Raw genomic sequence first — 72,089 nt, forward strand, 5'->3', positions numbered from 1 at the left:
TCCTTCAACTATTGCAGTAGATTGGAATGACTGTCCTTAAATTCAGTAGTCTAGCACCTGCTGTGAAGTGACCCGCATCTCACATTTTGAGCATGAAAAACCCAACTCTATTGCTCTGCTCTTTGTCCTCAAAACTGATAGCCTGACAAACACCTGCCTTAAGGGCCTAAATCTAAAATAATAAACAGACTCACTGGAGGAATAGGTTCCTAACTCAACGTAGTACACTGCTCTGGCTTCATTTAAAGCTAGTCATAATGACTGGATGGAGAGACACAGATTTACACAAGGGTTATTGTATGACCCTGCTCTTTTTGAGAAGTGAGCATATTAAGTGTTTGAAATAGAGTATTTAAATGGTCCCCATAATCACTTTGCATAGTATTGTTATTATGTTACTATGTTCCTAAGCTTGGAAGCTAAAACATGTAAATTAGTATTAGGACTGAAAGATATACCCCCAGATTCACGAATCCTCCGTGTAAGACTTAATAAGTCTTACTCGGAGGCTGCAGTTGAATGGTATGACGTCAGCGTTCCATGAATATGCATGAGGACACGCTGATGCAACAGTATGTCTTACACGGACCATGTAAGAAAGCAGGGGGCGTGTCCGACTGCTGAGCAGTCTAAATGTCCACGCCCCTGCAAGTGTTCAAAATAAAAGCTCAAATGTCCCTACACCCAACACCTCACTGTCTGATATTGTAAACCCCCATCACAGTTCTAAAACGCATAACATTAATTTTTTTTAAATTCCCAAAATAGCTGCCCGTATTTGCGCGTGTGTGTGCGGGTGTGCCCATTGCTTAGCTACAGTTAGCAATGCTGACATGGAAGAGCATAAGAAAGAATGTTTATGCAAATCGCACCAAGTAGCAATAGCATAATGGTAGAGTATTCGCACAAAAAAAGAGGCATTCACGGTTCGAGTCCCAACTCTCCCTTTCATATTTATTTTTTAAATCAGTATATGGAATAATACCTAACAAATATGTTTAAACATAACTAAAAAGCAGTGAAATGGCCAATGTATCAGTGAACAAAATAAATATTTTAAAGGATCCCAATATAAAATTGCCTGCAGTTAAGCAGCACTTCACCCTGTGCAATAGAGTTGCCCATAGTTCAATAGCGTTTCACCCAGCACAATAGAGTTGCCCATAGTTTAATAGCACTTTACCCAGTGCAATGTGTTTGCGTAGACATGCGCGCCAAGCCAACTAGGGCATCGTAGGGCACCGAGGAGCAACGTAGAGCAAAGTTACTTAAATGCAGCCACACCCCCTAGCCTGTCTGGACAGTATGAAAATAAAATGAATGACAAGGTTCAAACCCAGAACTCTGTGCATCACAAGCAAAGCACAGAACCACTAAGCCATGACAACAGAGGAAAAACAGCCACTGTTAACATTCATATATTTACTAATGTTAGTTTAACCATTACTAAGCAGGTCTGCAGTCAGCCGAGAATTTTACAAAATGGCCAATCACAAAAAAGTGCGGGAAATGCGGCATATTTAAGCCCCACGGGTGGGAATACTGATAACTAAGAACTGATTGTAGCTCACATCTGCAGTTAGAATGTCTGGTGTCGGAGAGGGAACACACTTCCGAGCGCAATGTTGGGGCATCGAGGAGTCGAAATACATGGTTTGGCTCCTTGTCCCCTGTCATGAGTCAAGACTCCTGCAGGGCCAGTTCCAAGGGACAGAGTACAAGGCAGTGGCTTGGAACCGGTTAGCTCATGACCTCACCAGTGCCACAGGCATTCCTCGGACTGGTGAGCAGGTCCGTCACCACCATGCAGACCTGAAGAGACGAAAGCAGGACCGCCTGAACCAATGGATATAGGAGGCCCGTGGGATGTGGGATGCCCCACAACTGAGTATGTAGCCATGGAATGCAGTATGTAAGAATTGATAATGGAGTATGTATAATGGATAGGTATGTCTTAATATCCCTTCATTTACTTTACAGCTACAGGTGACCGTGCTGCGAATCAGCAAGCCTATGCTGATAGGCTGCACCACCAGGCAGGTTAGTGATTATTCTGCATGTATTGTTATATAAAATATGGGAGAGAGCATGAAAGAAAGTGTTGTAGTCCAATAATATAGCCATAAAATTGCCTGAATAAGTCCTCTGCATGTACTGTCAGATAAAAACATCAGAGAGGCAGAAAAAGAGTGTAGTAACCCATTAAGAAAGGTAACATATGTCTGGAATAATATCTCTGCAGTCCACACATGCAATTATATCATTGCAGGTGGAGAGAGAGAGAGAGAAAACCACCAATAATACCACCAATAATAAAAAAAACAAACTACAAAACTGTAACACACGGAGCAGGGAAATACAAAGGTAAGGTATGTAACTCACATGTATGTGTTGGCATGTTGTAGATGTTCCTGAAAAGTACTCTACACACTGTAAATCATCCATGTGTGGCAGCAGTATGTATCTATCTGTATCTGCACATGTGCATAGGGCAAGGGACATACTGCAACTGTCAGTTAAGGGTGGACAGATATCTGTCAGTGAAGGTTGATATGTGCATATATCCATGTAGGTCGTAGTGTGTGGCCTAGAAAACAGCATGCAATGCTCAGGAGCGGCCTTATGTCAACTGGTGCCCTAGGCAAAAGGGCTCCATGGTGCCCCTTACCACACTTCCTGGTGCCCCCATCCTTGTCTTATTACACCACATAAATAATGGAAAAGCACCCCTGCTAGAGTGGCTCCCTAGGTGGCCGCCCAGTTGGCCTATGCCTAAGGCCAACTATGGTAGTGTTTATATATGCCATGGGGTGGTTAAATGCTGTGGGACAGATTTGTCAGATCTGCTGTGTTACAGCCAGTGAAGCCTGCTAATGCTACAAGGGCTGAGGACACCCACATACATTCTGCACAACACTGTGCAATTTGATCACATACCTGTACATCCCTCAACTGTCACATAAGTGATATCCCCACCATGAAAGGTGGACTGTACATGTGCCTATATGTACATCCATGTGTACAGCAATGGACGTGTACATGTATGTGTATAGATATGCATATATATATATAATATATATATATATATATATATATATATATATATATATATATATATATATATATATATATATATATATATATATATATACATATAGAATGAGAGAGAGAGAAAGAGAGACATGGGGTCATATGTACCGCAACAGGTGTGTGGTGACCAAGGCATGGACTGTAGACAAGTGTTGATACTGCAGTGCCATTCCACCTTCCCAAAACAGTGTAGCCATTAACTACCACATAGGTAGAGATCTACCTAACAGTGAAGGTATGATAAGGGAACATGGGACACAGGTGGACAGTAACCTCTGCTTTGATGAAGACACTGCCACACTACACCTGTAATCTGTCTGTGTGGTATGTGTCATGACAACAGGTGTGTCATCTATGGAAGTATAGGGTAGAGTTCCCCTCTACTCATCACAATGCCCTGTGTGGTATGTACGTCACATGACAACTACACCAGGTGAACAGGCCACAGACAGACCTCCCAAAGGGTAATACTGGCCGCAAACAGATGCAGACTGACGCACAAAACCACAACTACACTGTATTGCATACTGGCCACACAGAGGTGACATCTGCCGGACATAAAGAAGTATGTCACACCCATAGCTGGGTGACAACCACCATGGCAACATATCACAATCCCTCCGTGATACACGCTCTAGGGCCCTAAACTTTGCCAGCTCACTAAACAGCACATGCTGGAGGGATAGGTTCCCATCTCAGAGATATGCCATACACCGGAATAGACCACATAGCAATAGCAAACAAGACTCCTCCTTAGCAGTTGTTATAAATACCCCTGATGATTGTGTGGGAGATTGGTAATACACCCCAGGAAACACCTCTGTGGTTGAGGTTGGCAGGGGAAAGTGAAATCAAAGTACATGTGTGTCAAAGGCCAGGGTAGCATATGGCTAGGCTGCTGTAGGCTCTAGGGCCAATAGCATATTACCTACCTATGACACAATGCACTCACACATGTACTTAATGCAATATCTGCTATGTGAGGATGAATAAGTGTAACGCTGAATGTGTGCAAGGTCTGTAAAGGTGTGATAGCTTAGTGTGATGTTGTGTCTGACATGGTATTGCCTATCCTAGCTGTGAGGACAGCAACTGATGTGTAATGTACTGTTAGGCAGACATAGTAGTACGGCATATGATGTGATGTAGTTCTCCGTTGACGAATGTGGTGTCTCATTGTAGGATAAAGCAATACATGTATGCTTAGTGAGTGGTAATGCTGGTGAATCCATCACCAATATGAACTGTAGTACTACCTGAAGGTGTAGGCCTAAACAGCACAGTATGGTGTGTGTTCACATTGCTTGGAAACACTGTCATGTGTGTTTCCTGTAGTCTGCACAGAGGACAGAATGCAGGCATAAGGGTGTGTAAGTAGTGGCACACAGTACCGTATGGTACACAGGTAATGCTCATCTGTGTTGGCATACAGTGGTGCGTTGTATGTTTGCCTGATGTGTGTGTGATTATGCCTGTACAATGGCTGCAATCATATGTGTGTTACAGGGTAAACGTGTGTATCCAGCAACATATATAGTCTGTTACAGCAGTATGCCACCTCTAGTAACAACTGTACACATATGTTAGGCAGGGCTATGGCATCAATGACAAGGGTGGTTGATTGGTACTACTGTACCTGTACTTTACATCTATTGCAATGGATGGCATCTCTGTTCGTGCATTGGTGTGATATACACCCCTGTCCTGAGGTTGTGCAATGTGTCACAAACAATGTGTCGGGTACTGTTGTATAGTGGTGTGATATATAGAGTCTGCCAGGCAGTGTTAGTTAGTTGTGGCCTGAGAACCAATAAGTGGTATTGAACATGTGTAACCTCTGACAGACAATAGGATGGTATATATGTCAGTAAAGTGATATCTGTGGGAAAAGGTGTAAAGGGCTTCACAGGACACACATATTGTTCATATCTTTTTCAGCCAGATGGCCCACCAATGCAACCCAGCGTACACAGCGGATGAGGAAGAGGTGATACTGCAAAGCCTATTGCAGTGGTACACAATGCTGTTCTTCAGAAGCAGCCAGCACCAGCAGGAGTGGACTGCACTGTGGCAGGAACTTGTTCGTCGGGTAAATGACATAGGCATGCATAACTAGACATATGAGCAGATACGCCATCACTGCAGTGATTTAATTAGACAAGTCCGTCTGATATTCAAAGACAGCAGCTTGCCACAGGTGGTGGGGTGGCCATTCATCCCCCTCTCACCAGAGTGGAGGAGCTGCTCCTAAGAGTGGTGGCTCCTGAACAACAGCTACATCAACCTCTGACATGTGTTATAATGGAGGCCGGAGCCACCCAGCACATCCACCTGGAGCAAGCAGGTAACATGCATCTGTAGACTACAGTTAACTGTATTGTTAGATTATGTCTACGTGAGATGTGTACTGTGTGTTTAGCAGTTCCGCTGCCTGGTGTTGTGCAATACGGATAGTTTGAATAATATCTCTACACCTGTGACTGTTGACTGTTGTTGTACTGCAGTTTAGCATACCCACTGTAGCAATGCCACAGTTGTGGCCACTGACGAACTCTCTCATATTCTCGTAGGTCCCTCTGGTCTGATGGCAGGGTAGCTGATCCATGCTGGTGAGTGTGTTATACCTGCAATGTTGGTAATGAAATATGCATGTCATAGGAGAGGTGTAGGCCATGTACACATAACACACCTACGCATAATGCATGCCGTGCATGTTTGCTGTGAGACATTGCACAGCTCAGTAATGTCAGTAGCTGCCTCAATGACATGCAATACACAGAGCATGACGCACAGTTGTAGCAACCCCGCACTAAACATTGGATAGGCATAGCTGCAACACCTGTACACAACATAACACATTTATCACATGCAGTACACAAAGTCATGCTACATATGGTGTAACCACACACCCACTGTAAGGTCACACTTCAGTATCCCACATGTCATCCACACACACATAATGCACCTCAGGGGTAGAGGCCTATCATGGGGCTGTGCAACACTCTTCAACACATAACACAGTCATATTAGGCAATGCTCCCTATTGGGCACCTCAGACACCCATGTACAAAGAGGCTGTGTAATAGTGAACGTAGCCACAGCACTACAGTTCAGGTACAGCATGCCAGGCGGTGGTCTGTCACACAGTAGTAGCCGTGAGTGACCACAAGATGCATTTTGATGATGATGGCACATGGTACTACACCACATCCGGTTACAGTGACCACAGTACTACACATAGCAGTCTTTGCTGTGCACCTCATTGTTCTGTATGTAAAAACATATGCACCTATACACACTATGCATAGCATGTTGTGTGTGTGCTTACATATGCTAGTATACATATTTTGCACAGCAGTCGCCATCTGTACAAAGAGTCACATATATGTCCTGGAATGCTATTGGGTGTATAGGTCACATGACACACATTGGGTATGTGTGGCGTTTAATACTGCAGTCATGTAACATGCCATGTCATGGCTGGCACCGACATATCTGCAATATGTACAAGTGTCCAAAACTAGTTCAAGGAGTAAAAATAGTTGACTTCAGATGTCTAAATGCAAGTTTTATTAATATAAAATAAATCCACAGCGTTTTCGCTACTGTAAAGCTCAGTAGCTTCTCCAGAGAATCAAAAACAGTGTGGCGCCAAAATTCAAAATTTAAATACAATTGACATCACAACTAGAGAGCGTCACTTCCGCATGACCCAGATAATGTAATGTTCGCAATATTTAAATACAAAAAAGTTATAAAAAGAAAAGTAAAATACTTATGAACATTAAAATACTTATCAACATTAAAATAGTATTAAAAGCAAGACTTATAACAGTTAAACATTTCCTGATTCTGTAGTTGGATCAAATAGACAATAAACTATTAGTGCCAAATTACGGAGAGATGTACTACATGCATAACCACAAAAGCAGTTGTTACGAAAGAACTGGACAGAGTATTTTTACACAAAAAATTAATAAGTGTCTTTTAGTTCAAAAAATTTAGACCAGGGACAACCAATATGTTTTAACCAGCAGTTTAACGGGAGCATAACCACACAGCATGTCTCATCTTCTAACTCTAGTCTGGGCTCTATTCCAGCTGGTCAACCTATTTCAACCAACTTTACTACTAGAAGTCCTGTTTCTAATTTCTAAACGGAACAAGAAACATCTGGAGCTAATAATGCTGCTCTAGAAACCAGGGAAGCACTTGGCAACCCGAATCCTGTGCTTATAGGAGTTCCCATACTGCGAGAGTGGATCGGGGATATGGATTCATTTACATTCTCTCAATATCCATCACAGGAAGTACCGGCAAGGAGAACGGGTGATACTTCTACAACTACTGAATCAATAGCGAATAAATTAAAGGTATTTGACCTTAAATTGTTAAAATTAAGAAAGCTACAGTTGGAAGTCTGCTATTTCAAACAATGCTTGCATGATAAAATTATACCTAAAGGTTTGCGCAGCACATTCACTCCTACAGGACTATTTGTTGATGTTGCTTTCCTATCCGACTTAAAAGTTTTGTTTGACCAGCAGGGTGCACAACTTTTAGAGTTAATGGTTAAACATTATTCTTCTTGTATAACCACACTTACAGCTGAAATTAATGACTTGGACAATTAGATCAAACTAGACCTGGACTTTGTCAGATATAAATATGATTACGCTCGCATTTTCAACAGTATTAATGCACTGTTAACCAAACTTAAAGCTAACAAATCTAAACAATTAAGCAGAGACAGACTCAGTTACCAACAGAACAGAGCCTATGTCAAGCTAGAGGTACCTACCATTCATAATGGGACTTCAAGTACTGACTTTACATCTTCTAACAATGGCAGTGATTCCGGTCATTCCCATGTTCCTAACTTGGACACTATCCAAGAAGACAATGATACTGGCCTTGCCCAAGGCCCTCGCTGGAGTAATAGAATTAAAGCAAATAGGAATAATAAATCTAACAACATTCCTCACTATCAAGGAGATGGGGAACTTGATCATCATAATAATGATAACACTAATGGTTTTTTAGGGCAGCGCAACAACAGCCGCCAGTCTGGGAACAAGAACAGACACTGGAACAACCGTCGTACTTAGACCTGGACTCTGACTTGAACATTGGACATAACACTGTCTTAAAGATTGCGTTTAACACTAAGGGTGATTTTAAAATCTATAATTTTTCCAGCATTTCACTAGAACAAGAACTAGTGGATTTGCTGGCTCTTGGCAACACTTTTGTGCCTAGTCATAATTTTAATTTAACAAATACTATAGTAGACTTAAAGTGTTTTGTACGCAAACTTAACTTGGGTCTATTGTTCTCCACCACTATAGGACAAGCTTCTTCTAATCTTAAATTGTTGAGTGTCTTCAACCCACCATTACATCCTGAATTTCACTTGTTCGAAAGAGCATGTGAACTTGATTTGAGACACTTGGATAGGAATCATGCACTTTTCTCTAGACAACAGAAAGATAACATCTCTAAGGGCCAAAAGTCTTTGTTGAATGAACTTTGTAACCTGCCAGTAAGAGTCTTTAAACCGGACAAAGGTGGCGGGCTTGTCATCTTTGATAATATAGATTACATAGAAAAGATGTTAAAAATTTTGGACAGCCCGGCCTATAAACCATCCTCTTTAAATGAAATGAACAAAGCCTATTCTAGAAATAGAGGCTACTTTAGAGACCTCTTTCTTGCGGGTAAGATAGATCTTGACACTTACCATTTTATAGATATTACATTTCCTAAGGTTCCCATCATTTTTGGGATCCCGAAAATCCATAAAGACTTATATAATCCACCCATGAGAGCCTTAGTAGATGGTAGGTCCTCTATGACCCATCCTTGTGCACGTTTGGTTGACAGTATTCTATCTAAGTATCGCAAATGTGTTTCTGGAATTTGCAAAGACTCCTGGTCTTTTCTTGCTGACATTAACAGGTTTACTATAGACCATTCCTGTAACTTCCTTACTATAGACATTGTGGACCCTTATACCTCTATCCCTCACTTAGAGGCCACAGAATGGGTAGCTAGTGTTATGACTAACTTAGGTGCCCCCCAAAAATGAGATTGATACTGTCTCTGAACTTTTGGAGATCATTTTAACATCCAATTTTTTCATCTTTGAAAAGCAATACTATCTACAGATACAAGGTATTGCTATGGGGTCACCTTGTGGCACTAGTGTTGCCAATGCCTTTGTAGCACATTGGGAGAGACAGTTTATTTTAAACAACTTAAACTTTAAACATCAGTTGGCTTACTACACTAGATACCTTGACGATATCTTTATATTGTTTAAGGGTACTGCGGAGGAAGCCGCAGGCCTGGTAGAATACATGAACAACACTACTAATTTTTTCAAGTTTACATACCATTTTTCCACTTCATGTATAGATTATTTAGATGTCAAACTGGAAAAAGATTTACTGAATGGTTCCCTAACATCTTCTATTTATAGGAAATCAACCTATTGCAATTCATTCCTTCATTTTTCCAGTCAACACCCATTCAAACAAAAAAGATCTATAGTCAAAGGACAGCTCATAAGAGCGGCTAAGATGTGTAGTACTGATGCCAATTTTGAAGCAGAATGCCAATTTTTGGCTGAGTTGTTCACTAGTCGTGACTATCCTGGGGCATTAATATATGAATTAATACAAGAAGTAAAAAACAAGAGGACAGGAGGTTTTTACAAACCTCTTTTAGACAGTAAGCTTGATGTTCCTGTTGATGAGCTTGTTAATCTATCAGAAGTCTTGAATATGGCTACTAACACTTCTTTGTCCCAAACAACTAATGAAATTCCAAAGTTCTCTACTAGTTTTATTACGATGTATAGTACAGATTCTCACCAGATATGTTCTGTCATTTATAAGAACTGGTATTTCATCACTAGTAATAATCTACTACTAGAGAAACTAGGAAGTCACCCCCTGATAGTTTACAGGAGAGGGAATAATCTAAAAACTCTTTTGGAGAAACATAAAAACATTGACCTGTTTTCCAAACAGAAAGGCACTTTTATGTGTGGCCACTGTAATTGGTGCAGCTGTTTAAGGACAGGAAGTTCTTTCCAAATAAAGGGAAGAAAATACAGTACCTACCATAAAATCAACTGTGAGACTAAGTCTATAGTCTATATAGCCCTTTGTGACTGTTGCCCAGCATACTATGTTGGTAAAACAGATAGGAAATTTAAAGAAAGAATTTACCAACATATGTACGCCATTAGGAAGGGTAAAACGGACAATGCTCTAGCTAAACACATCAGTCACAATATAGGGCACAGTTTTAATTTTGTTGCTATTGACCACGTCCCATACAACAACAGGGGGGGTCCAGCGACATTAATTTTAGAAATTAGAGAACTTGAATGGCAGATAAAATTGGAGGCTTTCCACTATCCTGGTCTAAATGAAAACTGCAATATCTCGTGCTTCTTAAAATGTAAAAGTTATTTGAGATAACTGAACTTTATCTTAATCATAGTTATCTTATCCCAAACCTTTAATACATATTTTTTAATTTTTTAATTTTTTATTCTTGTTAATTGCCTTATATCAGCACATCATTATGACAGTCATCATACTAGTTTAACATGACAGAAGTCAGTATATTTAATACACTTCATACTATATAATACATGTCACTAGTATTGGTTGTCCCTAGTCTAAATTTTTTGAACTAAAAGACACTTATTAATTTTTTGTGTAAAAATAATCTGTCCAGTTCTTTCGTAACAACTGCCTTTGTGGTTATGCATGTAGTACATCTCTCCGTAATTTGGCACTAATAATTTATTGTCTATTTGGTCCAACTACAGAATCAGGAAATGTTTAACTGTTATAAGTCTTGCTTTTAATACTATTTTAATGTTGATAAGTATTTTAATGTTGATAAGTATTTCACTTTTCTTTTTATAACTTTTTTGTATTTAAATATTGCAAACATTACATTATCTGGGTCATGCGGAAGTGACGCTCTCTAGTTGTGATGTCAATTATATTTAAATTTTGAATTTTGGCACCACACTGTTTTTGATTCTCTGAAGAAGCTACTGAGCTTTACAGTAGTGAAAACATTGTGGATTTATTTTATATTAATCAAACTTGCGTTTAGACATCTGAAGTCAACTATTTTTACTCCTTGAACTAGTTTTGGACACTTGTGCCTTTTTTTTGGATCGTTGGTTTATTATCGTTCAATAGTTTGTATATCTGCAATATGTCCTACACTCACCATAACCACTGTACAATGTCCATGTCGAGCATTGGGATTCCTTCACATCTACATGCACCACTCATCCCATGTCTGTACATTGCATGCATTTGCTACACCTGTTCCCAGTATTATGTGCTATGGATACAGACACTGTCATCAGACATGGCAATCTATGTGTCACACAGATAACACATGCAGCCATGGTATGTATACCATTGAGTGATGGTGCACATTACATTGCAGAGCAGATAATACTTGCACAGCAATGCTGTGTCCATGTACACATTGTGTTCCAGGGTGTAGCCAATCACTGAGCAACTACACACATGCATCAAAGCCATGTATAATGTAATTAGATAGGGCTGTCTACACTTGCACTGCATGGTGTTGAGCAACACATGGTCTGCATCCTGACATGTTTGTGGTGAATGTTTGCCTTGTGATACTGTCACCCACCATCACCCACTATTGTGTATGTGTTGGATTGCTGGTGTGCGTGTGTGTATGTGCTGTGGTGAGCAGTGTATTTCTCTGCATGTGTGTATGTGTGCATGTGTGCATGTGTGCATGTGTTTATGTGTTCATGTGTGCATGTGTGCACATGTGCATGTGTGCATGTGTGCATGTGTAGATGCATGCATGTGTGCATGTGTGCATGTGTACATGTGTGCATGTGTTCATGTGTTCATGTGTGCATGTGTGCATGTGTGCTAACATCATGTACAGATTGTAAAGAGTGCTTCCTGTCTTCCTTCCACAGGTGCTGAGTTAGGGGTGGCTGAATGCAGCAGAGATCCTGATGTCACCGCCACAAATAGTGGAGATGATGAGACATGTATTGTGACACAGGAAGGTCTGACAGGGTCTGTCATTGGTCCATCAATCGACAGTACATAGTGGTCAACCCCATTTATATGCACACTCATACTGCCAATACATCCCTCATCACCAATGGCTTTAGCTGAGAGACAGCATACAGTTGGCATTAACCAGGAGAGTGTGGTACCTATGGCATGTGCATCCCCTAACAGCAGCCATAGCTGGATTACTGGAAAGGTACCACATAGGCGAATGTCCAGGGGTTCTCAGGGGAGCACCACTGGTCATTTTGCCCCTGGAAGACGTGCCCCCCAAGAGGTATTACAACCTCCAGTATGTTCCGGGGTGTAATGCAGGCACAGGCACATATGGAACAGTACACCCAACAGGGACTAAGGGCGCAGAGGGCCCATTACACTGCTATCAATGACAGCATCCGTGACCTTGCTGGTGCCATCTGGAATTACACCGAGGTCATTGATAGCCATTGGAGGGAGACATTAGATGTCCTCCACAATGTGTTAGCCATGAGCCAGGACTGTGCTGGATAGATGAGAAGCCGATGCGGATGCATGCCAGCAACAGCATCAGCTGGCAGTCATCGCGGATGGACCACGGATCACAGCTGCTCCTGTAGTGGCAGTACCAGCCCCAGCAATGCTGGGGCTGGCCTGTCCATTGACTGTCCTACTAGACCATGTACATGTGGCACTGGCCAGTCCCAGCAGGGACATGGGTCAAGTCATCATACCTCTGCCTCTGATTATAGCACCTAGTCAGGGTTGGTACCCGATACTGCCCGTAGCACCCCTGCTAGGCACAGGTACTGTGTCCATGGTCAGAGACAGTGACCTGTATGGCCTAGCAGGTACAGTCTTTGGCTGTCCCACAACAGCCCGTATATGGCAGCCACATGGTAGAGTTGTGTGCATGCAGACACACACACATTTACCATACAACTAGGGCTCATACATACACACACACATTACATCAACATTGGCCCATGCAGTACTGTTGTCACTCACAAACACACACACACACACACACACACACACACACACACACACACACACACACACACACACACACAGACATGCCGATTGGATGGGTCAATGTCGGGCTCTGGCAAACCTACAACACACCCTGTGCATATGATGACACCTGTGCCACCTCCTGTCATCTGTAACATTGATGCAGGAACAGGCTAACATGGTACTGATGCACAGGGTGACATTATAACAGTGTAGCAATAGTAGCAAGTTGCCAACAGGAAAGTGTAATGATATCCTTGTAGGTATATATGTGCAGGCATTATGCATCACAGCTGTTGTAGCATTGTTTACACCAGTGTTAGATCTGAGTATATATTGTCCACCCATGTGCCATTTGGCTGAAGTGTACAGTGTTGCCAGCATGTGTTAGTGAGTGGACAGTACATGTGTGATGTGTGCATTACAAATTAGCGGGTGTACATCTGTGAACATGGTGTGTGTGCACTGTCTTCATGTACATGCATAGTGGGCATGTGGGATGTGCGACATACCCTGTTCTACACATTGTTAACATCTCATGGTATCTTTCGATGGCCAGTATGCATTCTACTACAGATATGTACTAACATGGGTACACATGTGTGTATGACATGGGTTGGCACTATGCTGTGGGTGATACTGTTGATATCTGTCAATGATCTGCAGTCTGGTAGTATACACCAGCTCAACAGCATGACTATAACCAATCATTAGATGATGTCCTGACAAATGACTCACAGTTGTAGGGAACTCAGTAACAGTTGGATCCTTCCAGTATTGTACTATAACAGTAACCAGTGGTATTGATCACCACACGTTCCTGGGACCACACCTGTGTGGTATATAGCCCTCTTAGGTACATGCAAACACACTAGGGATATGTCCATCCACATCTGGAAATGCATGCATTGGCCTACACTGCATTCCCTGGATGGGACGCACATCCTACACAAGGGTATCATACAGACAGGTACCTGTTGTCCAATACATGCAGTATAGCAGTAAGCCGTCTATGGCATAGTCATCCACATTTACTATACATACTATCCCGACAGTACCACATAGGTGGTAGCCCTGAACATGTAAGTTGGGTACCAATGTGTACAGATAGACACGTGTTATGTCATCTGTCCCTTGGTATCCACATATCCATAGGTATTGTGGGGTCCCTCTGTGTTTCACATAACACATTAGGAGCCTGCATGCATATCCACAGGGCTGGTGTAAACCTATAATGACTGTCCATTATTGCCAGTCATTGTTCTGTATGAACATGTCTGACATATACCCTGGCAATTACCCTCACTCACAGTACTCTATAGTATGTGTCATGGGTGTGTGTGGCACAGATGTCCTTGGCCACAGATCACTACATTGGCCGGGAATGACACATACATACATATGTGGCCTATGATCCGAGAAGCAGTGGCACAATCTGTCGAAGGTTACAAATGTATTCATGTAGTATGCAAGCTTCACACCTATGTACTGATTGAGGTCACATGTACACAAATTTATTTGATACTCAGATACCCGATGTGTGCAATGCACATACTGTTTGAAACATTTGTAATACCGTAGTAAAAGCAAACCAAACATTGCATTGACCACCTGTGGCAAACACACACGCACTCAGTGTTTGCAGGACGCAAACCGCTACCTAACTATGTTATGATACTAGAGAGATACGCATTAACATGTCGCGCTATATGCAATACTGGATGGTTTTTGTTCTCCTTGAACATTTGTAGGAAATTGACATCATCAAACTTTCCAAAGAGGGATGTACCTCTCTGAATGTGTTTTCCCAGTCTCCAAAAAGGTTACTCCTCTCAGAAGAAAGCACACACTTAGACACATCCCCTTGGTGTTTGTAGGACTCAAACCCCAACCTAACTATGTCATGATGCTAAATAGAAATGCATTAACACAGCGCGCTATATGCATGACTGGGTAGGTTATGGTTCTCCTTGAATATTTGTAGGATGCTGACATCATCAGACTTTGCAAAGAGAGATGTACATCTTTTGATGTGTTTTCCCAGTCTCCAAAAAGGCTACTCCTCTCAAAGGAAATCACACACATACACGCCCCCCACACACAAACACTTGGTGTTTACAGGACTCAAATCCCTACTTAACTATGTTAAGATGCTAGAGAAATACGCATTAACAGAGCGCGCTATATGCATTACTGGGTGGTTGTTGTTGTCCTTGAATATTTGTAGGATGCTGACATCATCAGGCTTTACAAAGAGGGATGTACCTCTTTTGATGTGTTTTCCCAGTCTCCAAAAAGGTTACTCCTCTCAAAGGAAATCACACACATACACCCACACACACACACACACACACACACACACACACACACACACACACACACACACACTTGGTGTTTACAGGACTCAAATCCCTACTTAACTATGTTATGATGCTAGAGAAATACGCATTAACACACTGCGCTATATGCATTACTGGATGGTTGTTGTTCTCCTTGAATATTTGTAGGATGCTGACATCATCAGACTTTAAAAAGAGAGATGTACCTCTTTTGATGTGTTTTCCCAGTCTCCAAAAAGGCTACTCTTCTCAAAGGAAATCACACACATACACCCCCCCCCCACACACACACACACTTGGTGTTTACAGGACTCAAATCCCTACTTAACTATGTTAAGATGCTAGAGAAATACGCATTAACACAGTGTGCTATATGCATTACTGGGTGGTTGTTGTTCTCCTTGAATATTTGTCGGATGCTGACATCATCAGACTTTACAAAGAAGGATGTACCTTTTTTGATGTGTTTTCCCAGTCTCCATAAACGCTACTCTTCTCAAAGGAAATCACACACATTATGCTAGAGAAATATGCATTAACACAGTGCGCTATATGCATTACTGTGTGGTTGTTGTTCTCCTTGAATATTTGTAGGATGCTGACATCATCAGACTTTACAAAGAGGGATGTACCTCTTTTGATGTCTTTTCCCAGTCTCCAAAAAGGCTACTCTTCTCAAAGGAAATCACACACATCATGCTAGAGAAATATGTATTAACACAGCACGCTATATGCATTATGGGGTGATTGTTGTTCTCCTTGAATATTTGTAGGATGCTGACATCATCAGACTTTACAAAGAGGGATGTACCTCTTTTGATGTGTTTTCCCAGTCTCCTAAATGGCTACTCCTCTCAAAGGAAATCACACACATACACCCCCCCCACACACACACACACTTGGTGTTTACAGGACTCAAATCCCTACTTAACTATGTTATGATGCTAGAGAAATACGCATTAACACAGTGCGCTAGATGCATTACTGGGTGGTTGTTGTTCTCCTTGAATATTTGTAGGATGCTGACATCATCAGACTTTACAAAGAGGGATGTACCTCTTTTGATGTGTTTTCCCAGTCTCCAAAAAGGCTACTCCTCTCAAAGAAAATCACACACATACACACCCCCCCACACATACTTGGTGTTTACAGGACTCAAATCCCTACTTAACTATGTTATGATGCTAGAGAAATACGCATTAACACAGTGCGCTATATGCATTACTGGGTGGCTGTTGTTCTCCTTGAATATTTGTAGGATGCTGACATCATCAGACTTTACAAAGAGGGATGTACCTCTTTTGATGCGTTTTACCAGTCTCCAAAAAGGCTACTCTTCTCAAAGGAAATCACACACATACACATACCCCCACACACTTGGTGTTTACAGGACTCAAATCCCTACTTAACTATGTTAAGATGCTAGAGAAATACACATTAACAGAGTGCGCTATATGCATTACTGGGTGGTTGTTGCTCTCCTTGAATATTTGTAGGATGCTGACATCATCAGACTTTACAAAGAGGGATGTACCTCTTTTGATGTGTTTTCCCAGTCTCCATAAACGCTACTCTTCTCAAAGGAAATCACACACATCATGCTAGAGAAATATGCATTAACACAGTGCGCTATATGCATTACTGTGTGGTTGTTGTTCTCCTTGAATATTTGTAGGATGCTGACATCATCAGACTTTACAAATAGGGATGTACCTCTTTTGATGTGTTTTCCCAGTCTCCTAAATGGCTACTCCTCTCAAAGGAAATCACACACATACACACCCCCCCCACACACACACACACACTTGGTGTTTACAGGACTCAAATCCCTACTTAACTATGTTATGATGCTAGAGAAATGCGCATTAACACAGTGCGCTATATGCATTACTGGGTGGTTGTTGTTCTCCTTGAAGATTTGTAGGATGCTGACATCATCAGACTTTACAAAGAGGGATGTACCTCTTTTGATGTGTTTTCCCAGTCTCCAAAAAGGCTACTCCTCTCAAAGAAAATCACACACATACACCCCCCCCACACATACTTGGTGTTTACAGGACTCAAATCCCTACTTAACTATGTTATGATGCTAGAGAAATACGCGTTAACACAGTGCGCTATATGCATTACTGGGTGGTTGTTGTTCTCCTTGAATATTTGTAGGATGCTGACATCATCAGACTTTACAAAGAGGGATGTACCTCTTTTGATGTGTTTTACCAGTCTCCAAAAAGGCTACTCTTCTCAAAGGAAATCACACACATACACATACCCCCACACACTTGGTGTTTACAGGACTCAAATCCCTACTTAACTATGTTAAGATGCTAGAGAAATACGCATTAACAGAGTGCGCTATATGCATTACTGAGTGGTTGTTGTTCTCCTTGAATATTTGTAGGATGCTGACATCATCAGACTTTACAAAGAGGGATGTACCTCTTTGATGTGTTTTCCCAGTCTCCAAAAAGCCTACTCTTCTCAAAGGAAATCTTACACATCATGCTAAAGAAATACGCATTAACACAGTGCGCTATATGCATTAATGGGTCGTTGTTGTTCTCCTTGAATATTTGTAGGATGCTGACATCATCAGACTTTACAAAGAGTGATGTACCTCTTTTGATGTGTTTTCCCAGTTTCCAAAAAAAGGTACTCTTCTCAAAGGAAATCACACACATCATGCTAGAGAAATACGCATTAACACAGTGTGCTATATGCATTACTGGGTGGTTGTTGTTCTCCTTGAATATTTGTAGGATGCTGACATCATCAGACTTTACAAAGAGGGATGTAGCTCTTTTGATGTGTTTTCCCAGTCTCCAAAAAGGCTACCCTTCGCAAAGGAAATCACACACATCATGCTAGAGAAATACGCATTAACACAGTGCGCTATATGCATTACTGGGTGGTTGTTGTTCTCCTTGAATATTTGTAGGATGCTGACATCATCAGACTTTACAAAGAGGGATGTACCTCTTTTGATGTGTTTTCCCAGTCTCCAAAAAGGCTACTGTTCTCAAAGGAAATCACACACATACAACCCCCCCACACACACACACACACATACACACTTGGTGTTTACATGCTCAAATCCCTACTTAACTATGTTATGATGCTAGAGAAATACGCATTAACACAGTGCGCTATATGCATTACTGGGTGGTTGTTGTTCTCCTTGAGTATTTGTAGGATGCTGACATCATCAGACTTTACAAAGAGGGATGTACCTCTTTTGATGTGTTTTCCCAGTCTCCAAAAAAGCTACTCTTCTCAAAGGAAATCACACACATACACCCCACACACACACACACACACTTGGTGTTTGCAGGACTCAAATCTATACTTAACTATTTTAAGATGCTAGAGAAATATGCATGAACAGTGCGCTATATGCATTACTGGGTGGTTGTTGCTCTCCTTGAATATTTGTAGGATGCTGACATCATCAGACTTTACAAAGAGGGATGTACCTCTTTTGATGTGTTTTCCCAGTCTCCAAAAAGGCTACTCTTCTCAAAGGAAATCACACACATCATTCTAGACAAATATGCATTAACACAGTGTGCTATATGCATTACTCGTTGGTTGTTGTTCTCTTTGAATATTTGTAGAATGCTGACATCATTAGACTTTACAAAGAGGGATGTACCTGTTTTGATGTGTTTTCTACTACAGATATGTACTAACATGAGTACACATGTGTGTATGACATGTGTTGGCACTATGCTGTGGGTGATACTGTTGATATCTGTCAATGATCTGCAGTCTGGTGGTATACACCACCTCAACAGCATGGCTATAACCAATCATTAGATGATGTCCTGACAAATGACTCACAGTTGTAGGGAACTCAGTAACAGTTGGATCCTTCCAGTACTGTACTATAACAGTAACCAGTGGTATTGATCACCACACATTCCTGGGACCACACCTTTGTGGTATATAGCCCTCTTAGGTACATGCAAACACACTAGGGATATGTCCATCCACATCTGGAAATGCATGCATTGGCCTACACTGCATTCCCTGGATGGGACGCATATCCTACACAAGGGTATCATACAGACAGGTACCTGTTGTCCAATACATGCTGTATATCAGTAAGCCGTCTATGGCATAGTCATCCACATTTACTATACATACTATCCCGACAGTACCACATAGGTGGTAGCCCTGAACATGTATGTTGGGTACCAATGTGAGACACGTGTTATGGCATCTGTCTCGTGGTATCCACATATCCATAGGTATTGTGGGGTCCCTCTGTGTTTCACATAACACATTAGGAGCCTGCATGCATATCCACAGGGCTGGTGTACACCTATAATGACTGTCCATTATTGCCAGTCGTTGTTCTGTATGAACATGTCTGACATATACCCCGGCAATTACCCTCACTCACAGTACTCTATAGTACTTGCCATGGGTATGTGTGGCAGAGATGTCCTTGGCCACGGATCACTACATTGGCCAGGAATGACACATAGATGCAAACCCCTACCTAACTATGTTATGATACTAGAGAGATATGCATTAACATGGCATGCTATATGCAACACTGGATAGTTTTTGTTCTCCTTGAACATTTGTAGGATGTTGACATCATCAAACTTTCCAAAGACGGATGTACCTCTCTTAATGTGTTTTCCGTGTCTCCAAAAAGGCTACTCCTCTCAAAAGAAATCATACACATACACACCCCATTGGCGTTTGTAGGACTCAAACCCCTACCTAACTATTTCATGATGCTAGAGAGAAACGCATTAACACAGCGCGCTATATGCATGACTGGGTAGGTTTTGGTTCTCCTTGAATATTTGTAGCATGCTAACATCATCAGACTTTACAAAGAGGGCTGTACCTCTTTTGATGTGTTTTCCCAGTCTCCAAAAAGGCTACTCCTCTCAAAGCAAATCACACACATACCAGTCTCAAAAAAGGCTACTCCTCTCAAAGGAAATCATACACACCCCCCACAGACACTTGGCATGACTTAAACCCCTACCTAACTATGTTATGTTGCTAAAGAGAAATGCATTAACACAGTGCGCTATATGCTTTACTGGGTGGTGGTTGTTCTCCTTGAATATTTGTAGGATGCTGACATCATCAGACTTTACAAAGAGGGATGTACCTCTTTTGATGTGTTTCCCAGTCTCCAAAAAACTACTCCTCTCAAAGGAAATCATAAACATACACACCCCCACCACACACACTTGGTGTTTACAGGACTCAAATCCCTATTTAACTATGTTATGATGCAAGAGAAATACGCATTAACACACTGCGCTATATGCATTACTGGGTGGTTGTTGTTCTCCATGAATATTTGTAGGATGCTGACATCATCAGACTTTACAAAGAGAGATGTACCTCTTTTGATGTGTTTTCCCAGTCTCCAAAAAGGCTACTCTTCTCAAAGGAAATCACACACATACACCCCCCCCCCCACACACACACACTTGGTGTTTAAAGGACTCAAATCCCTACTTAACTATGTTAAGATGCTAGAGAAATACGCATTAACACAGCGCACTATATGCATTACTGGGTGGTTGTTGTTCTCCTTGAATATTTGTAGGATGCTGACATCATCAGACTTTACAAAGAAGGATGTACCTCTTTTGATGTGTTTTCCCAGTCTCCAAAAATGCTACTCTTCTCAAAGGAAATCACACACATCATGCTAGAGAAATATGCATTAACACAGTGCGCTATATGCATTACTGGGTGGTTGTTGTTCTCCTTGAATATTTGTAGGATGCTGACATCATCAGACTTTACAAAGAGGGATGTACCTCTTTTGATGTCTTTTCCCAGTCTCCAAAAAGGCTACTCTTCTCAAAGGAAATCACACACATCATGCTAGAGAAATACGTATTAACACAGCGCGCTATATGCATTATGGGGTGATTGTTGTTCTCCTTGAATATTTGTAGGATGCTGACATCATCAGACTTTACAAAGAGGGATGTACCTCTTTTGATGTGTTTTCCCAGTCTCCTAAATGGCTACTCCTCTCAAAGGAAATCACACACATACACACCCCCACACACACACACACACACACACTTGGTGTTTACAGGACTCAAATCCCTACTTAAATATGTTATGATGCTAGAGAAATATGCATTAACACAGTGCACTATATGCATTACTGGGTGGTTGTTGTTCTCCTTGAATATTTGTAGGATGCTGACATCATCAGACTTTACAAAGAGGGATGTACCTCTTTTGATGTGTTTTCCCAGTCTCCAAAAAGGCTACTCTTCTCAAAGGAAATCACACACATACACACCCCCCCCCACACACACACTTGGTGTTTACAGGACTCAAATCCCTACTTAACTATGTTAAGATGCTAGAGAAATACACATTAACACAGCACGCTATATGCATTATGGGGTGGTTGTTGTTCTCCTTGAATATTTGTAGGATGCTGACATCATCAGACTTTACAAAAAGGGATGTACCTCTTTTGATGTGTTTTCCCAGTCTCCAAAAAGGCTACTCCTCTCAAAGGAAATCACACACATACACAACCCCCCCCCCACACACACACACACACTTGGTGTTTACAGGGCTCAAATCCCTACTTAACTATGATGCTAGAGAAATACGCATTAACACAGTGCGCTATATGCATTACTAGGTGGTTGTTCTCCTTGAATATTTGTAGGATGCTGACATCATCAGACTTTACAAAGAGTGATGTACCTCTTTTGATATGTTTTCCCAGTCTCCAAAAAGGCTACTCTTCTCAAAGGAAATCACACACATCATGCTAGATAAATACGCATTAACACAGTGCGCTATATGCATTACTGGGTGGTTGTTGTTCTCCTTGAATATTTATAGGATGCTGACATCATCAGACTTTACAAAGAGGGATTTACCTCTTTTGATGTGTTTTCCCAGTCTCCAAAAAGGCTACTTTTCTCAAAGGAAATCACACACATCATGCTAGAGAAATACTCATTAACACAGTGCACCCCCCCACACACATACTTGGAGTTTGCTGGACTCAAACCCCTTCCTAACTATGTTATGATGCTAGAGAGATACGCATTAACACCACGCGCTACATGCATTATTTTGTGGTCGCTGTTCTCCTTGAATATTTGTAGGATGCTGACATCATACTTTCCAAAGAGGGATGTACCTCTTTTAATATGTTTTCCCATTCTCCAGAAAAGGCTACACTTCTCAAATGCAATCACACACATACCCCCCCCAAATCACACACATCATGCTAGAGAAATACATATTAACACAGTGCACTCCCCCACACACACACTTGGAGTTTGCTGGACTCAAACCCCTACCTAACTATGTTATGATGCTAGAGAGATACGCTTTAACACCGCTCGCTACATTCATTACTTTGTGGTCGCTGTTCTCCTTGAATATTTGTAGGATGCTGACATCATCATACTTTCCAAAGAGGGATGTACCTCTTTTTATATGTTTTCCCATTCTCCAGAAAAGGCTACACTTCTCAAAGGCAATCACACCCCCCCCCAAATCACAGACATCATGCTAGAGAAATACGCATTAACACAGTGCGCCCCCCCACACACACACTTGGAGTTTGCTGGACTCAAACCCCTACCTAACTATGTTATGATGCTAGAGAGATACGCATTAACACCACACGCTACATGCATTACTTTGTGGTTGCTGTTCTCCTTGAATATTTGTAGGATGCTGACATCATCATACTTTCCAAAGAGGGATGTACCTCTTTTAATATGTTTTCCCATTCTCCAGAAAAGGCTACACTTCTCAAAGGCAATCACACACATACCCCCCCCCCACACACATACACTTGGCAGGACTCAAACCCCTACCTAACTATGTTATGATACTTGAGAGATATGTATTAACATGGCACGCTATATGCTTCACTGGGTGGTTTCTGTTCTCCTGGTATATTTGTAGGATGATGACATCATCAGACTGGACATGGTAATGTGTTTACACATTTTTATGCAATCCCAGAAATGATTATTGTAGGTCGGCAGGTATCAACAGCTTGTACAGGACCCCATGAGTCTCACCTTCTGTGCTCTATCTGTGGACACATTGACATCCCTTCATATGTCAACACATATCTATGCACAGATTGTTGGTTTTGTGGATACAACGTGTCTGTGATGTTGATGAAGAGATGTTCAAAGTCTATGTGTGACATGTATAATTCTGTTCTGTGATGTATGTCCTGGGTGGCGGCCTTGCAGATGGTGTAGCATGCTTGGGAACCATGATCTGCACATGAACATACCACAGTTGGTAGGGTTGTGTGTTTGTCAGTTTCCAATAGCTTTGTTTATGACTTCTGCCATGATGCACTCCATGGCCTTGCAGATCAGACTTTATAGGCTTACTGGACTATACTTCCCATGGTGTGTTGTGCACCCACACATGTGGGGAATGCCATATGTTGCTGTAACCATTTGACTGTTCCAGGTCCTGTGGAGTGGGTGAGGCTCAACAGACTGTTCAGGTGCAGGGTCTGTTTGTTCTGTAGTGCATGCATGACACATATTGGGAAAAAATGTAATCCAATTGCTGCCATGCTTTTGGCTTTGGGGGGAGCTGTTCAGCCATTCTACAAGTGATATCTCCTGGTATGATGTCAGGGACTATCTTCAGTGGGGGGTGGGTATGTATACATGGGCCTGTCTGTCAGGATGTCGGCAATATCAGTAAGGTACAGTTGGCCCTGACTCAGGACATAATAGGGGGAGTATCCATATACATCACAGATACACATACCTCTGGGTTGGTAGCACTGCACAATGCATCATGGACCATACATATGTACCTAACATTGTGCAAATCTGCCTTTTGGTTTGTTGCCTGCTACAGACCACACTCCCCAACACAGCAACCTCACTCAGCTTTCCTGGGAACATTGGACAATATGAAGGTCTCCCCAAACACCATTATATTGGGTGACATCAAATACCCACACATTGACTGTGGATAGTACTCAGGCCCCAACACCCTCGCCCAACAGTTGCTACTATTTCTAAACTTATATGCTATGGCACAACTGGTCACCACACCCACAACAGGGGACAACATATTGGACATGATCATCACCGACATGGGGAATCTATGTTCCACACCTGCGATATACCCTTCATTGGTAAGGGCAGAACATACTTTATCTCACTGGACATCCATATCCCGTCCCCACATTTATCCTGGGTAATCTTGATGAACTTCCCAAAAGCAAATGTCACACTCCTCCAAACCACGGTGGTATCCTTCAGAGACTCTGGGTCAGTGGTAAGTATGGCTCAGAATGCTGAATCCTTTACATACACATTCTATGGACACCTAGTGGATCGCATGGATCGTTACATCCAAAATAACAACTGGACTCACTCCTCCAATGGCAGTGGACCTGTCTGGTAGACCCCAGCCATTAATACGCTTTACAATAAATGGAGGAAGCTACTACATGATAGAGCACAATCCCAGACAGGGAAGGCATCTGTGATCTGTACTAGCAAACTGCTACAATCACTCGGGCATTTATGTCAGGCACACTTCTAATGGACAATTGCACCAGACACATCGGACACTCACAAGGCCTTCTTCAGTTGATTCAGGTACCTGGCTGGACACTCACTGATATGCTGTGTGTTACTGCATACTGACTAAACATACCCTGAACCTATTGACATTGCCATCATCCTAGCAAACAGTTTCAGTGCAGATGTGTCCCCCCACCCCCCCCCAAGGTGGTACTGTCCATAACAACAGAGTGTAACCTCCCAGACATCATGAGTAAACAGGTGAGTGCTGCCCTCCCAACAGTGGACAACACAGCATCAATGGGACCAGACGGTGTCCCGGCCTGTGTCATACACAGCCTTCATGACAGACGTAACAATCACATTAAGTCACTGTTTGATATGAGTTACTGCAGGATATGCACCCATGGAATGGCGTACAGCGATAGTGGTCCCACTCCACTGAATACTGCCACAACAGACCACAGACAATATCGGCCTAAAAGGCTAACTAGCCTGTTCTGCAAAGCTATGGAGTGTATTGTAATGGGACTCATGCACATAGACATGGAAAACCTACAGACACTGGGTCCTACACATTACAGCATTGTTGTGGGCAGATCTTGCCTGTTGGACCTGTTCATATTCTTTCAACAGTTACCAGGTCCATCAGTGTTGGGACGGTTGTCCACACAGCCTGCCTGGACCTTGCACAACCCTGCAACACAATACCCCACTTGGCCATTATGCATAGGCTCACCAGCATCAATATCAACACATATCTGACACGATGGATTGCTACCTGGAGCAGCTATAGCACCCACATGCTCAGTGTTGCAAGTGCCATGTCTGACTATACACCAGTTACACATGGCATCGCACAAGGCACAGTCCTGGGACCTCTCTTGTTCAGTATATATTTGTGTGATGTACAGGCTATCACAGGAGGGATATGGCTGCCCATGTTGGCAGATGACTGCAAACTGGGTGCCATAATCAGCTCTCCTGCTGGTACATGCATACTCATACAGGGTCTCACAGGGATAGGTTGACTGGTGCCTGAGCCATGGCCCATGGCTACAAGCCATTAGTTGCATAGTCATCCCCTTTGAGCATGACAAGATGCCCACACATTACCACATAGGCTGCAATCCATTACATACAGTAGTAGTTGTTACGGGTTTGGGGACATGACCTGTTTGTACTCTCGCCTTTGACAATCCTATTGCCATAGTGGTTATAGCCTACCATATCCCACATGGTTTCACATGTTGATCACGTGTGGTCATTGTGCCCCTATACTTTTCATGACCATGCTTGCTTACTATGCCACCTTTGGGATGTACCTTACCTGACACCTGCAGCAACTGTAATGGCCACAAATGTTACTCTTAGAGCAGATGTAGGGACTCACACAGATGCCCTGCACAGTTCCGATACAGTAACTCCAGCTCTACTCAGTCACTTACCACCTACACGGATGTGTTGTGTGCCTGTAGTTGAAGGCAATATCTGACCCAGACTTACTGGACATGCTCCACCTCAGGATATCCGACTCCCTTGCTGCTACACACTCCAGGGACATATACGTCAGCACTGATGTTAAAAGGACATGCTGGGGGGACAGATTATTATCAGAAAGCCTCCACTCACTCTGGAGTGTAGTCCCGGTTTTGCATAGGCAGAGCCACCCACTGACCACCTACAGGTGACATCTTGACAAGTGGATGGGTGATCACATGTTTACCCATGGGATATCTTTTGGGTCCCTGCTAGACAGAGACACAATACACTGAACATAAATGGGCTATCTTGTGTGACCTACTATTCACAGGCACAGTGCTCTGATTTGACTGGGTTGCAGTAGCCAAACACACGCTGGCTATGCTTGTACATGCCCTAGGGCAGATAGCCTAGTATCAGCCTCTGAACCTATGATAATTTTCATGATGCACAATGTTTATTGCTGATACTGTTTGCAGGTTTTTATCATCTTTGCTTTCACACTTTATATGAACCGCTTAGGTATCTGCAGAACATATTTGCTTATGGCAGGGTTCCACTATATTATATACATGTCTGTTGTCATATAAGTCTGTGCACAGGGCAGATTGCTGTGTAGTGAGAGTTTCCTGGATTAACACATGCAACTGCCTGCTATGTGTGGCCCAATGCTGTACTCCAACATGACCTAAGTGTGTGAGTATGCCCAGTTCAGACTGTCAGTGTTCTGTTGCCTGACATTTGTCTCATGTATTCAAGTGTGCGAGCATGCCCAGTGTGACCTTTCAGTATGTTGTTGTCTGAGGTCCACTACATTTGTTGATGTATGTCTACATGTCCATTATTAACATTTGTACTGTGTGTGTTGAAAGTCAGGTTCTATTCTTACTGCAGGACTCACCTTTGTGTCATAACACGACAGGGATTATGCTGTGTCTGCAGGGTTTCCGTGAAATACTTTGCATAGACCTATCAACATTTCTTCATACAGGCTAACTACTGCACTACTGTTATGGTTTAGTGGTTCAGTACTATGACTATAGTGCACAGTATCCTGGGTTTGAGGCCCATTGCTGCTTATATTTTCATACTGAGCAGACCAGACTGCTTAGGGGCCAGTAGAGCAAATCTGAGCATGTAGGGCTTTTGTTCACTTATGTCCTACCTAGACCCAGCTTGTCCAACATTGCTCAATATTAACCATCATTGCTGGACATTGGCCAATATTACTCTACATTGACCACATTTGTAGTAGTTGGTGTGTGCGATTTTGTTTACATTGACTTCATGATGGTAAATGCTGTTTAGCACTGCTTTATATTGTTTAACACATGGCAATCATGCCTCAGGTGTTGATGCAGGGCTGCCTATGTCGGATGCACATACTACACTTCCTATACATGTTTGAAAGCAGTTAGTGTCAATGTAGGCATCCCTTTTACTATATGTGCGGGTCAGAGAGAGGTATCATTTCCAGAGTTCCTACTGAGCCAGTGTATGTGCTATGCATTGCCTCTTTGCCAAGGCCAAAGCATACTGGGCATGCCTCCTTCTGCCTACTGAGGTAGGCTCAGGTTGTTCCTCCTCCGAGTCACGCTCTGCCTGTGATGGCCTTGGCAATGGTGGGGGGCTGTTTGGCCCAGGCCTATGCTGGTCCTGATGCAGCTGTTTTTCGCAGGATCATATTATGTAGCATAGCACATACCATGGCAATTTGGGTACATGTAGTTGGTGAATACTGCAAGGCTCCACCAGATGTGTCCAGTCACCAGAACCATGACTTGAGCAGCCCACACACATGCTCGATTACATTTCGTGTTTGTGCATGTGCCTCATTATGGTGTTCCTGTTCAGGTGTGTGTGCATTTCTGAAGGGTGTCATCAGCCATGGCTCCATTGCATAGCCAGCATCCCCCACTAGGTGACCATGTGGGATGTCCCCATTGGCAAATGTCTGATACAGCTGCATCAAATGCCAGATATGGGAATCATGGTAGCTTCCAGGGCAGCCAGCACACACATTCAGTATTATGCCCTGAGCATCACACATGACCTGGCAGTTGATGGAGGGGAAGCCCTTGCGGTTGAAGTAGACCCTGCCCCACTCACCGGCTGGTGCTTTGATGCATATGTGCGTGCAGTCTATTGCACCCACTACCTCAGTGTATTCCGTTATTTGCTGGAAGAGATGAATATTGCTGGCCAATACCTCACGGGAATTGGGTAAATATACATGATCACCGACATGTGCTGACATGGCATCCAGGAACTGGTGCAATACCCTGGATGCTGATGCCTGTGATATCCCCATCATATCACCAGTTGGTCTCTGGAAGGTACCTGTTGCTAATATTCTTAGGTCAACACATACCTTAGTTTCCACTGGGATGGATTCCACTCTGTTGGTTCTGTGTGTGAGGCGTGGCCTGCACAGCTCAACAATTTGCTGCAAGAGGTCTCTGTCCACTCTATAGCGCTCTACTATCTCCAGCTCATGTAGCCCTTGGTAGGTAACCCTGGGCCTGTACACTCTTCTCCGTATCCTCACTGTGGGTTGTCTGGCAGCATTTGCATTATCACCACCCTCAGCATGTTGCATATGTTGCCTTATAACAGCAATGGCAGCCCCTAACATTTTTTGTCTCAGTGAAGCCTTTTCAGTTTTCACTTCTATTAGCTTACTGCAGTGTTGCAGTGCCTCTTGAGAGAAACATAATGGACTGTTGTTTGCAGACTTTTAAGTGCTGGGCTGGGCTGAGCTAGTGTTCTGCCTGGGTAATTGCCTGATTCTGATTGTTTTCACCTGCTAGCTCTGCTAGTACTCCCCGGTAACTTCCACTATTTGGTGTGCTTCCTATTTCCATACTGTTTCCTCCGGGGGGAGGGGCGCCGCACACACAAGCGCAAACACATTCACAACAGCTAACACACACGCACACATGCCTACATGGACTAAAGCTTGCTTATTCTTCCTAAAATGCGTGCACACCAGCACAAACGCGCTTACAACTGTTTACACAGCCTTACATATGCTTACTCCGGCTTACACGCGCGCACACAGTCTAACACGTGCGCACACTGTCTTACTCAGGTTTACTGGCATGCACACGCGCGCATGCACGCTCAGCAAGAAACTTTGGTGTTATCCATGGCATACACCTTCGATTTCTTAACTTTACCTGGCCTACCTGTTGACACACCTCTTTCACTATTATGTAAATGTAAGCTGACACATGACAGTCTGCCCCAATGAGCTTCACTCCTTTCATACATACCCCCCTCATGATGTTACCTATCTTCTACTCTCTTACTCCCCTTATCCTACTCCTACACTCCACTGACTCTGCTCTTTTGCTTTGTAAACTTGCGATTCACTATCCTAACTCTCATTTGCATAGGATTGCCTACTAATGCTTAGTTACATCTCTTAGACTGAGCTTCGCCCCTTAGCAACCTCTACTCGGTGGCCATATTGTCTTCAGCCTGCTATTTCCTTGCATTGTAAATTCATTTTAGCTATAAAACCCACATTTGTTGATCTTAATTATTAATTTTCTGCTTTTTAGGGCACAGCACGTTTGCGCGGCGCTGCTCTACAGTTAAACCCCGGAGATCGGTATAAAAAAAAAAAGTTGTTTTATTTTTATTTTGCATCACTTCCTGTTGCCAATGGCCATATTTTTGGCCATTGGCATGCTTCCACCTGTGAATGCATGCTTTTTTTCCAGCTGACACGGCTTTGTTTTGCTATTTGCAGAACCGTACTCAGTTATCAACTGAGTACATTTCTGCAAATAACACTACTTCTACTCGGACAGGTTGGGTTTCCTGGATCACAAATTTACCTCATTTGCATGGCATATCCCAGCCCTGTCCGTGTAGGACTAGTTTGGAGAGCTCAGTTGCACACCCCTACCGGCTGTTCCTGGATCGCTCGGCAGACATGTTGGCTGCATGGAGTCTTACTCTACTCTAAGACTCCGTGCAAGCCTTCGTGAATCCGGCCCATACACTTTTCACCAAAGACCAATGACTGAAAACTGGCTGACTGAAAAACACCACTGAAATATAGATAGATAGATAGATAGATAGATAGATAGATAGATAGATAGACAGATAGCTAGATAGATATATGATACATAGATAAATAGATAGATAGATATGTGTGTGTGTGTGTGTAAATAGATTGATATAGATGCAGTAATGCTGTGCATGTGTTTTATTGGTGCGTTGGTTTACAACATCAGTATATGTTATACCCCATAGAACTATATCATTCCATACGTACCATTTATCTACTTAAATGTTATTATCAAACATAGTAAGAATAACTTAGACTTCAAAAACAAGCTATCCAATCAAGTGTTTAGCAGTCCAGATCCCCACCATCGAGTATGACACTATAAGACAAGAGATGCAAAACCATATGTTGTAGACAAGAAATCAGTCTTTCCCCTCCCCACAGCTGTCTTTTTTGGTTTTAAATCCTTGATATTCATTTTTAGTAATAGTGATCACTTGCTAAACTTTTTGTGGTTTACTAATTAGGATATTGAGCTAGGCAATAAGCCAGAAGATAATAACTCCCATTACACAGGATAAGTAACACTATCAACAAAACTTTCACTAGGATAGCTAACATTGCATATGAAGCAGCGACACATTTATTACAAGGGTCGCATTATACAACAGACATTAGAACAACTAAGTTTTTGATTAACAACTTACTTCTGTTTCTACTTCTTCAGTACATCTCCAATAACTTTAATTGTAACACACTTATATGCCATTAACTTCCCCAGTTATCAATAGGTGAGACTAAAGTCACCACTGAAAAAGGTGACTTTATGCCAGTTATACATTATGGGCATTTTTATGCACTTAATGATCATCTATTAACTGCATTTGGCTTCAGGTTTTTCCAAACAGGGTTTTCAGATTTCTGGTTAATTCACCTCACCTGAAACATCACTGCACCATACTATTTAAACCTGAAATGCTACCAGTTACTTCTTGAGGCAGGTTTGCTTCTCTACTACTAATATGCAAAGTTCTCTACCCTATTTATTGTTTCAGTCTAAGCTAATTCCTTACAAAAAGACAACTGTTTATGGCCTTTACCTTTCTCCAACTAAATTACTCCTGACTGATTTACAAAAGTACATGCTTTCTAGAGATCCAAGATTTTGAACTCACTTCCTATAATCATTAGGTCCTGCCATCACTTGATCAATTAATGTCTAACTTTATCATTCACACTTTTTACAGCCCTTGTTTTATAGCTGTGTGCATAAATAATTAACCTCGATGTTTTGATACAGTGCAGCTTTCAGCTGAAGAATTCGATGCTCTTGTTTCTTTTATTCCTTCATCATTCTGGCTTATACTAATGCTAACAGTCTAGTTTGCAAATGCATGTCACACCTACTTAATTAATTTGTGTAATCATGCCTTATCTGTTCACCTTGTACCATGTATTCTTTTATACTATTATTTGTACTAAGTTTATTTTTGTATGCAACAATGTCATAGTCCAAAAAGAGCCCTTGGGTTCAATCTACAGAGAGATAAACAGATAGCATGATGGATAGATAGATAGATAAGACAGGCATTTCAAGAGTGTTAGGAATGTAAAGAAGGTTATTATAGCAATAACCCATGCCTGGGTGTGGGTAATGCAGGATTTACCCACAGTTGGTGTGGTTTGGTCATGAGGGAGAAGCCCGAGTTGCCAAGCAAAGCCAACCGTGGGTAAATCCAGCATTACCCATACCCAGAAGTGGGTTATTGCTATTATACAATGACATTATTTAAGAAAAAAAAATAATTACTTTTCTTAAATAATGGCATTGTATAATGCCTCCTTGCTGCCCTTCCGCAGCTGTCTGGTATTCTGTGGCAGTTCTGATGTACTGCGCATGCGTATGTGGGCAAAAGCAATGGAGAAAGCAAGATCTTCGTTGCTTTTTAAAGACTGTTTTTTATTTATTTTATTTATTTATTTATTTAGTTATATTTGTTGACTGGGTGTGTCCGACTGGACGTAGGTCCATTTTCAGTGGAGGCCCAGGGAGAAAAGCTCCACAGTTAAAATAAACAGACAGTAGTTACACTGGATTACATAGCAATTAACAATTTACATAGCAATTACTTACAACATATTTACAGATGAAGAACATAGTACATCAGTGGACAACTAGAATCTTTATCTGTGAAGTACATAACAGACATTAACAAATGTTACAAGAAGAAGTTCCTGCTGTATAATAAGTACTGGCTTATGAGCATCTGAGCTTGCTATAATCAAGGTAGTTAGTGGAGTGGAAAGAAAGGTAGTGGTTGGATGGGGAGGGTGATATTAGAGTGGGAGTTGCAAGGGCATAGCCAGCATGTTTTTAGGTGGGCTTTTAGTAAAGTTTTGAATAGGGTGCATGATGGTATGGAGGTAATTGTGGGTGGAAGGGAGTTCCATAATTTGACTATGGTGCAAGAGAATAGTGCTTCACCAGCAAAGTTATTGGCTTTAGTGATCTGCAAGTGACTTTTGTTGCTGGATCTTAGTGGTCTGGTGGTGCGATTGGGTTGGAGTAGATTCTGGAGGGATGGGACATTTAGTGGATGATTTACTAGTTTGTGGGCAAGTGAGAGTTGATACCATTGAAGGAGGTGAGGGAGTTCAAGCCATCCCAGCTCAGCAAGTGAGAGACAGTGGTGACTACAGTAGGATGCCCCTGTGGCGAATTTGGCGATTTTGTTATAGCAGGTCTCTAGCTAGTTTAAATCGCATTGCCTTAGGTTGGTATATATTGAACAGGCATAAAGTAGGGTGGAGATAAGGTGGGAATTTGCTATTGAAATCTTTGCTGCTTTGGTGAGAAGTTGCTTATGTCTGTATAGCGGTTCTAGTTTATTGTGGACTTTTTTTATGGTCAAGGATATGTGAATGTCAAATTTTAGTTTATTGTCTATTTCCACTCCTAGCAATTTGGTGTGTTCAGTTGGGTATATAGTGGTGTTGTCTTTTGCAGTGATGTTAAAGTGAGAGTTGTTTTGAGTATGTTTGGTGGGTTGGAAGATGAGTAGTTTAGTTTTGTTTGGGTTGAGTATTAATTGGGTCTCGGATAACCAAGTTTCAACAGAGGAAAGGGCTTCCTGTGAGACTTTTTGCAGTTTGGGTAGGGACTGGGATGAGCAGATGATGGTTGAGTCAGTGAATCTCCTTGGCTTTTTTAAAGCTGTCTCGCTATGTTAAACCCATTTAACATAGCAAGACAGTTTTGAAAAAACAACGGAGAAAGCAAGATCTCCGTTGCTTTTTACAAACTGTCGCACTATGTTAAACTCGTTTAACATAGCGAGACAGCTTTAGAAAAAGCAACGGAGATTCTCCGTTGCTTTTTTTAAAGCTGTCTCGCTATGTTAAACTCATTTAACACAGCGAGACAGTGTGAAGCAATGGAGATTTTGCATTCTCCGTTGCTGTAATAAAAGAGTTATAGTAATGAAAAAAGTCCGGGCGACCAGACCTTTTTCCATTACTATAACTCTGATTTACAACGTGCATGCTGACCAATCAGCGTGCACGTTTTTGAATATTAATGGGGGGGGGTCGTTGTATAATTCATTACTAGTACATACAGCACAGTACAATGATGAACAAAAAAACACACAATAATAAAGACCTCATTATTTTTTGACAGCAGTTGTAATTCATATCCATTGGTTACTGTTTTAAGACACAGCTCTGCCTAACATGGTGATATTTTAATAAAAGCATTCCTTCACAATCTTACAGGTCAACATTTCTCATCTACTGTCCCTCCTGAAGTTGTATTTCTAAAAGGACAACATACTGATTATTTTAGAAAGTGGGGGGAGGCAAGTGACATTAAAGTAAAGGGACAATAAGAATCTCCGGTGCTTATTTTTTTATAGTGGTCACTTATAGCATCATGGGGATACTAGTGTTATCAGGCCATTATCTACTTTGTGTGGACTCTAGACTGAATTGCCAAAATTGGCTGTGTAGGGGAACCCATAGAGGTATTCAGGAAGGCATGAGGCAGGTGGAGAAATGCTTAAGGGAGAGGGAAGCATGAAAGGAAAGTATAGTGTAAAATACAGTTAATGGGCATACTAAACATGTTCATTGCCTGCTGCTATCAGTCAGTCATTTAAAGGGATTATCTGCCTTTTTGTCTAGGCATAACATTATGCAGTTAAGCCCAAGGGCTCACAGACATTCTGTAAAATGCACTTAAAAATTATTCATTTATGGCACACTATGGTACTGGCATCTGAGTTTCTATATAATAATGATATTCAGCAATAACCTTTGCCTATACTACATAAGATATGAAAAACATCAAGAAGTTCTCAGATTCTTACCCATTACTCCATAAATGCACTAAAGGACATACCCAGGATTATGTATATCCTATGCATGCTCATTATACTTTTTGTCAAGACCCACTACAGTATCTGTGATATATTCAAGAGTAGCATATTTTTGGGAGCATGACCAAGATGTTGGCTTGAATGCAGCATATTTTAGTTGCTCTGAACTATTAAAAAGCTTTTGACAGATAGTTGAGAAGAAGCTAGAGATGAAGAAAGAGTCTAACGCAGTAATCCTAGACTTGAAGAAAGCATATGACAAGATGCCATGAAAGCTGATTTTGTCAGTTCTGCAACAACTTGAAGTCCAAAACATAGTCAGATTAACAGACTATGTGCAATTATCCAACAACATAAATACAAATAGTATTCATATTCACAGGAGTTCACATTTGCAGTGGGTATGCATCAAGGTTTAGCTATAAGCCCACTGATGTTCATGCTAGTGATGGATTAATATTAGCAATTAGATAAGGGGAACAATTCAATAAAGCTGCTGTACGCAGACAATGTGACATTACATATAGACTTTGAACAAGAACTTCAACAAATAATAGGGAAATGCAATGCAAAACTGAAGGCAAGACAGTTATCATGGCAGTAAATATGGAAATCAAGAAAGCTAAAATTTGACACAGAAGGGAAATACTGGAACAGGTTAACAGCTTCAGGTATCTGGTTAAGAAAATGGGAAATCTGAATAGGGAAAGGAAAGTTAAAATCTGAAATGCTGCAGTAAATTGGAACAAAGTGCCAGGGATCGAGTGTGACAGAAGCATGCCAAAGAAGCTGAGAAATAAAATATATAAAACAGTGGTGCAATTAGTTCTACAGTGGGGCATATAAACCAGTGCAGTGAAGGTAGAACAGTTGAGAAAGCTAAAGGTGATGGAAAGGAAGTGCCTGAGATGCATGGTAGGATGCACACTGTGGGACAGATGAAGAAATGAGGACATCAGAGAAGAAGCCAAAGTAGCTCAAATTGTAGAGAGGGTCAAAGTGAACAGATTATGGTAGTTCAGGCACATGTGCAGGAAAACAGAAGATAATCTGGAAAAGAAAATGTGGAAGAGACAGAAAGCAGACAAAATAGAAATAATGACAGTGTCCAGCGAAGAGATAGATGGATTGCATGAGAGAAGATATTCAACAATTAGGCTTGGCCTTTGAAGAAGACAGGAGAGTGGCACTGAATTAGGAAATATGGAAACATCTAAAGTAACACCCCAGCCACATATAGAAAATGGAAAAAAGGAAGTTGATGATAATGATGATGATGGTGATGGTGATTAGTCAGTGATAGAAGTGAAGGAAAACATGTATTACATTACTCAAAAACTAACAATTCAAAACATTCCTGTCAGAAGATATCTAACCACAAGACTTGAAAGATATTGGAATTCAAAACTACTGGACAACTGACCATTTATACAAACATGTTTCTCCAGAAAATATTGCAGGGATTTATGAAGGTACCATAATATGTACGGTACAGTCCATGTACACATCAATATACTCTTTCAGTATTTAGCAACTACCTTAACATGGTACTGCATGGTGCTCTAGCGTAGGGCTGGCCTTGCAGTTTTTATGAATGTTAATGAAACAGTCCAAGGGACAGACATATGCTAATTATCCAAATGCTCTCTTCTCTAGGATCATCTCCAGAAATACATCAATATGCTGAGTGAATCAAGAAATTGTTCAACTGATTAGATCAATGCAGCCGGCCCAACCATGTTGCTGTAAAGAACATGGACAAAATGCCATGTTCAGATACCCATCATGTCCATGGCATGGAAATCAGGGGAAGGAATCTCTAGACCCCACACATAAATATTACTAAAGTACCATAAAAACACCAGCAACAGTATGGGGCTCTGGGATGGAAGGAATCATTATACACAAGGAATACATATTAGTAAAGTGCATAGCTGCACAGACATCAGTACTGGAATCAGGGTGGGAGGAAACACTTGACATCAGGGGATACATATTGCTAAAGTACCATAACAGCACTGATATTAGTACCGAGATCTGGTATGTGAGGAAATACTACACACCAAGGATTCTGCAAATATGCCGTAACAGCACTTAAACAATTATGGTGATTGGGGGGGGGGTGGAACCATGCCAGGGCAGACAGGTCAGGAGGACAGGTACGGAGTCTGTGTTGTTCATGAGTGCATTTGCATTTGAATGTGCACTTCTGCATGTAGGAGATTGATTATTGGGGGATGCCAATGCCCACATGAGCAGCACATTTTTACTGCTACATGCTGATGAGCAACGTCTTGTACATTGCAGTAGTAACTGCAATTCATAAACATGCAAATTAGTTGATAATCATGCCAGCATGTCTCTAAATCACAAATTAGCACATTGTGGGAGCACAGCACATGCTAAGCCCTTTAATGAATTCCTGGGAGTGTCATCCATTGAAAAATTATCCTTAAAAATAGACAATATGGATAAAAGGTAGACTATATATAAGAGAATTGCAAAGACAGTTTGAACTTCTTAAAACTATGATCCAACCATAAAATGCTCATACAGGCAGTATAGAAACAAGTTTAAATAACAGTGAGGGAAGACTGGGTGAGCAAGAAAATCACAATGAACTTTCGCTGAATCAAAATGACCGGCTGCATGATATGGTGAATAATTTAGGAAACTGGGCGAGAAGAAATAATTTAAGTATATTTGGTATGCCCAAGATAAAAGCAGAAAACATTCTTAATTTCCTCACTAGCAGGATTTCAAAAGTGTTAAACCTTCTGGGGATTGTCCTACAACAGAAAGAGAGAGCCCAGAGATCTCTCACTAAACATTTAGCTAAGGAAGGAGTCCTTCCTGTGTTTATAATTGTTAATTTAACTGCACATCCGTATAAATAACTTGATTTTAGAACTAATTGGGCAATTCCTGTTCTGTCAATAGATCTGATTATAAGTATTCACATGAATTTATAGAACAAAGATGACTTTATTATCGCAGATAAAGTCCCAAAAATGTAATATAATACACCATATTTTATTTTCATCAAGTTTAAGAATTTTTTTTTTTTATCAGAAGGCGCAATTACTTTTTGCCTCTTTAAAAGATTCCCCTTCCTTTCTTAAATCTAAAAAGATAAGAAATCTTCAGTAAGCAATAGACTGGAGCTATACAGGCCTAAGAGAAGCAGAGAGACCTGGATGGAAAATTGATTAATAAAAAAACAAAATGACTCTTGAAAAGGGAATATTGATACAATGGACTAATGTGTTTATCTAAATCACACAAGAATATGGGTAAGATTCCATAAAATTAATGGATCCCAGTGGAGTATACTGAGTTTTGTGCAAAAAATGCAGAGAGCCAAGCAATATGCAAATATGCCTTAGTGTACAGAGAATAACTCAGTGCAAAGAAAACATAACTTCCAATGTCTGCGCAACCTCAAGTAGTCAAATCTGTATGCCAAGAAATGTACATAACGTGAGATATACATGTGCATTACCAAAGTACATTTCCAGAAATTATACAAGCTCAATGCAACTAACTGAAAATTACTAAAAGAATAGAAATGTGCAGCACACTATCACAGGTGAAATGGGATCCTTATGTCAAAGACATATACCATGTCAGAGGCAATGCAAATGGTTTGTCAGGTAGAAAATGTCTATGTGTGATATGCAATGGAATTACATGATCCAATCAGAAAGATGTTTCATCACACATATACACACCAATGACATGGAATTTAAAGTAAAGAGTGATACATATATAAGGAATGACAGTTAAGGAATGTAAGCTTATGCATAGACAGCAATCATACAAATCTCTGGGTAATGCTCAATCCATAAGTACAACATGGTCAATGATGGAATCAAATCAATTGCCACCACCTTGCATGCATATGCCTTGCATGTGTATGATACCTGACATGGTGCACAATGTAATATTGTACCAGTACATCTACATGACAATGATGATAACGTACAGGAAGGTAAATATGCACATAACATATGCCATGTATATGTGAAACATACAGGCCAAAGCTATAAGGAGGAAAGGGTGATGGACAGCACAGGCCCACCATAGTAAGGAAATATCAGCAAGAGAATGTAGGCATAAAATAAAGCAGGACTACCCTACCTGAGGACACACAGTGCACATGCATGTATACACAACACAGAATGGACTACAAGTCCTTTCAAGGTATTTTGAAGCAAATGGCCACCAATGTATGACATATTGGCATAGTGGATTGGTGATGGCTATAGACCTGTCTATGTACAAATGACATAAACACAGTAATGTGCAACAGTTAAACAGCAAAAAGCATAGGTGCACAACAAAAGTACTTTTGAGTAACACATACATGCATATACTGGCATGCAAACCTAATACAACAGGTGCCACAATCACCATTCGTGATATAAATAGCACTGTTCATGTCCAGGACTGATCAAGGATAATCCTGTGCACAGTACAGCACAGAAAATGAAATAAATGCATGCAATCAGTTGTTTTACAAGAGCAGTTGTGTGTCAACTATAATACGTTCATATACATGGACATCCATGTAAATCAGTGCATATGTTTTACAAATGTATACACATGGACATGTATGGAAATCTGTGTAGGCATGTCACAATATAAGCTGTTATCAAAAAGTCTGGCTTTTGATAAATACAAGATATGGACAAACAAGGGAGTCATAAATGATGCTAAAGAAAGCATCCTTTGTATATTCACTATAGGACGAGTGAATGTCAAAGCAGCATGTGAAGAATACAAGCTCATATTATACCAGTCACATTAATCTAACACAGCATGGTGCAATATTTGCCAGTACTTGCCACACACAAGACCATTGTGACAGTTTGACAGCAAGACTCAACAATGTTATATAAATCACATAAGCAAGGACCTGTCATGGTGTTGAATGGACATAAGACAGCAGTAACAAATAAAGAAATGCATGCAATTTATACAAGTGGATAACTTGCAAATAAACACACTGGACGCACCTCACTGTTTTATGTGAGAACAATGTCAATAACATAGTATGGGAGCTGCTCTCATCCCAACCAAGTATATACAGGAACAACACAAGCCAAACAATTGTGTCTCACTTGCATTATGTCAACTGCAACAGTCATATCTGTCTTATACAGGGGAGTATACTGGACATAAAAAATGTCCTGCACTACATGCATAGCAGTACACACACACACACACACACACACACACACACACACACACACACACACACACACACACACACACACACACATACACACGCGCGCGGCTCACGCACAATTAAGAGTAGCACCCTTGCCCCTATGGAGCAATGAATACAGAAATTACAGCATGCTCATGTAAATCAAATCAGTTACTGTAAGTATAATTTGGTAATGTGTGTCATACTACAGCAACAACATAATGCCACATATGACCTGATATGTGCAGTGAACATTATGACACATGTCAGAAAAAGCATGGCAGAAATACATGATGCCAACACAATTGTGCCTATACAGTAAATTACATGTCAGAAAAAGCATGGCAAAAATACATGATGCCAACACAATTGTGCCTATACAGTAAATTACTAGATATGAAAATCATCACTGTGCCAGCTTTATATAAGTGGATCACACAGACAATACTTACAGTCCTGAGGGGCTACCCTGATGGGGTTGAACATCATGAAATATCTCTCTATAGTGATCTCATGGAAGGAGTCACACATGGCTGCCACCATTTTTTTACAGAAGTTGCCCATCAGGTCCCTCATCTGTATCTGGAAGAAATCTGTCATCACATCCTGGATCTGGTCCTGAACATCATCTCCCCGTTTTGGTGGTGGATGTCTTCTAAGATGAGCAGCAAGACTGGTGGCACATGCAGGTCCAGGTCTGTCATTGTCATCATCATCCCAATCATGATCATCATCCTGGTCCTCAGAGTCATAGTTGCCTGGCAATGGTCTGGCATGTCATTGTTTGTGGTGTACAATGGCAGTGTCTCCATAGGTCCCACTCTCTGTCAAGGTTCAACACAGGAAAAAAAAAAATAGACATACATAATAATAGGCATTTCCCCAAAAACAATGATCACATAGCATATCATGCAAACCTCCATAATTTAAATGTGGTAACTATCTGTATGTAATATTACTATACTGTATGACCTCATGCAGCTGGAACACCATATGTGATGAAAGGGATGAATTCAATCCATAACAATGTACAAAATGTTGTGTAACATACATCACAGCCATATGCAAAACAGTTCTATAATAAAATACAACCAGATGTGCTCCTACATAATGGTAAAGACAGTGTATGATATGCAATTAACATCATCAACGCGTATGAGACAGGACGTTTGACATATTTACTCAGGGTATATCATGGTACAATACATGTGACATTACAACTTAATTGACAGAAAATATGGCCCATAAGGTTAATTAATATTTTGTATAACCAAAAACATGAACTTATGATAATAGCCTATGTGCTGTCATGATCATGCAACAATCCAGTGCCTAATTATCCACATACTGATGACATGAATAGAAGGTTACATACAATGTCAGTATGTTACTCCAGTACATTGCATGGCATGCAATACCCATTTTATCAGACAAGATGTTGTTATTACTTGATCATTTTTCAACATATTAACCATCAACATACATACAAAACATACACATGACAAGCCTACAGAAATACATATCAAGACAAGTATGCCATAGCACTCAAGCATGCAACAATGATAAGGCTCGCTCTTTCAAAAGACTTGCTTAAAATTTCACACTGATAACAAAGCATGACTTTGAGAAAGTGGCATTAAACATAATTCAGTTAGCACTTACAACAACATCAGCTCCAAGCACAGAAACACAATCCAGAATTACCTAAATGAACGATTCAATAATCAAATGGTGACACACATATTTAATTTGAGGTGTCAATATGTCATTTAATTTTTTTCCACTATAACATATTCGGTACTTATGTATTATCGCAACCAGATTTTTGTGATAATACGGCTTGCTTCCTGGTGTGTGAATGTAACCATAAATGTATGCAGAATCACACAGGGAATGTTATTTGTAAAAGAACCCACTTTGTTGAGGTAGGAATAGTGTAGTATTTGAAAAATGACTGCTTGTTTGAACCTATGCTGTTTTCCGACATCATGTCAGTCATAGTACTTTTCCAAGTCCTGTTATGTGTGCACACAACACAGCAGAAGTATGAGAAATGGAGTAATTACTCTGAATCACAATCACAGCACAACCTCACTGAATGTAAATAGTTGTGAACAAACTATTGTGTTTCTTCCTGGCTTGGCCAAAACTCGATCCCGAAAAGACATAAAGTGACAGCAAAGACATGTTCTCCTTTCAAGCAATGATATTTTGTGGCCGGATGCAAAGAGACGCATCTGCAGCATATTCCCTTCCCCAGAACTAGCAGCCCAAAAGGGGTAAAAAGCAACTGACAGTTCACACACCATCCAAAAAGGGGGAAAATGTAACATCTACAGACATGATTCATTTATTATTAAACACACATCATGGAGGATAACACTCTGGGGGCCAACACTATTGCTTCGTAACCAACTTCCAGAGCCAGCCACTACATTTTTCCTGGCATTTTGCTCGAGTCATCTCAACTCTGATTTGCAGGACAGTGCAAAAAGGCATGCAGGTTATACCATAAACTGTCCCAAATCATGACATTAAGGACAATGCCTCGTTTGTACATAATGTCATAATTGCCGGGAATTATCAGAGAATTGGAAGCTGGTTGCAAGAGAATCACAAAAATCTGGTATTTATGACCGTAATCTGATAGCATTGGCTGACAAAGAATGTTCAGTGGACAGCCTTGCCAAGAAGCGACATGCTGCCAGTAAAGAGCAGGAAGAAACAGTATTTTTTTTAGTTTCTGTTGATAGCCCTCCAGAAAACAACCTGGTTTGGTAAAGAAAACACACTGTATTCCATTTCAAGAACATTAACAAACAGATTTAGTGATCAGGAAGCAAGCCGTATTATTGCAAAAATCTGATTGCGATAATACGTAAGTACCACATATTCTTATGTGCAAGTAATGTGTCATGTTATTATTCCATTAATAAATATTAACGTTTATTTTAAATATATTTTATGAAGACAACCAGTGGTGCACTGAAATATATATGCAAATGAGATGTGCAATGCAACATGGTTAATAGGAGATATCATATAAATCTAATGGAACAAAAATAAACCTTAGAACTGGACAATTACAAGTAAAACGACAGTGTGTGACATCTATAATTTTTGTGTATAGCACACATCACACATCAATGTCCTTCAACAAATGTAACACCATCACGACCTGCATTTGTATTAGAGTTATATACATACCTGCACAATTAAAATAGTGCAACCAGTTCCAAAATAAAACCCAGAAAGGCAACACAGTGCAGACCAGAAGTAGAAATACACAAAACCATTTATTCTCCACAAAATAAGTGCTTTCGTCCAAAAGTTAAAATTACAAGAACTTCATCAGATACAATTTAAAACAATAAAAAGCATTTTAAATACTAAAGCACAGTGGCATCATTTCCTTTCTCAGGGCAGTGAGCACTGCTTACTCAAACCACACACCCTTAGCACAAGCACAAAACAAGCACACAGCCCAGCTCAGAATACATATAAAATGCAATTGTGAGCAAAAATTAAGCTTTAAATGATCCATGAGAAAGAATAAAATGTAAAAATATCTTATAAAAAGTACATATGTGTATCTGAATAAAGCAATTAATCCTATTTGTACTCTAACTTTACCTTTCCAGCCCTTTTAACTTTAAGAGACTAGAAATGGAGAGGCTGTCAGTATGTCCTGGCCAAAACAAAGAATTTAAACACAGCTGCCAGGATAATTCTCTCTTTTCCAGAATATAAAGCCATGCCCCCCTTCAGACACAGATAAAACATCAAATATAATAAACTTGAAAGTATGTCCTACAGTCAGTGAAATATGTTTAGCTAAGGCATTTGTTTCACAAACATCACAAATATTATGAACATGTTCACTTATCCTGTTTTTCAGTTTCTGTTCCATCTTCCTCACATCAAAACAGTTATAGTCCATACATAATGCAAGGTAAACTAACCTTTCAGTGGTACAACTACATCTACCAGGAATTCTTATTTTCATCTTGTTAACAATAAATTCACTCCCTTCCAAAATATAGGGACAAATCTTACATCTACCACATATAAACATATGTCCAACAGTGGTTTGAGATTGCTGATGTTCAAAAAGGTATTTCAAATTAAAACCTTTCCTATAAGTACAAGAGGGGCTATCTCCCACAAATTCTCTTAAATCTTTGTTATTACTAATAAAGTGCCAGTTTTTAACAAGAATGTTTTTAATAATAAAAAAATCATTTGAAAACATTGTAGAAAAATTGGGCTGATAGTTAATACTATCCCTCTGTTGTGGTGTTAGTTCAACACTAGGGGAAGCCACTCTAATTTGTTCAGTTTGTGGTATAGTAGGACCATCATTATTATTGTTTGATATGACCACCTTGGTCGTATCTAAATTCTCATGTACTTTGGCTCCTAAAATTGGTAAAAAATGGTCATTGTGCTTGTTTTACTTAACTTTGTCCATTATTTAATTTAATAAGATGTCAGGCTAGCCTCTTTTCTCAACTAAAATAGTGCAATAATGATCATGCTTATACTATACAATAATTCAGACATACCAGAAAAAACTGGTAGCACAATACTGCCAGTAAGTGGTATGCACAGCATATGCCAGTGAGTCTAGCAGCAGCATTGAGAATGTTATGACAGCAGACACCCAGTCAGTAATGGAATAGACAGACTATGCACAATACAGCATTCAGCAAAAAACAATGTTATACATACAGGTTTGTTAGCCACTACCTGCTATTCCAATAGCAATACCAGTGCAAGCAACTTTCATGTAAAACATTTAATTTAAAAGCACTATTTATACTGTTATTCACAATAAATCAATGACTATTCCACTTTCTTTGTAGATGCATTTTGGATAGTCTGGCATTAACATTAGCATGCCAGAAAGTCCAAAGACTACACATTTAAATCTGAAGGTTTAACTATATTATGAATCTTCCTGGGGAAATAAGTGTTGACAGGGAAAACCCATCTCTCACTTCACTGCTCCGCATGCCTGTGCATATACGGTATGCACAAAAGATAATTTTGGGTATGGTCTTCATCACCTGCAAGCAGGAAAACGAGATGTATTACTGCAATAGAAGGATTGTGTCAGGTGATTATATAGTGCTTGCTATGCACAACAAAAAACACTGAACACAGCAAATCAGCTAACATTGACATGAAATACACAATCACATTTTGCACTTTCAGTTACTGTTGTGTCACTCAATGCTGCACATATATAAGAATTACAATAGACAAACTGGAAGAAGTGAGATTCCAAACTACAGCTCTCACCTCTTTTTGTACTAGAAACCTGAATCCTACTTTCTTAACTAATCCATCTTGACAGTGATCAAATGTATTGGCGGAATTAAAAAAAAAAAAAAAAACTATATGAATATATATTGAAGAATTAAACACAGAGATACGTGAAGCTGTGTTTCTAAATTAAATGTTAAGTAAAAAAAGAATTACAAGTACTGCCATGAGCTGTGAATTTGAATAAAAGAAGTATGCACTCGTGAGTGCATGTCAGCACATTGCTCACAGCAATAACAAACAGCTATAACACCAGACTTCCTAGTGTCATAGTTTGCAATAAATATGTTACTCAACTTGAAACATATAATTACACATTAAGGGAATTACTGTCCAACAATCATATTTAATGCATAAACGTGTAATTTATGTAAGAGGGATTTTCTGTATAAATAGATGTATTTTCATTGCTGCTGTCACATCTGAAGAAGTCTGGATCGGGGATGAAAATGCGGTGATAAGTTAATGTGTTTATGTTTTTGTTTTTTATTTAGTTGTTAAATAAAATTGATTTTAAGCCTGGCTGAGTGCTGGCCATTTTTTCCAGAGTGTCTTTACTGGATTAATTGAGTTTGGACTGGCTTTGGGCACTTTTCCTCATTTGTTTGGTTTATGTAGGAGGGCAGTCAGTGTTACAAACTAATGGATTATAAAGGTTTACTATTAAATGGGTGATCGGACTTTGTTCAATTTATGTTTGTCTGAATCATCCCATTCGATAGTAATGAAAGAACAAATTCATAAATGTAGAAATGCACACGCGCAAATGCACTACAGCATTCGCTGTTATGAGTTTCTATATTTTAATGCAGATTGCACTATAGTGGGGATCAGGAAATGTACCTTTTCCCTCACCGTAGTGCGATCTCAGAGTTTGTATGTATAAGTAGCAGGTGGTATAGGGGTGCAGTCTCCCACATGGGAGGTGCAGGGAGGACTTGCCCCCCTGAAAAATCATTCTTTACTGTATGTTGCACAGTAATAGTAGTTGCAGAAGTGTGGTGAATGTTCGAATTTTGTCAAATTCAAACATTCACTACTTCCGCGTTTGACTTTTTTGTCGGTTGCTGTTTTTGTTTTCATTTCTTTGGTTCATAGAAACGATAATTTGCACAAAATGCAATCGCTAATATGATAGTAAACCAATTATAACATAACATTAAGTAGTTCAAAATGTGTAGATAACATATATATATATTACCCAACATTTCTATAAACAGCCTTATTCAAAGAAGTATTTGGTTGAGGCCCAAAGACAGCTTTCTGATTACTGTTTTTATAATAAAATGGTGTTGGATCCTACCCTAAAGTTCAAAGGAGAGATCAATCAATTTTTACAATTAGCATTGAATGAGGGTATAATATCCAATGAGGTGGTAGTCCATCTAACTGTCTAGGACCCAATACAACAATATTTTTTTATGCTCCCCAAAATTCACAAAGCCTTTACACATCCTCCAGGTAGGCCATTTGTCTTCAGGTGTGGATCATTAACAGAACCTCTATCTGCTTATTTAACACAATTTTTCAACCTCTGTTAATAGGGGTAGATTCTAGAATCCAGGATACCACCCAATTTTTGAATATTATAGAGGACATGCAGTTGGAAGAGGGGTGGTATATGTGCACATTGGATGTGTCTGCCCTGTATACTAATATACTGCATTGGGCAGGTCTTATGGCTCTGGAATATTAGCTAGACTGTATACTCCTTTACAGTCCTGAGTTCAATACAATTCTTCTTTGTTTGACTGAACATGTACTTACCAAAAATGTGTTCCATTTTAATGGAAAGTGCTATTTACAACTCAAGGGTACAATGATGGAGGCATCATTTTCCCCCATATATGCTGACCTCTTTATGTTTTTTTTGGAGGAACAGATCAAATATGATTCAAGCCATAACATTTTTGGATGCAATTGATATTTGGCAGAGGTACCTGAATGACTGCTGAATTGGTCTGGAAGGCAGATCCTATTAATTTAACTGATTTTGTGGAACATTTAAATGAAAATAAATTGGAGATAGAGTTCATGGTGAAATATGATGTTAGACATATTACCTTTTTAGATGTGAATATTTTGAAAAATAGTGATGGCATGCCACAGAGTACAATTTTTCACAAGTATCCTCAATTAAATACATTGTTACATGCTACAAGTTATCATCCTAGGCACAGTATACATAATATACATAAATCTCAATTTTTAAGGATGCACAGAATTTGTTTGGAGAAGGAAGAATGTATTAGACAAGAATCTGAATTAGTGAATAGGTTCTGTAACTGAAGGTATAGATATAATGAGGTTGTACAGGCATGCAATTCGATTAAGGGGATTGACAGATGACAGTTGCTGCAATATAAAAATACAAAAAACACGGAAAATACATTGAGGTTAATTACATGTTTTGGCAATAACACTTCTTTTTTAGAAATGTTATACAAAGGCATTGGGTTACTTTATTATCAGATAAGTTGTTGAGTGAGTGATTGCCATCCAGATGTTTGTTTTTGTATCATAGGGGTAAAACATTAGAGGGCTGGTTCAATTATTATAAATGAAAATATGTTTCTTTGGATATTGTGAGACAAACCACTGTGGATGGGAGGTTGCTGCAGGGTTCTCAGCCCTGTAGACATCATTATATGTGTAGATATGTTAATAAGACACAACGATTTACTAAAAGAAATACATTCAAGGTTTTTCAGATTTTAATGTTTGGGAATTGTAGTTCTGAGTAGGTTATTTATCTTGTAACGTGCAGTTCTGCTTTTTATATTGGACAAACTTCACATCCCTAAAAATGCATATAACAGAACACTTGAGTGATATTAGGAATGGACATTTATCTATTGCTCTCCCCAAACATACTAAAAAACATTCCACTGCAAGATTTACTTTTGTTGTTATTGATAGAATTGTCTATAACAGATCAAATAAATCAGGTTGGCACAACATATTAAATAAAAAGGAAAAGTCATGGATTATTAGATTATGGGGCTTGTTTCCACTGGGTTTAAATGAACATCTTTAATTAAACAATGGGAGCTGGTAATATGCTCTCTATATGTATTTAAACTGGCATTTTAGATTTGGTCTGTAACACTGAGGAAGGCAGTTCATGGTGAAACCAGTCTGTTTATTGTTTTAGGCCAAGAAGTTTTGATATGTGAATGTGACTAGGTATAATTAATAATGCATTTGCTATCTTGAATCACCGACCATTGTATGCTTGCTGTTTTTTTTTTTGTTTTTTTTTTTGGATTTGCATTGGAAGCCCTTGTTTTCCTCATGGCATTTTTCAGTACTTTGTATAACCCTTTGATGTTGACCTTAATGTTGGGTTATTTGGTTTTGCTATATATTCTAATACATGTTTCATCTTATTGTATTGTTTATACTTTTGGATAACAAGGCTGAGTTGCTCTTTTGTTTCCTTTTTGTTTAGTTTTGCTAGGGACTGACAGATTTATATGAATTTCTAGGTGATTAAAAAGTCTGCTAGCCAAGCCAGGCCAACACTTTAGTAGGGAACAGTTATACTTCAAGCGTGTACATTTGACATACTTGAATATCGTGATATTTACATCTTTTGGTTTAGGGACTTTTAAGAAAAAGGATACCAATGAGTGGTCAGACTTGACTCAGGAAGGGTATACCAATGGGATAATGCATATAACTATCATTTTTTTTTTTTTTTTAATTTTATTTTACATTTGTTAACCAGGAAAGTCCGACTTGGAATGAAGCCAATTGTCAGTGGATGCCGGGAAGAAACATTCCAGGTGCATGTCTTTGTGGGAGGAAACCAGAGCACCTGAATGAAATCCACACAAATGCAGGGAGGACATGCAGACTCCACACAGAAGGCACTCCAGCCGAGAATTGAGCCAGCGAACCTCTTACTGTGAGGTGATAATGCTACCACTGCACCACTGCACCAAAAATCATAGTTTTAAGAACCATAGCTGGGACATTTTGTCCTCTAGTGGACTGTTATCTTCTTGATCCAGGGAATTCTTGTTTACAAAATAGAGGAATTTGTGTGTATAGACAACATTTGAGATATAAGTCTTTCAGTTTATCGATGGGTAGTCAAAGACTTACAGGGCAAATGAGGTTTTGGGGCATATGGAGTATATCCAGTGTAGTTATTTATTATTTTTATTTATTTATTTTATATTTGTTTACCAGGAAAGCCCAACTGGGACAGAGGCCATTTTCAATGGAGGTACAGGGAGACATTCTCCAGATGCATGTCTTTAGAATGTGGGAGGAAACTATAGCATCTGTAGGACACCCATATGAATACAGGGAGGACATGTAGACTCCACAAATAAGGCACCCCAGCCAAGAATCAAACCAGAGAACCTCTTTATGTGAAGCCACTATGCTAACTACTGCACCACTGTACCAACCAATTAGCTAAGAAATAGTCATGGTTTTTAAGCATCTTTGAGTGGATTCTTATAATATGCTATAATGTGATAGCTGATTTTGTTTATAGTGAACAAAATCTCAATAAGTTCAGTTTCACTTGTGTGACATCAGACTCCAGATCCCCAAAAAACAATTAGCCAAATACTGCTGGGACTTCCTTCACTATGGAGATTTCCATTTCTACATCCTAGACAAGCTCACTATGGGTCCACTCAAAGAAAACAAAAATGCCATCCTTGAAAAATGGACTTAAGCTGACAGATCTGCTTGGACCCCCACCGTCACCTTAGTCTAAACTTGACATTTCCATCAAAAGTGTGTTTGCACTCAGGAATCTAAACCATAAAAAATACAGTGAAAATACCCATAGTGTTTAATCCAGGACTTGGACAAAAACTGGTAATTAACTCTCTAATTGGCACTGTTACTATAAAGAAAAAAATCCAACCAAGAAAGTAGATCTGTAGAGCATTGTATCTACCTTGGTACAGTTTGTCTGGTGAGCAAATAACACAGGGCATGAGTCACTCTATTTCTTTTGTGATGTTAAGAAGTGTACAAACTTAAACAGTAGCTGTCAGGAATTTGGAAATGGTTTATACTGCTCAGTCAGGTTTTCCTTTCAGTGTTTTTATTGAAAAAGTGTGCTAAATACTAGCTTTGTACCTTATCACTAAATCTTGGTAAAGGTTGTCTGTTTTTTGTGGTATTTGAACATTTTTTTACTACTCATTTTATACTTAGGTTTTTCTATCATTACTACTATTGAGAACATGAAGCCAAACACTCCTAGTCTGAATGATAGCCAACACCCATAGACTGATTACATCAGCCTCTTACATCACCTAACCCTGGCCCAGGTCCCAAGGCACCACCCCTTATCTGAGAAGATTGGTTAACTGCCCTTCCACCTGATCCCTCCCAGTTTTCTGCCCTTTATCTAGCCATGAGCATAGCTATCTGTTCCTATTTTGTACTGTCTTCACCATCTGGAACCCGAAGAGAGGATGAATTTGAACAGAAAAGCCCTCACTAGCTGCTAAACCCAGGAACAGGCTTGATAGCAAAGACCCCACACTAGAACCATAAGGATCCATGCAAGTTACTTTTCTTTTAAAATGAACTGTGCAGTTTGCATTCAGTACCATACATGTGTTATTTACTTCTCTGCAGTTGTGTGACTATGTGACCATAGAAATAGTATACATAAGTAATGGGGAACTGGGAAGGGGAGGTAAAAGCCCTCTTAAGGAGCATGCAGGGGAGTAGCTCCCTAGTAAAAAAACACTTTTAATGGTGTAACAATTTCTTTTAGTGTGTCTATTTTAACTTGTTAAGGTACTTTGTAAGCCTCTTTATTTACTTTTGAAGGCACTATATGTTTGAAGTAGAGTCATTGTTAGCAAGGGTTTCATTTGTTTAATATTGATTTTGAGGAGTTAATTGGGCCAGTCTTCAATGTACAGTCATAAGTCAATTTGGTAATTACACCATCAAGATGGACTACCTGTCCTACCTCTCCTACAACACCTCCAATTGCTTACCTTGTTCCTCAGTGTCTATCCCTCCCTTCTCATCTTCCTTTCCCCATATAGTCTACTCACAAGGATGACATTTGTCAGATAATTTTATTTATTTATTTATACATAGTTCCTCTATAACATAACAATTGTGCAATTCTTTACCTACTTTATGTTCTCCCATGCATGACTATTTAGTTCCAATGCTTTTAATATACAAATATTTATGTTATAGCATAACTTTATCTTGTAACTGTTTACCTCTTAATTTCACCAATGAATGTTATTTATTTTCTTTGTGGTATTCCCTGTACACCTGAGCTGAGCCTGAAATATGTCCTAATGGATCAATGTTCTAGCCCAATTAACAAATGTAAATAAATAAATAAATAAAATCCTTGCTAATTTATATTTTGTCTGTAAGGAATATCTTGCAAGTTAAATATCTGATTCAGCATCTGGGATTACTCACCCTTGTGCCTGCCTTCGTGTATTTGCAGTTGATCCATTACAATACCTGTGTTTCTTGATTTTTTTTCTGAAATGTTGCAGTCAGGAAGCTGAATTGAGCATTAATTCATCCTCTGATGTTGTCCATTGCTGGATAGCGGCTTTCCACATTTATGAGTGTTAGTCTTACATTTCTGACCATTTATGAGTAGGATTTTCCATACCTGAAAAATATGACCTCGTTATAAAGATCCCAAGTTGAATTTTCTACCTTTTCTTTTAAGAGAGCACCATGCTGAGGGGATCTTTGTGTTGCTGTTGAAGATACATTTTTATATAGGTTTTTGTGCCTTCTACTTTTACTTCACTAGATTAAAAATAAATAGCATATGGGTTTCATTTACTATTGATTTTTTTGCAAAGTACATTTTACTTCATTTTTTCTGTTATATTTATAGATTGCATATTTGTTCTGTAATATCTTATGAGTTCATAAATAATGCAAACAAAAATTGCATTTTGGTTTGAAAATGAGTATGTATATGTGCAATTATGAATCCAACCATTTATCTGTCTGCCTGTTTTAATATATTTTTATCCATTATGTACATGCCTTGCTTTCTTTTATCCATTACTGGTAACATCTGAGTCCCAGGAATGACAAGTGAGTTAAAATTGTTAATAAATATAAATCAGCCTATATACTTATCCGAATATTTTGTCAATAGCTTTGACTAGATAAGTACAAAAATAAATCTAGGATTATATTTATCAGTGGTTGCCATTTAAATCTCAGATTCAAAAGTTAATGAAAATGTCATGGGATATTTGTTCCTGCTGCCTGAATGGCTTCCATCATTTAGATGTGTTGTCAGATATGTCATGAAAGCTGTGCAGCATGGTAAATCCCAAATTTAGTAGAGAAGAAATCTCCCACAATACTGCAAAAATAACAATTAATTATCAGCAAAGCTGTTTCTGAGATACTAATTTAGCTGTAATACAGAGTGTTTATATAGCTGGCACAGTCTTGTTTTGTAAAGTCCTAATCATTTTTCTTGACTTTTGTATTCAGCATGTTTACATTGCAGCTCTTCTTGTGTTGTATTCTGCTATATCAAGCCTTTATTATATCAGATTTTAAGGCACGCTGAGGACCAGTATGTGACCATGATGCTCATTGTCACATTTCAAACATAATATGCTAGCTGTAGCAAAGAAAATAATTCTCATTACCTTCTAAAGTCTCCAACTTCACTTTCCTGTATCATATCATGTTAGCACCATCTTCATTTACATGAAATTAGTTTTCAGAACTATTAATGATTTTTTATTTCTGAACACATTAGGGAAAATTGGCTTTCAGAAAAGGGTCCCACTGGTTAGTTTCGCAACTCCCTTTCAGATCAGACTTTCCAGACAACAATGTGTCATTATCTTCTTCTTCTTTCGGCTTTTCCCGGTTAGGGGTTGCCACAGCGGATCACCTTGTCCGCACATTGAATGGCAGTGGAGTTTTACAGTGTCGAGTTGCCAGCCCGGCGCCCAACCTTCCACAGAAGGCACACTCACACGCACACCTAGGGCCAATTTAGAGTGTCCAATCCACCTGCAGCATGTCTTTGGGATGTGGGAGGAAACCGGAGCACCCGGAGAAAACCCACGCGACCACAGGGAGGACATGCAGACTCCGCACAGAAGGCACCCCAGCCGGGGATCGAACCGGAGAACCTCTTGCTGTGAGGCGGCAATGCTAACCACTGCACCACTGTGGCCGCCCAACAATGTGTCATTATCATAAGGCTTAATAAATATCCCAAGCATAGCTGGTTCTATAATATTGAAATGTGTCTTTCAAATTGAGACTTCTCTATTTATACCTGCATATTTAAATGAACATTCAGGAAAGGTAGCAGTTAATACTCTTGGATGCTCTTGTTTGACAACGATGTTAACTACAGCCTTTTTTTTGCTAAATTTTCACTTTAACATTTGGCAAATCAGATGTCTATGGTGTTGAAAAAGGTAAAGTGGTGTGTTTGTGTGTGAGTGTTGGCTGTTTAGGGTTAGAACTGGGGTTAGGTTACAGGATAATTTTAGTGTAGTGTGTTTGTGTGTGTGTGTGTGTGTGTGTGTGTGTGTGTGTGTGTGTGTGTGTGTGTGTGTGTGTGTGTGTGTGTTCTATGTCTGAGAGTCTTGATTAGTGGTACTGCTAAGAAAAGAGGTTGAAGCAAGTTTGGAGTTAGGGTTTCGGTTAGAAAGAAAAGTGTAAGGTGGTGTGGAACAAAACTTTATCCTAACCCTGCCCCTATTGCAATCCTATCCCTAACTGTACCATCATTCAGATGAAGCTTGCCTGGAGGTACTGTTATGTCTTTTATTTTAATTCATTTTATTATATTTTTATTTTATTCTATTTTTTTGATTTTTTTTGTGTTTTAATTAGATTAATTGATTAGACAATGAGAGTTTTCATTCTTTTCAATTCAGTGAATTTTTGTAATAGTGAGATTTCAGTTAGTATTGTGCTCGGTCATCAGTGCTCAATGTAAATGGTTGTAATCAGTTTTCGGGTAGGCACTTTTGTCTGTATATATATATATATATATATATACTCACACAAACACACACACGCACACGCACACTCATACACACATGCACACACACACACACACACACACACACACACACACACACACACACACACACACACACACACACACACACACACACACACACAGATACACACACGGGTCTGGTATCATATGGGCGGACTGCCATATGATCGAATGTTAAAAGATCAACGTCTAGAATATCAAATCAGCTTGTCCTTCAAAAGCTGGTGTTTCTTAGGATAGGGTTTGCCTTTTCCTCATTATGAAATGGCCTTGGCATTGGTGTATATAATATGCAGGGATTGTAGGGTGCAGTGGGGCTTACTCCCCTATAAAAGCAATGTTGTTTTTTGTTACCAGCTTTCAGATGACTAGCCAATTTGATGTTCAGAACTTTTGATCTTTTATCATTCCATCATATGGCAGTTCAACTTTTTGATATATATAGGTTTACTATCAAAATCTCGCACCTGCAATGTGTGAGTGTTCATTGACTCCCCAAATGATGTTAACATACTGCAAGAGGGTCTCACAGTGATTAATGACTGGTGCCAAAGTCAAGGCCTCAAGTTAAATGCAAAAAAAAATGTATCATCATACCATTCGGCAAAAACATGGCCCTTAATGATTATCATATCAACGGCAACCTCCTAAGCACACAACCTTTGGTGAGAGACCTGGGCATTCAGGTTGACAACAATCTCACATTTGACGATCATGTAGTGGCAGTGGTCAGGAAAGCCTTTCACTTGGTTCATCTCATCAGTAAAGGGATTGCATCCAGAAAGAAAAAGGTTAGTACCTATCTATACTCCTCCCTCATTAGACCAATAACTGAGTATAACACCCTGTTTGGTATGTACACACGCACACAGCACCCACAATAACGAATTCCAATTTACTTCATAGAAATTCATATTTGTCTTGCAAAACCAGATTAATAACTGTTTAAAATTAGCAAATGACAACAGGGCAAGTTACTTTTATCCTCAAACAGACTGACCACCCCCTTACCCAGCAGTTGTAGTCACATCTTTGACTCACTAGACATCAGTCATCCAATTATAATTAAAAAACAATGGCCACGCAATATATTTCAAGTTAGTTTCACATGTACCAAACATATGTCTAATAATGTATTGCAGCTTACTTCACACAGATGCACACTATTCCTGCAAAACCAGAGTAATGACTATTTAAAACAAATGCACCCAAAGTATACGTGAGTGAAGACATTTTGTCCATGATACCTGTGAAGTACAGTTCAGAGAAGAATTGTGCATACGTTTGTCCTGCAAGCAGTGTGCTCTAGTAAGAGAGACAGTGCAGTATGAAGCATATATATACTGCTATGTATCTGTATTTGGTAGTAATGTATTCAACAAACAAAATGACTCTGGCATGCATGACAAAAAGCCTTATTTGTTGCCACTTGCTCAAATAACCTCCTTCTTAAAGGGTATGTTACAGGTATGCAGATTAAACTGGAAAAAAGAACTTCATTCAGAGCTAATCTTAGCAGTCTCCTGCCTAACCCCTATAATTACAGCCTTGTTTCTGTAAGAGAAAGACTGCAGCATCCCCCTTAGCACACCACTTCTCAATGTTGCAATATTCTGCAATGCACAAGAAACAATTATTACTAGTCTACTGATCTAAGTGAGGAAGACCCCCCCCCCCACATTAACCCTAACTCATCAGAACTCTATAAGAGCAAAAGACTTGGATGTAATATGGAGCAATACTGCAGTTGCATAACTAACAGGCTTACAGGATTGCAGCTAAAAACTGAGTTAAATATCATGCATTACATGCATTTAATGTGAAAAGTATTACATATTTTACAATGATTTATTGATTAGAAAACTCAAAGCTCAGTTTACATATAAGAAGAAGCACTATAGGAAAAAGTTTTAAAAATATGAAGTCAGTGACAACCATAAGAGAATGAAAAGAGTGATAAATTCACTGGGGCAGAATGTCTTTCCAGTTCCCAGCTAAATCTACTGCTTGGCAGTCATGAAATGCTGTTGATGAAAACTAAAAGGATTTAATTTTAGAGCAAATAAGGCATGTTTATTTGCTGGCAATATGAATACAGTTTGCATGTGGGGCTGTGGGGGGTTACAACTCCTCTAAAAAGTTTAAAAAAATGTACTAATAATGTGTTCCTATTTGCAAGCAGGCAATGCAAAGTAGTTCAGTTAAGCTGAGTACAGCTGTCAGTCATGGATTTTCTAGCTCTGCAATCCCTCCTTTTTGCTGAGTGCTAATCTTATCAATTGCTTAGGCAAGAGCTGCAGGAAACATCTGAAATGTCTGAGCTATGTGCCAGAAGGTATTTGGAAAACCAGCAAGCCTTCCATAGCAAACATACCTCTCAATTTTGTTTCTCAAGAATTCTGGATAAAGTCAAAATTAATTTGTGAGGAAGCCCAAAATCGAGACATTTTTTTAAAAAAATAACTTTATTCACTGAAAAAGTTACTAGAGCAACAGGTTTTGTGTCAACATGAATTTTCAGTACTATAAGAATTCCAAAATTGTTTAGTCCAGGATTACTGACAGTATAATGTTCAATTAATTACTGGAAAATCAAGCATTTTATAAGGGGCAGGGCAAAAATATGAAACAAAGTTAAATGGAACTATTCTAATTATTGCCCTAGAAAGATGTACAGTGCTGCTGATATTTGGTTTTCTTATTCCAGAAATAAATAAATAAATAAATAAATAATAAACTTACCTCATGCTGAATCCCATCTGTTGCTGTTTAGACCGCTGCAAATCAGCCACACCTGTGTCTATACTCTCTATACTGTTTTAGATTCACTGGCTTTCTCTTCCTAAAAGGAGAAGAAAGCCTGCAAATTGACTTGATAAGTGCATCAACAACCACTATGCCAGCAAGAGGCCACAGATGTGGCTGCCTTCAAAATTAATGTTTCTCTACTTACAATATAAAATAGCTGCAACACTGCTCAAAGCAATTGCAATACACTACTTCTGTGTTTGGCCATGGATCCCCCTGGCACTGTAGACCCAGGGCAAGCATTCAAATAACATCCACTATAATCTGATATTAAGTGGAGCTGCTGGTCATTATTCTGGTTGCCCAACCTACATATGTCCTGTTTGGAAGAAGCCATATCTACTTTTTGTAAAAATGAGGGACAGATGCAAGAAAAAGCAAATAAAAGAAATATATTGACCTCTCATAGAGAGAGAGAGAGAGAGAGAGAGACTGACAAAGACAGAGCACTACATAACCTGATGGAAAGGGTCTGACACTCACAGATACAGGACATCTGCAAAGCCTTTGCATTAGACAAGAGACTGCTAACTATTGCTCAGTTTGTTTTCCTTTTGATGGCACAGATTGTCCTGAAGAAATTGAATTGAATTGAAATAAAAGTACAGATACCACAATGAGTTCAGAAAAATGACCCTTATTTTATTAGGATGAAGGAATTTTGCTGGATTTAGATTGGTTCTTAAGAAGTTGAGGGACAATACTCCAAAATATTTAAATAAAACTGATTGCTTTATTTTACAATCACAGATTTCGTGCGTATTTATAGAGACTAGTAGCAAAACTGTTGATTGTTTCTTCATTGTGGAAAAGGGGCCACAGAGGTTTAAGATGTTAAGCTTAAAAAATCAATAAAGATAAGCATGCGTTTTCACTGAGCTAATGTTTGTGTGTGTGTGTGTGTGTGTGTGTGTGTGTGTGTGTGTGTGTGTGTGTGTGTGTGTGTGTGTGTGTGTGTGTACTAATAATATATATGGCTCTACTTTACATTACCAAAAGTCCATAATGCAAAAGATGAATTCACTGAGATGAGAATAACAAAACTTAAGATGCCAAACCATATTGTTTTTGCCAGGGCAAGACAACACTTCCCCAAAACTACACTACAGTACACTGTGCTATCTGAAACCTGTTAGTGTGTACTGATCAGTGAATAAAAGATTAAAATCAATTCTGCTGTAAATACACTTAAAAATAAAGCATAAAATAAAAAGTTTGATTAAATGTAAGAATAGAGCTTAGCAATGTAAAATTGGCATGCATACTATGTGATGTAATCCTGACTAAAATCAGAGGTGTTTTGAAAAACAAGAAACATCTGTTAATAGACATGCTTCCTCACAGAATCAGCAAAAACTCTGAAAAACAATTTCAAACATTGCACACTTTATCACATCAGCAAAGGATTTTGACATTCTTCCTCACAGATGTTTCCTTACAAAATTATGTTAATGGACATGCTTCATCACAGAATCAGCAGAAAGTCTGAAAAACAATTCTAAAAAGCAAACATTGCATGCTTTCTCACATCAGCAGAAGTGCTTCCTCACAGATACTTCCTTACAGAATCTGAAAATAAGACACTAAAAGGAAAAACAGGATCTGAAGTGCATGAGACGAGCACTATATAAAGACTATAAAAAGCCAGGTTGTGTTAGGGTACGTAAGAACTCGGGTTATGAGGTAAATGGAGAATGAAAGGTTACTCAGAAGCAAACCTTGTACATTAAAGCTGTAGCTGTAACAGTATAGTATGTGTCATCTGTTATAGAAATAAGTTGTTTATTAGTAACTGCACTTAAATTGGTGTAGTACAGTGCTGCAATGTATATTTTCTTATCAGCGTGCAACCTGCAAGACTCTGGGTCATAATCAGATTTTGATTCCAGCAGCAGCATCATAATTATTTTTTTAGTGGCGAGCCTAGCCTGTATCCAAACACAGGGGATGCGGTGCCTTGTATAGGGTCACTCTAGTAAAGATGCAGTAACTAAAATTTATGAGTGAGTCCTGAACAAGAGCAGTCCAGTTTTATACAGCATGCAACAGTACAGTTTTCAGACATCTGAATCCAGAGTGAGACTACCATGCAGGAAGGTCACAGTGCCATAAATTCTCCAAGTTAGTGAAGTCCAAGTTTTCGAATTTGCAGCTGCTAGTTTCATTTCACCAGCTTTTTGATTGACTACAGAAAATTTTCCAGCCATCTGCAACAACACCAGACTGATCAACTGTTCACTTGTTGTGTGGTAAGACTTTTTTTGTGTCACATACAAGTATGGATGCCATTAGGTACTGTAGTAAAAAAATGTAAACAGAGCTTTACTCTTAATGTATCAGAACAACCAAACAAAATATGGGACAAAATGTAATGCTGGTATACACAGCACATTAGTAAACGTAAAACCTTATTAGGGCAAGTTGATACACAAGCATTATATACGTGGGTTATAACATTTGATTGGTATTTTAAAAAAATGTGGCATGTGATAGTAAATGTTTATTGTGTGAATCATCTGCAACTGCTTTCCGTGTACAATGTTATAAAAGTTCAAAGGTTAAACTGTAAAAAAAACCTTCTAATGGTGAGGAACCAGAAAAGGTGATATGCTTACATTATATCCAGATGTTAGACAGTTATGTTCTGTCACTGCATTAATCTCAGCATTAGAACAGTAGTCAAACCAGTCACTGACAGAACCTCCTCTAGATCTTATTACACCTTTTAGACGTTATGTACAAAAGTGGAATGAAGACACTGCTCTGCACACAACAGATAAGCACAGGAACAAGGGTTATGATATGTCGACAGAAGAGTTTAACAAATTCTTAAAAGACAAACAAGGAGAGTTCAAAAAGTTCAGAACTGATGTACAAGAACTCTGTCAGAAATGCATAGGATCTCTACAATAAACAGAATATTCTGATAAAAAGTATCATAGCACCTGTAAAGAATTACAAAAAGAAATTGCAGACATTAAATGCTGTTTACAAGACAAGGAGAATTAATTAACTGAGCTGACAGAGACTAATTTACAGAACACTATTTTAATAGCCAAAGTTAAGAAAGAATTGCAAAACACAAAACCAGTACAAGTTATAGAACAGGGAACTACTGCAGATCTATATACATAATCCAGATTATTACAAAGTTTACCACAGTGGAATGATAAAAAAGGCATATTTTACAACATGCTTGCATTTGAAGAATGGGTAGCATATACAGCAGAGACTGATGCATGGACAAATGCCTTGCTCAGATGTTTTTGGATTTTTATTCCCAAATGTTTTAAAACTTTCATCCAGTAAAATCAAAGCATCTATAAATTTGACACTAAAGTTGGATGTATGACTACTGTTCTCATGGCATACACACAAGGGCAGCTTCTCACAGTTAAGCTTTTAGATAACTTCAAAATCACCATTTCAGCCACATTAATGGAGCAAGCTGACCATTTTAAACTAGTGTTTCAGATCATATACCAAAGATCAGAAGAGGACATGCAACTAAAGGAAATGCAAAAACAGTTAATACATTGTTTTCTAGAACAAGTAAAAGGGGTTCTGGCAGATATTAACCCCAGGATTCATGAAGCTTGCACCAGGCACAGGCATAGCGTAGGTGTTCTAACACCAAATATGGCCGCCGAGTGATTCAGGTATGAGCCGATACCACGTGCACTACCAGCGTACACCAGAGCTGCACAGCTCTTGGCACATGTATGCTAATCACCCCATGTGCAGTAGTGCAGCATGCAAATGAAGGTACGTAGTGATTCATGAAGTGGTGCAGGCGTAGCATAAGCATACCAAAAAAACGGTTTACATTTTTTCAAACAGAACATGAAAGCAGACCAAACTTACGTATTACAAAGTTAACATATGCCAATGGCTAAATATACAGCTAATGGCATAAAAAACACTTACAACACACAAAAAATAACATTTAATGTCATGGCCACACTAATGCAAAGTACAGCCGCAGTGCATGGGTGCACAAATGGGAACACAAGGAAAATATATATACATTTCATTAGAATTGCTGGAGCCATGTCAGACTCCAAACCAGTTACAAGTGGTGTCCCACAAGGCTCAGTCCTGGGACCTCTCTTGTTCGGTATATATTTCTCGGAGGTACAGGCCAACACGGAAGGACTGTGGCTGACCAAGTTCGCAGATGACTGCAAACTGGGCACCATAATCGACTCTCCAGCCGACACAAGCATCCTCCAAAAGGGCCTCATAGAAACAGACAACTGGTGCCAGAGCCATGGCCTCAAGCTAAATGCCAAAGAGTGTATAGTCATCCCCTATGGCAAAAACAAAGTGCCCACAAATTACCACATAGGTGGTAATCCATTAAGTACAGAAGAAGTAATCAGGGACCTGGCGACCCACATGGCCAAAGTGGTTAGAAAAACATTTTATATAGCCCACCTAATCATGAAGGGATTCACATCTAGATCAGGGGAGGTCATCGTGCCTCTTTACTCATCCCTCATCAGGCCCATAATTGAGTACAATGCCCCTTTTGGGATGTACCTTACCAGACACCTGCAGCAACTGGAAAGACCCCAAAAGTACCTCACCAAGAGGATCAAAGGGCTCAAACAGATGCCATATGCTGCCCAGTTAAAGAAACTCCAGCTCTACTCAGTGGCATACCACCTGTTCGGAGGCGATCTGTGCCTGACGTATAAAGCCATGTCCAACCCGGAATTAATGGACATGCTGAACCTAAGAAAATCCAAATCCCATTGAGCTACGCACTCGAGAGACTTGAACCTCAGCACTGAAATAAATACGAAATGCTGGAGGGACAGATTCATAACCCAGAGGCTCCCTTCACTCTGGAATAAAATCCCAGTCCAGGTTAGGCAGAGTCCCTCATTGACTCTCTTCAGGAGGAATCTTGATGAGTGGATGGGAGATCGTAGGTTTACCCCGGGTATCACTTCTGTGTCACTGTTAGACAGAGGCACAGTATACTAACCTCGAAAAAGGGCATAGCAAAATAAATTTAAAATGGGTGGCGAAAGCCAAACACATTCTGGCTAGGCTTATAAATGCCCTAGGGCAGATAGCCTAGTATGAACCTATGAACCTATGAACCTATAAAACTGCAATTTAACACAAATCATGATTTCGCCATAATAGTCAATGGTATGCATGCTACACCACAACCAAGGCGCAAGGGTTGCTAAGGGTTTGTGACAGTGTTCGGCATGGTAACTAGGAATTAGTAGTCAATGCCATGCAAATGAGGGAAGTAATACTGAATCGCAAACACCTTGCCGGCATAAGGCTGTACCACACAGCGTAGCAGTATAACACCTGGACGTATACATGACATCAGGAGAGAGGTGTGCCACCGTAGCTGTAAGCACATTGGAGCATTGCTAATCCAGGTTGCCCATTGCTAAGCAAAGCCGCAGGATAGGGGTGTGGATGTAGCCATAGCTTTGCTTAGCTTAGAGCACACAAGGTGACCAAAAGTGCATGCGTACGCAGATGACAATGCACTTGAAACCCAGTAAATGGCTGCACGCAGTGCGTACCACAGCTGAAACAGGAAGGTTATGGGAAGACAATAAGGAAATGCCGCAGCAGGGTAATTGGCGTACAACTGAATAATTAACACCTATTAACTTACAGTGGTCCATTGACAGTAGCTAACAAGGCTGCTAACAGCAACCTGCAGAACAGGAAAGGGGAGGTACTGGATTGAAAAGAAAAGAGAACTGTCACAGCAGAACAAAGCAAACCTGCTGTAGATTGGCTACAGAACACATTTTGCAACGCAGTCCTGGGTTGGGAAAGTACAAAACAAGAAAGCAGGCTGCTGGATGCATGCCTGACAATGGGAGGGGAATCGGTTTGAAAAATGAAGGCAAGGGCAAGAGATGATCCACGGCAGCCAAGTGTAATTCAACACCAAAGAACCCCACAATAGCGGTACCTGTGGTAAAACCTATAAGTAAGATACCCTGCAGCTCGGATTGTACATACACACCCTATGACATCATCAGCTTCCAAAGCACAATAGTATAAAGTGTGAAGGCACCTCACACACACTTGTGTATTCCCAAACACTGCACTATTGGTGTAAACAGATGGGGAACTTTTAAAATGTACATGTTGGGAGCTGCAATAGCTTTGATTCATCAGCATGTTGGAGACTGAAGGTGGTGTGGAGGATGATGCTGACAACCACCTCAGGCACCGGAGGAGGAGAAGAGTGTTCAGACCAAGGGTAACCTAACAGGGGCTAGATGATCGGAGATAGTATAGTGTTACAAGGTGGACAGGGACATCATACAGGAAATTGTTGAGCTGTGCCGGCTATGCCTCAGAGCCAGAAACAACAGAGGGGAACCCATCCCAGTGGACATGAAGGTATGTGTAATCTTGAGAATACTAGCCACAGGTACCTTTCAAAGGCCAACTGGAGATATCATGGAAATCTCACAGGCATCAGTATCCAGGGTACTCCACCAGTTCCTGGATGCCATGTTACCACATGCCAATGAGCATATATACTTCTCCTGAATGCAGGAGGAGTTGGCCAGCAATATGCCCCTCTTCCACCATGTGGCAGACTACACAGAGGTACTGGGTGCAATAGACTGCATGCACATACACATCAAGTCACCACCCGGTGAGCATGGTAGGTGCTACATAAACCGCAAGGGATACCACTCCATCAACTTCCAGGTCATGTGCAATGCCCAGGGCATTATCATGGATGTGTGTGTTCTGGCAGCCCTGGAAGCTACCATGACTTCCACATCTGGCATGCCTCACAGCTGTATCAGGTATTTGTCAGGGGGACATCCCATATGGCCATCTTGTGGGGGATGCTTGCTATGCACTGGAGCCGTAGATGATGACTCCCATCAGAAATGCACACACACCCATGCAAGAACGCCATAATGAGGCACACGAACAAACCAGAATCATCATAGACCGTGTGTTTGGGATGCTGAAATCATGGTTCCGTTGCTTGGACATATCTGGTGGAGTCTTGCTGTACTCTCCAGGCATGTGTGCCCACATCTTCATAGTATGTGCCATGCTACATAATATGATTGTGCGGAAACAGCTGCAGCAGGGACATAATGGTGAAGGCCCTCACAGCCCACTGCAATTGCCAAGGGCACCACAGGCACAGAGGGATTCAGACCATGAACACCCTGTGCCAGCCCCAGTAGGCAGATGGAGGCATGCACAGTATGCCCATGCCTTGGCAAAGAGGGAACGTATAGCACATACACTGACAGTGTAGGCCCCTATGGACTGACACATTTCTCCACCTGCACACACAGTAAACATGGATGACACACACACACGACCACCTGTAAATTGTCATGTATAGATGGTCTACTGTTTGCATCCTACATAGGCAAACCTCGACTATTGCACACACAGCTGCTACTGGCACAAGGTAAGTCAATACCTGAACAGTAAATTAAGCTAACAGCATGTGTTGATATTGTATGTATAGATTCCTAGGTACATCGGTAGGTACATGCCTAACTGTCAGAGGCCATTCATAAGCCTAGCAATATGTGTCTGCTGTCACCACCCCATTGATTAACTAACTGTCCCTCTGTGGAGCAGAGCCAATTGCGGGATCCCTGGGGTGTAACCACTGTTCCCCACCCACTCTAAAAAAGGATTCCCTGGTGTGTTAATGTTGGGCTCCATATAATGTAATCAGGGATGTAGTTCCAAAGCATGGGGAGTACCCATGACAGGTATCTGTCACCCCAGCATTCTCCAGTTATGGTTGTGGCAAGGTGTACCTCATTACAGTGTGTGGCTCACTGTGACATGGATTCCCATAGCTGGAGCATATCCATTAAGCCTCACTTAGACATACCATTAACAGGTATCATCCATATGTACACCAGCTGAGTTACACATTTGTTTGCAGTATTGAGGAACAGCCGTAGTACACTCTACATACTAAACACCATAACACTTGTACATATCCCAGATGCCTCAGTGGTAAAGCCACTGACTGTGTCGTTCATGGTCTCAGTTCCATGATATGCAAAGGCTGTTAATTAATTCTGATGCCCCGGATAATGGATGTTGGATGCAGGTCATTAAAGCACGTTTAAGCACATGTTAGCATGTTTTTGCACTGGTAAGTGCCAGTAAGTGGCGTTTAAACATGACTACATGGATATGCACAACACAGGTTTAACCTTTGCTGAATATTGCGTAGATCACGGGCAAAGCCACCCAGAACTGCTGAAATGTGCATTATTTACCCTTGTACTAATAGTGCTTGCTCTGAGAAATAAAACGACCACTGCCAGGAGTAGAACATGCAACCATGTACACAATCTTCACAATAACCTACCACTAAGCTACCTGAGATGTACCAATGGTAGGTGTGTATTGTGACAGGTTAAAACACAAAGGGGTGGACTTCGGGAAATAGTATACACCGCTATGTACTCAATGAAAGGTGTAGTCTCTCTCTCTCTATATATATATATATATATATATATATATATAATATAATATAATATATAGAGAGAAAGGGTGATAGAGAGATATATGTTGATATATATGGATATACATATATATGCAAATATATAGATAGGTTAACAACATCTACACAACCATGGAGGTACATATAAATAGGATACTATCAAATACCGAATGCTTTACATACCAACGCACATAATCACAAGGCTTAAAGACCGAAAGACCACAGTACCAAAACACCAGAACCACGAGTACTATTATCACAATGTTAAGGGACATTTAGGTAGTTCTTCTGGTGCTGCAGTTCAGGTAGGTACTGTGTGTAAGTGTGTTTCTGATTGCTGTAGTGTGTGCAAGTGTGTGTTCTGAGTGTGGTGTGTGTTTCTGGGGGACTGTAATGTGTGTGTGTGGGTTTGCTTCGTGTGTCTGTTTGTGCTATCTTGGAGGTAGATTATTAAAGTAGGTGTGATGTGGGGTGCACAGCCACCCACATGGGGAGTGTATGGGGGCATGGCCACCTGGTCATACATAGTGTAGGATGGTTTGTTTGGATGTGATGGGTAGCAGTGTGTCTTTGTGTGCATGTGTGTGTTCTGTGTTTGTGTTGGTTCTGGGAGTTTGATTGTCACGAGTTTGAGTGTTCAGTATTGTGGGGTTTGGGAGTCTGGGGATGGTAATGTGGTCATTGGAAGTGTGTACGTTCCTGAATCCATGGGTATGCCATATACAGTGGTTGAAGTCTTCAAATATGTGTATAACATGGACCATAGCAATCACACATTCCGCCACGACCGAATGTTATGAACAAAGGCTATGGAGAGTATATATGTCTATACACTATTACAAATATGTGCTATGGACATGAGCCAAAGATAGGGTTACCACCTCACCCACCTTGCAAGGGGAAGTCCCTCTATGTGCGGAAGTGTCCTGACCAAAATGTGTACAAATACTAATGTCCTACAATCTGGAGACATTTGGCATGTTCCATATTTAATGTAATTGTTGCATAAAATAGTCATCTGTATCTAAAATACCTACATGTAACAAGAAATGGGATAAGCAAGTAAACCGCTACAAGAATAAGCTTTTATATAGGCATATATATAAAGTTCTATACTTTGTACTGACTGTGGGTATGTGTCGGCCTCTAAAATCTGATGTGTGTCCTGCAAATGTCCCATTATGGCCATTTGAAATGGTGGCAACCCAAGGCAAAGAGGTTCAGTCACCAACACAACTCCAATGAGTGCAAATATCTGTGACAGAAATACACCAGACAGCTTTCATGTAGCAACATTTCATTACATACCGATCTATTTCCAAAGGGATTGAAGGACAAACATCACTTGCATGCTATACATGAACCAATTAACAATGGCTTAATGAATCAGCCTGCAATTACCATAGTATTAGTCCACTAAAGGACAGGTCTTCAAATAGGGAAGGAGCCCTCACACACATATCGAATATGTATAAATGCAGTTCCTACACACCTGCATCTGCTATGTACACCCACCTACATCTCCCTCACACCCAAAACAATTGCAATGCATACTGTAATAACATCACACACATCCACTCACTCTATGACATCTGCAGAAGCTTTAACATACCTTGTCAGAGACACACTATAATGGCCCTATGTGAAATTGTTGCTGTTGTACAATGGAACAGATGCCAATGTTACAGGGTTTGGTTGCAATAATCCCGTATCAGACGGCTGTGTGTACACCGGGAAGTGTTACTAATTACTGATTAACAGCACAGTATGATACACATGTACAGTATACCAAAGATGTCAGGTGAGCACAGTTTAAAACACCTAACGTTCTATGCATAGCCACACAGCCTTGAGCTGCCCAAACATCCTTGCCAGACCTAAACATTTGCAGATGTATCAGGTACAAACCCTGCTGAAGTAGCAATGTTCAGAAATATAACAGCTAGACACACATGTAGAACTACATCCTCTAGCCATTACACACAATCCACGGGGGCCATGAAATTAATATACCGCTGTGTGTCTCCATATAGCTGTTGCAATTCATCGCAAATAACACATCCAGGCTGTCTTCCTCAAAGGTAGGGCAAAGGGACAATGCCCAAGTGGAGTATTCAATTATACACCACTGTTGCCATGTCATTGGCTAATGGAGTAGCTGCACAGTTGATGTGCATGTAATCATCTACTCCGAAACACCAATTGGTGGCAGGATACCACATGTTACTGATATCTAAGTATAAAAGGATGGCTTGTCATACATTCAAACCATCTGTACATACCAGAAAAACATTACAACGAGGATTGGTATGTAGAACACTCAGTATGGCAGTGTATGTAGTACATGTTCTGTAATAACTAAAGTGTACGCATTGCATATAGTGGGTAAAGGTATTATGTAATGATGTATTGTTGAGCATAGTAACACTCGTAGAAATTGTGTGTACTGCATTAGGCCACAAGATAAACATATCATACACCACAAGGGATGCTACATAAGGACTTTGAACACAACAATTCCACTACAGCCACTGTCAGTGGCAGGGTTGGTCCAACAAATAAATAAATAAATAAATAAAATAAATAAATAAATAAACATGTACAATACACAATAACAGAATACATATGACTTGTAGTCACCAGACAGTGTATCAGCATGCTAGCTAATTGAAATGGAAGAGCTAGTCAATTATCCATGCACAAAGGACATGTAATAGCTTCATAGGTTCATAGTTAGGTACTATGCTGTCTGCCCAAGGCCAGTCATAAGCCTAGCTACAGTGTTTTGATTTGCGGCACATCCCTAGGTTAGTTTCCAGTGCCTGTGAACAGCAGTGCCATTAGTTTCCTGCACCTCTGTATAGCAGAGCCACTGCAATGATCCCTGGAGTACATGTCTGTCTCCCATCCACCCATCGAGGTATCTCCTGAAGAGTGCTAGTAAGGGTCCCTGCCTGATGTACATAAGAATCATGTTCCAAAGCATGGGGAGTGTCCAGGTCAGGAATGTATCCCTCCAGCACATCCTAGTCATCGTTGCGTTTAGGTACATATCCCAGAGCATGTGGCTCTCAGGTGCTTTTGCTTATGTGGAGCATATCCATCAATACTGTTTTGGACATGGGCCTTGTATGTTCAGCAGAGATCACCTCTGAGTATGTGGTATGCAAACGAGTACAATTGGAGTTTCTGTAGTTGGGCTGCATACGTCATCCTTCCAAGGTCAGTATTCCTCTTGGTGTGGTAATGTTGTGGTATTTCAAGCCGTTATTGTTGTCTCATAAGGTACATCCCAAATGGTGTGTTGTACCCTTTAATGTGTTTCATAAGTCATGAGTAGAGAGGCACAATGGCTGCCTTTGTTCTGTCTAAAAACCCATTAGAGATTAGGGGGGCCATGTAGAAGGATATCCACACCACCTTGCCAATATGGTTATCAAAGTAGTGAATGCTATCTACTTGGGTTCTAAGATCCCTTATTACGTCTTATGTATGTAGGGGACTACCACCTATGTGATAGTCCATGGGTGATTGGTGTAATCCAAAGGGGATGTCTATGCACCTTGTGGCATGCAGCTTGAGGCCATGTTATTGACACCATGTATCAGTCCCAGTGACACCCTTATGGAGGGTTTCTGTATCAGCTGGGGAATCAATCATGGCCCCTAGCTTGCAGTCATCTGCAAACCTTTTCAGAGTAAGTCCTCCTATGCTAGCCTGTACCTCAGAGAAGCATATACCGAACATGTGGGACCCTATGACCGAGCCTTGGGGGACACCAATTGTAACTGATTAACAGTAGGACCTAGGGTATGCTACCCTCACTGTGTGGGTTCTGTCCGTGAGCCACTTTGCAAAACATCTCGTGACGTAGGGGTTAATGTGCAGGTGGATGCGTTTGTTGATAACACCAGAATGGGGAACGGTGTTGAAAGCCTTTGAGAGGTCAAGGTAGGCTGTGTGGACCTCCTTACCCTCATCTACTGCCTTGGTAACTGTCTCAAAGGGCTCCACCAGGTTTAGGAGGCATGGTCTGGCCCTAAAAAATCCAAACTGAGTGGGATCAAAGGTTTAGAGACCACCAATGTCTCTGTGAATGAGATCCATGATGATGTGCTCCATAGCCTTTCAGAACAGTCTAGTCAGGCATATAGGGCAATAGTTCCCCCTGGTCTGTTGTGGCCCCACCTTTGTGGAGTGTGATAACTGTTGTTGTGCACCATTTAGGGGCCACAATGCCTGCTGCAAGACTATTATTGAATATGGTGTCTAAGTGGGGAACCAGTTAATTCTGAAGTTCATGGAAATCGCAGCCTGGGATGCTGTACGGTCACATGGATGCTGTGTTCCTGGCTTTAGAGAGTGCAGCTTTGAACTGCGTAGTTGTGATCGCAGGGACTCTGCATCATTCCTGTATAGATATGGGCCCTTTAGGGTGTGAGAGGGGTGTAAAGTTAGCACTGAACCTATCTGCCAGGATGTTGCCAATATCAGTCGGTTCTGTAATGTTCATACCTTACTGCTGTATGTCAAAGCAGATGCGGGTATCATCATCAAGAGTAGTGACATACCTCTAGAATGCTTTGTGGTAGTCCTTGGAATTAGTCATGGTTATGTTTATGTAGCTAGCTTTGGAGGATGTGATAAGGGATCTCAGATTCTTACTGAGTCTGACCAGGGAGCTCCTCCACTAACTGGATTGTACTCTACTTTGCAACAGTCTCCTCCTTCTGTTGTACATTATGTCCATGGCAGTGGACCACCAGAGTGGCCTCCGTTTTCTGGTGGGTACCGTCATGGATCTGTTTGGGATAGCATGATACATGCAGTTGTGTAAGTGCTAATTAAGTGCAGTTGTGTATGATTCAGCGGTTGTAACTGTATTGTCCATCGGTTGTCATGACATTTACTACTGCTGTCATAAGAAGCCTGAAGTTGGCTTTGTAGAAATATTGTACTGTGTTTTCCATAAAGGGTGTGGTGCTGAGACGTGGATAACAAGGGTGATTAGTGTACATTCGGATCTGACCAACGAGGAGATAACCCCAGGTGTGGAACACCAATCATACATGTTGGTAATGACCAGGTCTAAGATATTGTTGCCCCTGGTGGTGGTGTGGATAGGTAGATCCAGGTGATTGGAGGTTATGACTCCCAGAAAGCATTGGTCTAATGTGTCGGTGCATTAGTAGGTATCCCAGTTAATGGTGGGGTAGTGTCAGTCGCACATCAGTAGTGTGTCTGTTTGAGCCCTACTTTCCAGTACACCAAGAAGAGAGGACCATTAACCATAGGGTGTGGTGGGGGATCTGTAGCAAGCTACAATTTGTATAGCAGTTATGGCCAGAGTTAGTTGCACTTGGATAACCTCTGATGCATTGTGCTAAGCAACTAGCCTGGAGGTGTGGATATCCTTAGGAAATATGGACACACCTCTGCCGTGGGTGTTCCGGTCCTGGTTACGTGACTGAAAGGTGTGGTATGAGTAATAGCCTGGTAGTGCAGGGGTGCTCTCAGGAGCCTAGAAGCAGGTCCCAGTCACTGCACAGTTATCGAAGTGGTCCATTACAAGGAGTGCCTCGGGTGAGTGCGTTTGAGATGAAGATGCCAATCATTGAGTAGCATTACCCTCAGGTTTTGCTTGCCTGTTCCTGTTATGGTGTTGAATATGTTATTTGAACCGTGCCTAAAACAGGCACTATAGTAGCAGAAAGAGCCTCAGCTATTATCCGGAATCCCAGGGCCAACAGGTGCAGGCCGTCTGTGCCAAATCATTGTGTTCTGTCGACCGTGTCATTCAAAGCAGACAGATACTGGATACCCTTGGAATGACAGCAGAAGCATAGCCAATTGTTGAAGTAAATCATTTTGTCCTTGTACTGCATTATCAGTCTGGACGATGGCAGAATGCTACTCAGGGCTAGGGCGATACCTGCCTGGGCTACAAAATCGGAGAGCTATTCCATGTCTCTTTACATGTAGTCCAGGAAGGTACAGCTAGTGACATCACCAAGCCTATTAGGTAGTCATAAGTGGCAACCCTAGTCATGACAGGGTACCATCCATGAATATAGAGATCATTGTTCAGCCATACTCATCACTCACATGACATATATCGGATCACATATCACCTTTAAGGGGTATTGGCCATGTTTGGATGGCCGACACCAGCCTTCACAATCCTCTTCTCCACTATGTAGCATGATACCTACCCTGCATAAAGCCATGTCCAACACTGTGATGTTGGACAT

The sequence above is a fragment of the Protopterus annectens genome, chromosome 12.part0 (assembly GCF_019279795.1).
Source record: "Protopterus annectens isolate FY-2018-M chromosome 12.part0, PAN1.0, whole genome shotgun sequence".
Lineage (NCBI taxonomy): Eukaryota > Metazoa > Chordata > Ceratodontiformes > Protopteridae > Protopterus > Protopterus annectens.